The sequence below is a fragment of the Polypterus senegalus genome, chromosome 6 (genome assembly GCF_016835505.1).
Source record: "Polypterus senegalus isolate Bchr_013 chromosome 6, ASM1683550v1, whole genome shotgun sequence".
NCBI classification, from domain to species: domain Eukaryota; kingdom Metazoa; phylum Chordata; class Cladistia; order Polypteriformes; family Polypteridae; genus Polypterus; species Polypterus senegalus.
In genome coordinates, this window is record NC_053159.1 from 97,677,989 (window position 1) to 97,750,077 (window position 72,089).

Below are 72,089 nucleotides of genomic sequence, written 5' to 3' on the forward strand. Positions count from 1 at the left end.
TAAATTAGGTTGTAGACTTGGTGGGCCTTTCTATGTGAAGGCTGTAACAACCCATATTAAAAGAACACAATCTCCTAAGAATAAACAGCCTGATCTGCCCTTTCCTATATAGTTCATGGGTGTTATGAGACCAGCTTCATCTGACATTGATGTTGACCCTCAAGTACTTGTGGGAGTGCACCAACTCTGCATCCACTATCTAAATAGGGACTGATCATAGAGGCTCTTTGGTGTGGTGAAAGTCAATCACTAGCTCCTTGGTTTGTCTGGTGTTAAGTTGCAGACAATTATTTCTATACCAAGGAACAAAGATCTTTACCAGACTCCAATACTCTGTCTCATCTCCTTTATCAATACACCCCATAAGTACAGAATCATCTAAGCATTTCTACAAGACACATGACCTGGTGTTATATTTATAGTCAGAAGTGTAGGGAGTGAAGAGAAAAGGAGACAAGGTCTGTTTCTTATGGTGTTCCAGTGTTGCTCTCATCCATATCAGAATCACAGTCCTTAAGTCTCACAAACTGCGGTTTACCTGACAGATAGACCATTATCCAGGGCAACATAGGCTCATCCGTATGCATACCCATTAACAGAAATAGCTGGATGGTATTGAAGGTACTAGAGAAATTTAAAATTTAAAAACACTGAGGGGCTTCGACCCCTGCTTGCTTCCCTCGCCAACCCCTGTGTTTGGTTTTCCAGATACACACTTTTAAGATTTGTTTTTACTTTGAATTGTTGCTATTTCATTAGTTTCACTTTTATTTCAGAACTTCTGTAAAAACAAATTTGGAATCTTTCAAGTCCCAGTATGCTGAATCTTTTAAATGAGGTCAGTGAGACATGTGTTTAATGACTTTGTACCATAATTCAGGATAGGATTCTCTGCTTGAAATTTCAGCACAGATAAAACAAACTACATCATCAGCAGTTAATAATTTTTTTTGCAAAGTAACAAATAAATGCATGTGAGGTAAACCCCGTTTTTGAAATTCTCTGACTTAAACTTCAAAGCCTTACAATATTTACATCTGACATATCAACTATGTCCATATATTCAATCTGTATTCGCCTTTTCATTATTTCTTCAAGTAATAATTTCTCTATTTTTGCACTAATGCAATGTTTACTGTCTTTGTTTTGACACTGTCGTTTTTTTCTGCTTTCATATTCTGTATCTTGCTCTGCATGTGTTTTGTGCCTGCGTTTTTTTTGAGTCTTTTGTATTCCAGTTTTCATTATCTCTAACCTGCTCTGCATGTATTTGGCCCCTTGTTTTTTAACCTTTTTATGACGTTTTACTTTGTTTTCTACTCTGTCTTTTATTTCTGACCTCGCTTTGTCCTGCTTTTTTTCAGTGACACCTGGTCCATGGTGATTATTTTCCCTTTTTTGAGTAATAATTTCCATTTGTTTGCACTACTGCAATCTCTACTTTCTTTTTTTAAACTTTCTATTTTTCCTACTTTCATATTCTTTAACTTTCTCCACATGTGTAATGCGCCTTTTTTTTTTTTTTGAGCCTATAAAATTCCACTGCTTTCATAATCTCTAACCTGCTCTACATGTGCATAGCGCCAGCATTTGTGAACATTTTTATGAAATTCTACTTTGTCTTTTACTCTGTCTTTTAATTTTGAGCCCGATTGGACATGCTTTTTTTCAGTTCCACTTGTTCCGGGCTGATAATTACTTTCCTTATTATCTGAATTTGCACCTAGATTATTCGTTTTCTTTTTTGCTCATTTTTCTCTCCAACACTTTTGAGCTCTGTGCTGCTTTCTTCTTCACTTAGTCGTCTACGTTTCATTTATAATGTATTGTCCTTATATGCTTTATATGTGCTGAGAGCCCTGGATCTGTGTGTGCTCAAAGCCTTCTTACGACTGAGTTTTTTGCTGCCTGTGGTCTTATTTGATATTGGTTGTAAGTAGGGTTTGTCTTGTAAGAATTTCATGTTCTACATCATTGTGAGACGGTCCTGGGTCAATCTCTTGGCACAAAGTCTCATGTTTAAGGTCCTCGCGAGACGCTCTGTGGCCAATCTCTTTCATCTCGCTGGTCTTTTAAGTGTCTTCTGTGATCTTAACGTGAAGATCATGTCTCGTCTCCCGTCTATCTCTCCCAGGATTTTTTTTTTCAAATAGAGAGATAATCCTCACAGTGTTGCCAGGTTTGTCCCAGTGGAAATAAGCCTTGTGGAACAGATAGATAATTTCATCCTTCACTCCAATCTTTGTCCAACCCACAGTGGGTCCAGGTGGCCTACCAAGAGGACTAGTCTCTAAAATGGTTTTATGGTGTGAGATGTTAATACCACTGATCAGCAGTCCTTAAGTGAAGAGGCACCTGCCTTCTTTGGAACATGAACAGTGAAGGATGTTTTCTACAGCAGTGACACTTTCTGGAGCCTTAGGCACAGACAGAACAGGTGACAGAGGATACCACAAAGTTGGTCAGAAAAGGCCTTAATAGCTTGAGGACGGACTCCATCTGATCCTGTGGCTTTTCCTATACAAGTATACAGCTTCCACAGTCCTCTTCTTAATTGGTCTGCAGTTATGGACAGCCTATACTGATGATCAGAGGTGTGCCATTCCAGTTGATGTGGCAGGAGTTGTTGATGTAGTAGGGATAGTGTGAAGGGACAAGTTCTGGGAGGAAGGTAGCAGTGGTAGGGAAAATGTATTAAAAAATTAGTTCAGGATGCTAACTTTGTCTACATCCCTTTCTAGCTGATGAGCCCTGGATTGCTTGAGTCCAGCAATTATACCCATTTCTTTCCAGACATCTTTCATGATGTTCTGAGTGTGTTTGTTTTTAATTTGAGCTTTTGTAAACTTTCTTTCCTTCACTCAACTTTTTTCCTTTAGCACTCGCTGTGCATCCTTCAGGGTCTCCTTTTCACTAGATATGAATGCCTCATTCAGGAGACTTTTTACCACCTTAGTAATCCAGAGCTTGTTTGGAAAGTGATGCACTTTGTTTGAGGGCACCACAGTGTTGACACAGAAGTTAATATAGTCTTTGATGTAGTGACCGAGTCCCTCAATATCATTCCCATACGCTATGCACATCATTTCCCAGTCTGTCATTTGGAAGTAGTCATTTGGAGCCATTTCATACTCCAGGCTCCACTGCCTCAGTTTCTTGGTGATAACAGGTTGCCGTTTGATGACAGGCTTGTAGCTGGGAATAAGATGAACCAAGTTGTGGGTAGATCTGTCCAAAGGTGCCAGAAGTATACACTTAAAGGCATCTTTAACATTTGAATACAGCAGGTCCAACTTGTTATTACCTTGAGTAGAGAAGCCACAAACTGATAGAAATGAGTCATAATTTGTTATAATGCCACAAGGGTTAGTCACCAAATATAAGATAACTAAAACTGTAACTATAATTGTAAGGTAGGGATGCTCTGATCAAGTTTTTTAAGGCCGATACCGATCACCAATTTCATGTTACCAATTCCAGCACCGATTCCATTTTTTTCCTTTAGCCCTTTAAAAAATGTTTTACACTGAGCTCCTGCATAAACAGGTGCATAGAAGCCTTATGTTCTATATTAAAATGTTAACTTTATCATTTTTATAATTAAACCATAGACTGCAAGTGTTAACAAAATAAAATTATATAGGCTTATTGCTCAAGGACAATAAAAATACTAAAATAGATAAAATTTCCTTACAATACATACTCTTATAAAATATATACAAAAGTATTTACCCATAATAAATATGGCATAAAAGAAAATAATAAAAAAAAAGCATTTCAGAATTACAAGCTGTCATGTTGCTTAATTTTTCTATAATGTACTTACTGAAAAAATGTAATTAAAAAACTAAGTTTTCACCATTTCTCTAACAAGAAAAAATTCTATATATGTAATTACATATATTCTCAGACAATCAATTAATTAATATAGGGTATTAAATGCTGCTTAAATGTAAACATACATGCACGTATAGGTTTTAATCATTTTAAGTCATTAATTACACTACAGCTGTTTCCTTTTAAAATATACATTTACCTCATTTATGCAGGAGTGCTTTTTTTTCTTCAATGTATTACCTAGACATCCTTAGTTCTTCAGGTGTAATTATAAATATGGATTATCATTTTAATTATGTAGTACTTGTTTCTTACCTAAACGTATGCTGTATGACAACACATCAGCAAATAATAAACGCAGTACAATTCTTTTAAAAAAGCCTATTGTTTACTAAGCAGTAATTTCAAATTTATCTTCATCTTTTCTTCTTCAAAGTAAAAATTTAATTAAGCTACTGCAGTTAAAACAAGCTTGCTCTCCAAACTCAAATGGCATCCATTTTAATTTAAAGGTTAAAATAAAAAGGTCTGAATTAATTAAAGTAGCTTTTCTTGCTGTTTGTGTAATTGCACAGGACAACTTCTTCGTTTCCATTTTTTCAGTTCTTTACTCCACTTTCTTTAACATTACAAGCACAGAACATGACTTTAACATCTGGTTTCTCATTTCTGCATTTAAGTATTATATAGTTACTAGCAACAACACTCTATGTTTCCTGGGTAAGGTAATTTTGAGGCAGAACAGTCTAACTTCTATAAATGGTGTTTCTTAAATTAGATTAGATTAGATCAATTTTACTAATCCCAAAAGTGTATCTTCTCGGAGACAAAATAAATTAATTTATTTCAGGGTGCCAAATCTGGGGAAAAAGCAACGTAAGAGCCAAATGTTTTAAGCTACTATTAATAGTAAGTGTACCTTAATTTTGATCAATTTTAATAAAATGTTGGTTTTACATAGATAATGGAAGATTTTGAAGTATTTTTGAAGTAGTTAGAACTATTTGAAAAACCTCAACAAACACAGCTACAAGTTCTGTTCTCAAAATATACTGTAGTAAAAAGGGATTCTGCCCCAGGTACCCGAAGGTTAAAATGTTGGGTTCCAAAGTAGTCTAGTGTCTCTTTCTGACAAAGTGGGATATATGGGCCAAATTTTATTACAATTAGACCAAGGATTTAGAAATGTACTGTATAAAGAACAAACACATACACATTGAGCCTTATATACTGGATTAGTTTAACATTAACTGACGATTAACTCTTTAACCCTCACAACAACTTCACGACAAATTTGACCTGTTTTTGTTTTAGAAAACAAGAATTTCTAAAATATTTTTACCTTGCCAAGTTTTTTGGGTTAGTCTTAACTAAAGACTTTAATGGATTTTTCCACTACATTTTGGGTGCTTGTTTATTCACAAGGCATAAAATATCCTCAATATTGGGGGTTTCAGCTTAGAAATATGAAGGTTTTCAGCAAAGTGCCCTAACTTTAAAAAAATAAACATGTTCACAAATGACATATTTTTGTACAGCTGCTACATATTTTGAATACTGCCATGTCTTCCAGGTCAGTTTTGACCCACACATTTACGACAGTTCAGTTGATTTGTTTGCTCACAACCCATGCAGATATTTTTGGATGGCATCTGATTTTCAAGGCACAGCATTGAGTCAGCATTGGAAGATAATGTGAGAGATAAGCGTTGCAATGTATGTAAGATGAGATTTACTGCCACTTTAGGCAAATCACTCAATAAGTTTCTGCTCTTAAAGTACAAAATATGTACAGTATGTATGTGAAGAATAATATGCTATAGATCAAATTCTCTGGAATGGTGTTCACCCTGAATAGTAAAATTTTATGTAAATGGAAAATTACTGTCTCATGTTTGCCCTAAGTATTCCATTCAAGGAAAGTGTCCTTTAACTACCTGCCAAGCTGCATTTTTTATTTGATCAATGCCACAGGCTGGCCTGCAGTGACTAGTACCCCTCACCACCACCCAAACATGTTTGCCCTGAACGCAAATTCTTTAAAAATATATTTTTACAGTGTGTATGTGTGTACATTTTTAATAAATGCATAATACAAATTAGCTGAATAAATATTTCTAGTGAAAAATGTAAAATGTGACAGCTTTCCTGGAACTGGATGGGATGACACTATACATTGCAAAGTACAGTTTCATGTCTATTTACATTGCTTTTTGTTTGTTCTTCATTTGTGCAGAGTTATAGTCTAGAATTGTAGATTTTTTCCATATTTTTGTTTTTCTTAATTTTATTAAATATAATCTTTCTAGTATGTAACACAATAGTAAAATCACAATTCACTAGAGACTTATACAGCATTTCATAATTAAACTATATTTATATGTGCACTATATATGAAAAGCAGAAATTATTTATCTCACCTTAAATATGTAAAAATTATTACATCCATTTGTCACTATGAGCTTTTCTCAGTGTTATTTTGTTGGTTCTCCACAATTTTGATTACATAACTTTTGCAAAGATTCAGTTTTCAGACTCATCAAAGTCACCTCGCTGAATGGTAAGTTCAGAGGTTTGCAGATATGTGCTGTAACCTGGTAATATCATACATCACATTGGCGCAGTTACTAAGCTAACAGTAAATTATTGTTATTATTTTAGAAACCTTGTTAGCTAGATAAAATGGTAGGGTAAGCTAGAATTATTCTTGAATTTTTATATCTATGTTCATTTTGTATGTTTTTGATCTTGTTGTATTCAATAGTCTTCCTTTGTGTTGAACAATACAGTCAGTGCTGTGTGTTGAATATTCTGCATGCACGAGCCCCTATGCTTAAGGGTGCCACATTACGTGTTCTTGAAAGGTACAACCACTGCTTGGCTTCGGCCTTGTTGAGCATTAAATGGTGTAATACTGTGTAGGATGAAGTTATTGTGTTTGCTCTTGTATATTACATATGCAGTCTATTTGTTGTTAAACGAAAACCTTTTTTGCATTTCAATTAGACATCAGCTCCACCAGTGAAAATCTAAAACCCCTCTGCTGCAGACCCTGATTTAATAAATAAATAAATAAATAACTATTGGAGCAAAAGTGTCTCATGAAGTATGTGGATTTTTACATGTGTCACATGTCTGGTTTCCCTCGTCCTATACTGGAAAGATTCTCTCTTAAATGAACTCTGTAGTAGTAAATGAACATGCCTTCATGATGGGCTCTTTTCTCATCTAGCATTCAATCCTGCCTTTTAGTCATTACTCCCAGAACAGGCTCTAGGTCTGCTTGATACTTTTAATAACTGGGTACAGGAGATGCATGGAGTGACATCTTTTTAACATTTCTCATTATTTTATATATAATTTGTAGCACAGAATAATTAAGTATTTAGAAAAAAGCTTCAATATATCATTAAGAGTCCTGCACAACTGTTAAATTTAGGTCTCCTTAAAATGCTGCAATAATGATACCTTTTCTAAATATATATTAATTTCTACACTAAATGAACGAAGAAGTAAGGTAAGTAGGTGAGAAAGAGAAAGTGTTTTCTAAAGCTTAATTTAAAGGAAGAATCTTATATTTTTGAACCTCTTGTAGCTTTGAAATTTGATTCTTAACGTTAACATCACAAAAGAAATTACCACTTTTTGGCCTTTTCAGTCTGGTTTATCTAGATTATGAAAGGTGTACAATGGGAAAGGCTGAGCAGTTTATGGAATATCACATTATTACTTTTAACAAAACAGGTGACAGCAGTGATGCCTGGTTATGTTGTGGTAACACTTGACTTTTTTAATGCTTGAAGTCTTATTGAATACAAAGATTCATATAATATACATTGTATGCTATAAGTTAGTTAGTTTAAAAGAGTCTAAAACCATCCTTCTGAAGAGCAATCTACAGTAACATGAATACTTTTAAAAATGGCGTTTTTATTTGAAATGATTTTCGTCCACACTATCATTTCAAGAACGTCCCTGAAACAGCAAAATATGTAAATCATTCCTAAAGTACATGCACAGCTTGTTAAACTAGTGCATTCTTAATAGAACAAAACAGGAAGTAAATCAAAGTGCCAAAAACAAAAGAAAAGCAAAAAGGACATGGGAAAAAAATAAACCTGACTTCTGTGGCTGGCCGGTGAAATAAAAGTACTTTGCAAAGTTATAAAGGAGTATACGGTAACCAAAGCCATGGAAAATACTGTGCCGGAGTCCTGCCAAAATAAATATGATTAAATATGAAAGTGCTTTGGGATGTGGTGTAGGTTAGCTGATGCAGAGAAGTTCGGAAATTACTCGCTCTCCAGATTAGAATAAAAGTCACAAAAGAGTATTATGTCAACAAAGCAAAAGTCATTAGCTGCAAATGCTTGGCAATGTTTTTTTGAAAAGCTTTGTTTCCCACAAAAAACACAGCAATGCAAATCTCCTTCTGTATGAGTACTATTCACAAAGTCACTTGGAAAAAATCTTCTCAAACATTTATTCAATGATATATTAGCTATATTACCAAACATTTTCCTGAAAGCAGATGATAAACATAATAACTTTATAGAGGTGAAAAGTAAAATCATTCCTGCTGTAGTGCATGTTAGTCACATATTATTTGAAAGGCATGCTTGTAGTATACATGTATAATATACATGTGTGTGCATGTGATATATGTAGTTCTGTTAGGCTGTGCTACAATGAAACATCTGGGTGTTATGATTTCAGTCACAATATACCAGAATGTGTAAAGCTTGCTTTGCCAATCTAGGTAGGCAGTGTGGTGCAGTGGTTAAGGCTTTGGACTTCAAACTATGAGATTTTGGGTTCAAATCTCACCATTGACGCTGTGTAACCCTGAGAAAGTCACTTCACTCACCTGTGCACCAATTGGATAAAAAGGAAATGTAACCAGTTGTATCTCAAATGTTGTAAGTTGCTTTGGATCAAAATGTTTGCCAGATGAATGAGATAGATAAATATTCCTAGCCTGAACTAAGGTTTAGACTCCCAAATGTTTTTCCCCTATCAAGAGGTAGGCTTCAGTCTTCACAGGTACTAAAAAGGGGAAAGCCCAGCACTAACACAAACCTTTGTCTTCAGTATCCAAAACATTATAAATAGAGAGAGAGAAAACCATACAAACTCGTGACTCTTTAAAAATGATCAGCATGGGAAAGTCCCTATCTAAATCAAATGTACTATTATTATTATTATTATCCATCCATCCATTTTATATTCTAACTACAGGGTCACAGGGGTCTGCTGGAGCCAATCCCAGCCAACACAGGGTGCAAGGCAGGAAACAAACCCCAGGCAGGGCGCCAGCCCACACAGGGCACACACACACACACACATACCAAGCACACACTAGGGACAATTTAGGATCACCAATGCACCTAACCTGCCTGTCTTTGGACTGTGTGAGGAAACCGGAGCACCTGGAGGAAACCCACACAGACATGAGGAGAACATACAAACTCCACACAGGGAGGACCTGGAAACGAATCCAGGTCTCCTAACTGCAGCGCAGGCAGCAGTACTACCACTGCACCACTGTGTCAGCTTATTATTATTGTTATTATTATTTTACAAAGTAAAAGTTCAAAGGTTTGACCTTTAAAATAGTGTAAACAAAGCCAGTCCAAAATCCAAGAATCTGAATGCACAACACCAGAGCAAGAAATGTTGTAAAACCAGAAAATCCAAATAAGTACTTACAAATAAAAATTCCACAGAACAACTGTGAATGAGTCTTGTAAGAACCTTAGCTGTCAGCTGGAATAAACTGGCTGAAGTTGATCTTTTGATATTGATATCATGGTGGATGTACATCTTGAGGTTCCACCCATATAATATGCAAAACACAACGGATATTACAAAGAAACATGTTTATACAATACACAGAATATGGTGATAGCAAAAGTCATAAAACATCATCTGTTTTAAAAAAAAGACAAAATCAATACAAAAAAAGAACTAACATAAAATGTAAAATATAATTTGGAAAACAGCAAAAACTATTAAATAAGATAAAACATATTTAAGCCAGGGATCAGACCCTGGCAAAAACATACCAGTAGGTTGTTAACTTTATCCAGTAAGCAAATGACCTCTTTTGCATCACTTGATGTAGATGGTGTAATAGTATAATTTTAACATTTTTTTAATTTTAAACACTATGGTATTACAGGGAAGGAATGCTACCACAGGAAACCACTGTAAAGATGACATTTGTCATCATACAGTGTGAAAAGACAGGCACCATTGGTTCTGGTTGCAGGACACATCTCATGGCCACAGTTTCAGAAAGGAAATTAACAGGTGCACCATTATCAGAGAAGCAGTAGTCCATCAGGGCATTAAAGTGTAGAAGAAAGTGTGTGGGATATCTGACCATTTTTAAAAGATGAAAAGAGAACTTGAAATTTTCCTGGCTGATAAATGTTAACAAATGGTCACAGGGAACATGGAACCCTTGTAAGTGAAGCAATCCAAAAGTTACGTAAGAACACTGTCTCATTAAAGGCTGTGCAATGCTTAGGGGGCTTCTAGTGATGTTCAAGACCATTCTGACTCCACCAACCCCTTCCAAAGACAAAGAATAGGTTCTGTGCTTGGAACAAAGCCATCTGACCTATTTGTATTGCCTATCACCAGTCTGCATTAGTGCCATTGATTTTGAACAGTCAGCTTAGACAAACTTATGCTAGATCTGAATTCAATTAAGATCTAAGCTTAAAAAGTTAAATGACCTGGATGAATTTGTTTGGATATTATTATTATTTATATTTTAAACAGTATGGTACGGTAATTGGACTGACTCAATTTGCCAAGAATATTTGCCATTTTGGATTTAGCAAAACTATTGCCTTCTATACCAGCAAGCCTCAGTTTGCCAAAGCGTGACTCTTAGAATAGCAATCCAAGTAATTAATACAAGTACTTGGGTCTCCAATGTGCCATATTTCTGAATAAAAGCTGGCTTTCAGTTCTCAGCAGTCAGATAGTTAGTATCATACTGAGCAAATGCTCACAATAGGATGGTCACTCAGAACAGTAGAATTCCTTGCAATAATTACAGAGCCATTTCCCAAAAAGGCTTGTATGAGTCAAGATAATCTAATGAGGCTGAGCTGTATTGTTAACACATTCAGAATTATAAATGCTATTGGAAATCAGAAGCATTAAAGATTGAATGTTATTTTATTGACCCTGCGATAAACTGGCACCCTTGTGACTTTCCTCCAGCTTTTCTGCAACCCTGCTCTGGATAAGTGAGTTTAGAAAATAGATAGAAAGATTGCTATGTTATTGTGCTAAAAGTAAAAATTTAACAAAGCAATGATATATGGACCATGTCATAAATGGAATATGTAATTTGTTGTCAGCTTCGCGTATTGAGTTGCTCCGTAGAGTTTTGTGGTGCACCGCAAAGAAAAGCTTTTATCAACAGTTCACCATCCATTTTCTAACCCATTACCCAGGTATCCACTGCCTGGTGCAACAGATACATCAGCAGGAGGAGGCAGCAAAGTACAAAAAGGTCATGACTCAGGCAAGGCAAGAGCAATGGATGAGATGGGAAGGAGTGGAGCAAAGAAACATATCCTGAAAGGAGCTGTGGGTGATAGAGGAATTCAGAGTGAGCTTTACCAATAAGGCTGTTTATCATGTGTTGCCTTATCCCAAGAATCTCAGCCAGTGGCACAGAGAAGATCCCACATGCTCTATCTGCCCAACTCCAGCAACACTAAAACACATCCTTGTGGACTGCAAGACCAGCCTTATTCAGGACCGATACACCTTGTGACACAATCGGGTCCCACAGTGTCTTTCAGCAGTTCCTGCAAAGTCTGCGGATGAGCGTCAATGCCCTACCACCCCCTTCACCCCACTGTCTGGCAATAAAGTTTGTTTGTGAAGGTGAGGGTCAAGCCAGACTTATCACATCAAGACCAGGCACAGGGCAGCTAGGTTGTGCATGTGACTGGACAATGGTGGCAGAATTAGGCCGGAGGCTGTGCTTCCCTGCTGAAATTGCGGCAACCAACCTCAGACCAGACCTTGTACTGTGGTCATTAAGCTCACAAAGCCCTAGCAGGATACACTGAAGGATGCCTATGAGTACAAGAAACTGAGATAAGCTGAACTTGTAGTCGATGCATAACAATGTGGATGAAAATCAAAGCTCTGATTGGCTGAAGTAGGCTGCAGAAGGTTTACAGCCACATTAACATCCATGCTTCTGTGGGAAATGGTGGTTAGATGAAAGGCCCAACGATAAGCTGTAAAAGACCTCTCCAGAGCTGCTGAGCAGGATAGTCGGTGCCTCTGAATGAAGAGGAATGACTCCACCTGAACCCTCAAGTGAGTCTATGGCATCTAGGGGGTGAGCCCAGGACACCTGCTGAACCCTCTGGGGTGTTCAGGGCCTGTCAGCAAAACATCAAGGAAAGAGGGTGCCCACTTGAAAATCCAGAAGATACCACCACTCACTTGATCATACTGTAGAATCTACATATTGAAGGAGTGATTCAACTGAGGAACAACATTGTAGCTGTAGCAGTTCAGATCATCAAAGGCCACAAGAGTGCAGAAGACCTTTGTTGATTTGATCATAAATGGCTACAGCAAGACAGAAGAATGCCCATTCACTAGACCATCTCGCTAAGCTGAAAGAGCAATCATAAGGGGGAGCAGCCTAGGAGATATTGATGATTGGATCATTAAAGGGCACAGCAATGCAGAAGACCTGCCACAACAAAGTAGTTGAAGGTCAGTTTACTTGACCATCTCATAGATTCTAGGCCACATGTCTCAGGTACGAGACTAAAGGATGCTGCATCCAGTCCCACACAACAGATCTTTGCAGCACCACAAACAAATGTGGATGGGGGTACGTCACCACAAGGGCACACATATTGGGAAATTTTAAAGTATCTAATTAACTTAGCATGCAACTCTTTGTAATTTGGGAAAAAAGAGAACACATTCTGTGAATTACTTAGATTTTAAGAGAGTGATGTCACCCACATTAACCTGAGGGAATTGTGTTTGTGATGTTTGTGATCTTATAATCAAATTTCCCCCTGAGGAAAAATAAAGTCTATCTATCTATCTATCTATCTATCTATCTATCTATCTATCTATCTATCTATCTATCTATCTATCTATAATATAACAAAGTAGGTAATTTTAAAAGCACAATGCAAGCTGCACTGTTGTACAGTAATTGGCATATGAAGGCTGCATTATTTTGTAATACCTGTATTTCAGTTCTGCTGCCAACTGAAATCCCAGCTATCTTTGTCTAGTTGGGTTATGTTCCAAGGTGCATATTTTGTATGCAGCCTATTTTGCAATACTGGAATGTGTGTATATTAGTGATTAATTTTCTTTAATTTGGTTTAACTTAGTAACAACAACCTCAAATTTGTCAAGCTGAATAAAAATAGAAAGGCTTCATTCAGAATGGATTGTTACTTCTCCTTATCATTTAGCTACTACATCAATTAATATTAATAATTTGATTTCAATAAAACACAAAAAAAATTGGTTTTAGAACACAGATAGATGGACGATGAATGGATGGTTCAATAAAACATTAATGTGAAAATGGGATGTGGTTCTGACCACTGACAGGCTCTGTCTCCCACAGTCCTGAGTTCGTGTAAAGTCTGAGTTATGCTATGCTAATATGGGATTTGGAGGAGTCTGGTGACCTCTAGTGGTTTCTTCTAACAAACTCTTTTGTACACAGTAAACCACTAAAACTCAAGTTTGTCTCTTGTAAAGAAACCTGATAAGTTAATCTTGCTATGCTTATTTTAACTGTGAAATTATCATTTGTAAATTAATTTATGAGAACAACTTATATGAAAATTACATTCGATTTAGTTAAACTGGAGTTATTAAATCTCCCCATATCTGTGTGGTGTTTTTTCTGCGGATTTAATCTTATCTTCCACATGGAAAAGGCATTCATGGTGAAGTTAACTCCAGACTGGCCAGACATAGGTGTCTGAGTGTGAATGGGCGTTCTGATGAACTAGTGCCCCTTCCAGGGATGTTTCCTACGTTGCACTCAGTTAGGTCAGCATTGGTACAGGATCACAACAACACTGAATTGAATAACAAAGTGATGGATGGATGAACTACACTTAATAACAAAAAGAAAGCAAACTGTTCAAAATTACTTGGAGTTTAGGGGCCCAGGTCCTCAAGTAACCTTCTCTCTTATGGAGTGAAGAGTTTTTGCTTTATTATTCTTTCAGTTTAGTCTTGGGATGCACTTGGTTGCTGTTCTCTACCTTCTTCAGCCCCTGTCTTCAGCACCTTCTTCAGCACTGCACACTGGACCATTAAACAGTCACTTCTTAATGTTCCCTGAATTTTTTTTTTGCTTCTGCACATTGCCTAGACATTGAGGATGTTGCCTCAACATAAACCCTTAAATCTCATTAAAGACATTTTCTTTACTTATAATTAATATTCATTTTGACTCTGTGTAGAACTTTGCTATGTATATTTTAGCTGATAAAATGTGTTTACTTAAATGGTTATATTATTACTCTACTCAGAATTCAAAGAACAAATTGTAAGTACACAACAATAGAAGCTGATCAAAATTCTTCTACTACCTGTACAGCCATGGTGGTGCTCTTTATGAGATTATGTTAATATGTACATCCATAGAGTATGTTAAAGGGTAATAGGGAAGATGGAACATGCACGTACATAACCATGCCTAGTAAAAAGCTCAACATGGTTTCTTTTATAAGGGCACTTGTAGGCACCAGAGAGCTAGTCCTTACCAGATGCTATCATTGTGGTGGCGACATGTTTTCCTTGTGTCTGGGTGGGTTTACTCTGAGATCTCCACTTCATCTTGTATTCCAGATATTTTGTTAATTTCTGAGACCAGTTTATCTTGTTATGAATAAGTGTGAATGTGTTTAAATATAACAATCCTCTGTTTATATTTCATCATTATATTTTGTGTGTGCTGTATTTAGCTTTTCAAATTATACTTGTTATTACTACATAGCCTGCTGACTCGTAAGTGGAAGTGTGCTTGATAAGAATAAATTGAACTAAACCAAAAAAGCTATGGATGCAAAAATCTACCTATTCTGCATATATTTACTGTATAAATATATAAGGAGCAGAGCATTGATATTTACATAAAAAAAAATTAACGGAAAAGGTTTTCATTTTCATATTCATTATCTTATTTGGGTTTAGAGTTGTGATGTTCAGGTCTTAATGTGTCCAGATTCCCTGCATACCCATTTTGTTACATAACTTAGCTCTATTAATTATTCCTGTAGAGAGTTCATTCTGCATATAGGCTAAAATGCTGCATCTATGAGAATAAGTTTTTTATATCATTTCATTTATGATTAGATCATCTGCCACACAGCTTCAGAGTACTGGGGTTTGAATCCAGCTCAAGTTGCAAGTGGATGTTCTGTCTGAGTAGGGTTGCTTCAGTCTCCCTACCTCCATATTCCACACAATATGTGTGTTGGATTAATTGAAAGCTCTACATCTGCCTGTTACAAGTGAGCAAGTGAGTGAAAGGACCCTTCTATGGACTGTCTGTTTATCAAGGATTTGTTTCAGCCTTATGTCCAATCCTGGGCTGCTGTAATAAGCTCTGGTCCCTTGCAGTTTGAATAGGCGCAACCAAGTTCAACAATGGATGACTAGATAAACACACATTTTTCTCTGTCATCGAAGTCATGAAATTAGTTTCTTAAAGTTCTATAGTGACATCTAATGGATATTAAAGTGAACTGTATTTAAAGAAAACCAGATCCATCACTTTATCAGAGAAAAGTAGAACAAAGAAATTGCCCAAAAGTTTTCTTTGGCCTGAGTCACCTCCTATTACATGTGTAGCTTTATAGTTGTAGAACATTCTCGCTTTTTTCCAATTTTTCCTTCCATAGGACTGATAAAATACCAAAGGGATTACTACTGAACACAGTGACATCTAAAGAAATATAGCCCATTTCAGCAAGGCCAGGTAGCCCGGCAGGCTAATGCAGTTTTATAGAACAGGGGTGGAAACTGTTTTATCATTTAGAACGAATAGTTATGGGTCTAAAAAATTCACATGTTTTGTTACCGAGAATGTGCTGTTTTTTCTCCTGACCCAGAAGTTTCACCTGCCGAATGACATATGGCAATTATTCCAAATGAATTTTGAAAGATGAACTGCTTTCTGTTACCCATCCATTGAAATGAATGATGCCAAAGCAAATTCTATTGAATATTCCTGTCCCTAGAGCACTACATTAATACATCAGTCTACATCCACTATTATGGATTTTGAATTTAGTTATGTGAAAAAGATATAAAGAAAAAAATTTGTGTTCTCAGACATAACTCCAACTGCATTGATTACACCACCATCATAGGCCTGATCATCAACAATGATGAGATGGCTTACAGAGAAAAGTTCTTACTCAGTAATGCCAGAAAATGTCATATAGCTGGACATAGACTTCAGAAAGCAGAAGGAAGAACACTACACTGGAGAAGATCATGCTGAAGGTCTAAGTAGCTTTAATTTTTTTTAATGACCATCGCTGATGAAACAAAGTGTGCATAACACATTTTGTCACTTGTCAAAAAAAGGCTCAACAGCAGTGCTACGTCCTCAGACACCTGAGGGTAGCTAACATTTCTCCATCTGTTCTCACAAACCTCCACAGGTACACAGTGGAGTCCATCGTCACTGGCTACATCATGTCTTGGTATGGCACCTGGTCGGCAAAATAACCTAAAGTGTTGCAGAGCGTGGTGAAGGTGGCACAGAATATTACTGGCATTGCCTTCTTTTCAGGATATATTTAACATAACCTGCCATAGAAAGGTTCATAATCTTATTAAAGACCTCAGACACATTGCACAGTTTCTTTTTTTCAGTCCTCTCTTCTGGTAAATTGTACAGGACCATTTACACTCACATCTCTGTGTTCAATTATAGTTTGTAAACATAAGTTGTAAGGTTGATAAACAGTCAATCATAACAATTCAAATATTATATATGTTGTAGTTGATGTAACAGACATGGGTGCAAATAGTTGGGGCACCAACCTGATGAAATATTTAATGAAGTTAATTGCAAAAAGCAACAAAAAGTGGTATTGATGCACTTTAGAATGATGTTCTCATCAATTTAAACTTAAAGCATTGTCTCGACTGGCATTTAAAGGTCCACATGCTGGCATACATAGAGCCAAGCCCGTGAAAAGGTGGGACTCCGAGGGAACATTCAAACTGTAGAGGAGAAAAATGGAGATTCTGTTAGTGTCTGCCATGTGGTGGTATTGTTGGTTTTACATGCACATGTGACTCTATATATATACATATATCGATGTGCATATACTGTACAGTGTAATCTTGCATACTATATATTACTTTTTACTTATTAATTCATTTTTATATTGTATTTTTGTCAACTGTTTTAAGGAGACATGAAAGTAAGAATTGTATTGTACTATACACATGGCAATAAACTTGAGTTGACTTGACAAAGTGCTGAATTATCCTGATGGGAATATACATGTATCTTCCAGAGGTCACTACTTTCTTTTACCTGAAGCATTAAGTCTACCAGCTCTGAGAATGTCACATATGAGAGAAAACTGCAGAACATGATGATGGGAATACCATTCCATGGGCATAATCTGGTGTTCAGATAACAGAGGGGAGCTCACATTTCTCCATCTCTTCTCATAAATTTGCCTTTTTTCCTAAATTGCCTCCTACCTCACCTCTTCTGCTGTCTTCTGAATGCTGGAAGCACATTCACGCCCTCATATTTGGTGAATTCCAAGTACCAGATTCCTCACCTTCTGTATTTGGCTTTCACTCAAAGTAGTCTGGTGCCCTTCCACTTTCATGTTTGACTGCTCAGTCCATTATTTTGACCACCATAATCATCATGGTGCACGGTAGAGAAGTGGTTCAGAAATACAATTATGTTTAATCTATCGACAGTAGCACATGTAACAGTGTTTTTGACCAGAGCAGAACATTTACAGAAGTAAGATCAGGACTGGCTGTGTATCTGTCTCTCCCAATTCAAAAAGTAAGCCTCTGAGGTCTCATGCTATGAAGATCATTGAGCTGCAAGGTCAACCTCTCTTCTAGGGGTTCTTTCCAGGCTCAATGTACATAACCATTGAGGATATGACAAACATAGACTACAGATTACTGAAGCAAGTGATGGGCATTTGGACATCTTTTGGCATTACATCTGTAGTTAATTATCTACTGTATAAAGATCTGCGGGGATTAGACTGGTTGGAATTGTACAGCAAAGGAAGGCAAGAATTGTAAAAGTTAAAACAGAAGTTGTCATTGTTATGGTGGCCAATGAGCAAAGAGAAAGGGATTGGGTGCATAAAAGTTTAAAGTCTCCTGTATACATCAATGTATGGGGAACATGAAATCAGGGTTATAATGAAATGTGCCCTAAGAGATATACTTGTTGGGTATAGTTAAATACTACCAACCCTAAAGTTAAATCCTGTCCACTCAAAATGAATTCAGCCTTGTTGGGTTTCTTTGATATTTTATTTATAGAAATTGGAAATGTAATACTAGGCAACAATTTAAACAAATATGTACCGAAAACAGAAAAATAAAACTGTTTCATAATACACATGAAAGTAGTGTCCATCAGAAGTTTATGATGAATTAAAACATCTTGTTTCATGAAACTTCTTCATCTTCATAAAGCGCCCATCCTTTAGAAAAATTAAAGAGACAGCCTTTCCATTTAAAGAGTATAGAGCATTTTACATATACATATAAAATAGGGAAATTAAAAACATTTGTACATTTATGAAATTAAGCCTTCCAACCATGGGATTCAGTTTCTCATGAGCTAGAATGCTCTTCATTATTTTGTGATGTCCTTTAAATCCACAAATTGAGCATAAGAAGCAAGACTGACAAACTAGACCCAACTCAGCCACTGTCTGGAAAGAAACCCTATGCAAACAGGAACAGAAGAAGTTGGTCAGTGTACGAGCAGCAGTACACTTCATGAGTCCAGAGCTAAAGATGTGCTGTGTCAGTGCCTCAGGAAGACGGGACAGCTGACGGGTTGCCTATTATGGATGTATGATAGTGGGTACTGTACTCCTTGATGTTCATCATAGAGGAGGTAATGTTCTCTTTTCCTCTGTAATGGCTAGAACTGGAAAAAGAAAACAAAAAGGTTGTTGAAAGCAAACTTAAACCATGCTACTTGAGAAATCATAATAGGTTTTCATGAGTGTATAAAATAAAATTCATTTTCATTACTGGAAGATTATTAAAGTCACACATTTTACACACTTTGAAACATGCAAGCAGTCAACAGAGGTAGTTTCAAAAGTAGGACATTTTTACAAATAACTACAAATCATTTAGTGCATCAAGCTTGTTTGGTTAACTAATTGTAGCATAATTAACAATATTTTCCTGATGCCACAGTGTCTAAATTTTGAAGCTAAATTGATCAAATAATTTTAACCTTCCTCCTTACTTTTGCATATTGGTTTCAGCAATCAAAGCTTATAAAACAGCAGTTTTGAGTTAACATGTAGATTACAAAAAAGAAAATTTAAAATGTCTCTATTCCTCTACCAAAATCGTAGTTTGTAACTGCTGCAGTCATTTTTACTGCTGTGTAGATGTCTGGATTGCGTCTAAAAACACTTGCATTGGCTTTGTGATTAATTCCTGATGTAATTCCCAAGATAGGACACGGGTACTTTGTGTTTTTCATTCATTGGTGGATGGTCTCTACAGGACACATGTCATAATGCTACCCTATAAAAAGCTGGTGCCACATCTACCTAATCATTCAGATTTATATTTGCCAAGGAAAAAGCTTTGTATCATTTCTTATTGTTAACTTTTAATTTATAGGTTACCACACTTTTTCTGCCCTCTAATCATGATTTACATGTCTTGTTTCTTGGCTCTGGTTATGTTAATCCCTTTATGGCTTATGATTTACTGCTGTGTTCTCTGTCCATGATTCTTGCTACACATATTGAGCTTTATTGTTTTAATGATAGTTTTCCCAATTACAGCCCCTGTGTGAATTCTGACTGCTGTTGCCTTGCGCAAGCAGTACTCCAAGTTGTATACCATCATATGCTGTATATTCTGTTCAAGTCTTAGGCCGGGTTTATACTTCATGCGACGCGACCCATGCTGCAGCGGACGCTCCTGCTACACAAGCGTTTTACTGTTTATACTGTACTTGCGCACATACTTTACCGAAAATCTGGAGGAATCCACTAGGTGGCCGTGCGAGATATTATCACGGTGAGAACAGGTTCGACTTCCCTGTGTTGTGAATTGTCTGGAACACCCATTAATACCCGCAATATCTCTGAAAAGAATGTTTAATGATTAAATCCATCAATCCAGAGATTTATACATTCCAGCAAACATTGGGCATGAGGCTGAAACAATACCTGGACGGTCGTCATCTCATCGCAAGGTGAATACAAGCACTCACATACACTAGTGTCATTTTAGTGTCACCAAATCTGCATATCTTTGGAAGGAAACCGGAGCACACTGAGGAAACCCAGAAGCAAAACATGCAAACTCCAGGCAGGGAATACCAGCGACGTGACTCCCTGCGAGACTGTCATCCCCATGTGTGTCATTATTAACAGTATTCATTATTTAAATGAAATTAATGATTTATCTGTAAAATACAACATACATACTTTAATGCATTTCATCATGAAAGTGATATCAAGTATAAATTTAAGGATTCTAAATGTGAAGAGAGTTGGAATAGCATACATTTAATGTGTTCTGTGTGGTGATCTATTGCTGTTTGCCGCTGCTGTTTGGTCGGGAGGAAGCCCTAGAAAAAATAGACGGCACAGAAGACGGTATGTGAGACTTTTAAAATGTATTATGTCATTACGATCTGGAATATAAGACGATTGAATATAAAAGCACCACGGATGCATTTGTATGTCAGAATTTTGCTTCACCACATCGAACCATTTCATCAAACATCAAAGCACGCACATCGATACCATATGATCCGCATAGCGGCTTTCTGTCACATGTAGATAGTAACCAGAAACTCTGACGTCACATTCCAATTTTTAGCACACTGCGCCCCCCGACTTTTTGTTTGATGGTACTGCAACTCGCACACACGTCACGTTAATTTCTGAGGACCTGCTCAGAGGATGTGTCAAATGAACGTTGGGAACGCATGGCAGCCATGATGCATTCACATACGCGTTCTGAGCGTGAAGTATAAATGAGCCCATAGATGCAAAACTAGCTATTTTGCATCAAAGTAACCTTCAAGTAGTATTTAATAAAGTTCTAATTATTATGAAATAAAACACTTCTATGTGCTTTCAGCTATATGACAAATGGTAATATAAATCAGTTTATATGAGTTATATGTAACTTATTTCATAAGTGTATTTTGATCAGGTATGGAGATTTTTGTTATCTGGGCTCTGTTTTTGTGGTTTGCATTTCGTAATATGATTCATTTTGACAAAGGTTTACACCACACATTTTGGATGCATTAGGTGCCTGTGATCACCTCACAGAAGTGGCAGCATAAATATGGCAGTGGTTTTATTGTCCCTCAGGGGATAAACAACGTCTTCTAAAATCTCAAGTGGAGTTAGCTTTAATTTAAAGTAGGAATTAGTTTCAAGTTTTGACTCTCCTTTTACCCTGAACTTTAACTTTTTTATTTTGCTCTTATATTTCTTGGTTGCCTGGTTATTTCTTTTTCTTGTTTCTATCCCTTCCCTGTCCTTACTACATTGACGCAGTGATTAAAGCTCTACCATACCTAAGTTCCCAATCTCTGACTCACTGCCTGACCTTGGACGAGTTAATTAACCTTTCTTTGCAACTATTGCTTGTACTGTATTTTCATTTTGTAAGTCACCTTGTATAAACAATGCAAATTAATCTGCTCACATCATTTATAACATAGGAACAACAAAAAGAAAGCTTGCACTGACCAAGTGAGATAAAGCATGAGTAAAAACAGCAAAAGCAGGATCGCTGTCAGGACAGACAGGATGACAGTAATGACCACCATTCCTCCAGACCTTTTTCCAAACCATGTGTCAATGCTTGCAGGGTCCTGAGCTGTGGGGGAAAAAGTTAAAGAAATGTTAAGATATCTAATAATTACATTTTTAGATGTGCTATCATGTAAAAGTACTGCTCCCAGTCGGCTACTGTGTCAGGGACACAAATTCTGAAATTAATGAAAATGCATTTGATCCTAAATGATTTTTCAAATTTGTTTTTCAATTTACATCTTTCATTTTAGCTTTTTGTCTTTTCTTGTATGTTGGCAATTAAACCAAAAATATATTGGGCAGTTAGGAGACCCGGGTTCGCTTCCCGGGTCCTCCCTGCGTGGAGTTTGCATGTTCTCCCCGTGTCTGCGTGGGTTTCCTCCCACAGTCCAAAGACATGCAGGTTAGGTGGATTGGCGATTCTAAATTGGCCCTAGTGTGTGCTTGGTGTGTTTGTGTGTGTCCTGCGGTGGGTTGGCACCCTGCCCAGGATTGGTTCCTGCCTTGTGCCCTGTGTTGGCTGGGATTGGCTCCAGCAGACCCCCGTGACCCTGTATTCGGATTCAGCGGGTTAGAAAATGGATGGATGGAAGGAGAGTGGGTTTAGGGTATTTGACATTCCAGCAAAAATAGACCTGAGCATACTGTATGTAAAATGAGTCTAAAAATTAAAATGTGTCTGGACCAATTACCCAAAATTATTTACCCATCCATTCATTTTCTGGACCTGTTTTTCAATTATAGAGTCAAATTGACCTAAAAAATAGGCCAGTCTCATCAGGCAAACATCAGAAACCAGCCATGGAGGGGGTGCTGATTCATGACAGAGCAGACTCATATGCTCATATGTCAAGGTCTTCAATTAACTCCGTCACTATCTGTAATATGGGAAGAAACCAGAGTACCCAGAAGGAATCTGCTCAGTCATAGGAGATTGTACAGATACCACAAATTCAGCAAGCAGCCTGGAATTGCATTCTGGTCCCTAGAGTTGTGAGGGTTCAGTGGTGTACACTTTGCCACCACACTGTTTATTATCATGATTAAAATGACAGCCTACATTAATAAAGATGGAGAACTACTTACGTGTTATAAGGCTGATATCCGGTGACCAATCAGTCTCAGCAACTATTTTATCGGTATCGACAACAAAATACTTTGCACTAAAATGTAAAATATAAAGAGACAATACCAAATCACTTTTATTGAAGATGTCTACTTGTTATTTGTACAAGTACTTCAAACTGTTCAGATCTGCTTTAGAAGATTTCTTTCCAGAAATTACAAATTCCACATTTAGCGACTTATTTTCTTCTCATTATGTTTTTTGTACATTGCAGGAGCTGTGCCCACTGATAAATTATGACCATAGTTGTTCCCATTTAATGACATATTCTGGATATTGTAACTTTTCTTCACTGAAAGTTGAGGTTGTACTATAATAAAATGCATTGCTTCTGTCTTGTGTAATGCTATACATTATCTAGATTAAAATTTAAGAACTATACAAGAAATTGGTTGACATGCAACCATTGACAGCAATTTCAGTGCCTGACCTGGAGATCATTTCATGGCTTATATTAAAGGCCACTTGATAAGTTTCATTAAAGACATCTTCAGGGCTTGTTCCAATAATAACGCTGTTGCTTCCTTTATCATTAAGTTCATGACTTGTACTTGAGATCACTTTGCGTCTTATTGATTTTAAGGACTATGATGAAGATAATTTTAGTACCTGAAATAGCACTCTGAAGAAGAATACTTCAGGATAAAGCTCAGAGTTTGGCCTTTGGACTCGCTAGTTAGATCTGACTTATGATCCTGTGCTTCTTTCTTGGGTGTGGACTGACAGCAACATTGAAGCTAATACTAGAAGACTACTAAATAACAAACATTTAACTAATTGTTATAATGAGTTAATTATGTTTTTGTTTGTGAAGTGTATGATGTGGAATGCATTTTATGTATTATATGTTTACTGGCTTTATTTAGGACAAGTGCAAAAAACAATTTCCATTGTCTCCATTTTCTTTATTACTGTATGTAACAAACTCAATTTTGAAAGCCTGTATTGAAAGTCTCTTTGTGGTTTGTGTTTGAGTTTGCTGAAGGTCACTTCACAGGATTTGCATTAGATGCCTCATTGGGAATTGCCGTAATGGCTTTTGTGAAAATGCAACTCACTTAATAGTGTACAGGAGCCATGACTGAGTGAGCTGCAGCCACTGAAAATTACTCTAAGGCCTATGATTTTGGTCATTTTTCAGTTCTCAAAAACTTAATAGGCATTGTGTAATGTTGTATGGCCCGGGCTACTATTATGCTACTGCTGTAGTCTTTTTTTTTACTGAAGAATTAAGATAAGGTCCTTAATAGTATACTCCAGCCAAAAATGTTTTTTTTCTCCCATCTATGACTTACTTTTTCTTATTTGCAGTAATACACAAAAAAAGTTTAATCTCATGTTTTTTATAAACAATGGAGATAACAAAGTTACTGATACAGTAGGCTTCTATGAGGACCAATGATGAGTAAACAGCAAACAATGGCAAAGCATTCATGAAAAAATCTCCATTTACTTGTATAATATAATCTTTAAGTCAGATATTGAGTGATATGCCAACAACATCGGCCTTTTGAAATGAAGACTTCCCTCTCCTCTCATTTGTTGATCAATAAGTCACAACACCATTTTTCCGGGTTTTTCACTGGCAGTTTGTGAAACTGTACAGTTGAATTCACATAGTGCTTGTTGAAGTTCAGATATGCACAAATACAAGGCATACTTTCCATCTGATAATATTTTCAACTGCTTGTTCTTTCTTAATTGTTTACCTTCCTCAGATCACCCTCTGCAGTGCTGATATGATGTGAAGCACCACGGTAGCCAATGAATGAGCTAATACTGGGCAGGATTCCTGACCAATAAATTAGGCGAGGAGGCGGGTCCTCAGTTCAAAAGATTACTCTTGTTTGAGCACACTCCCCAGCTGCTCAAAATCAGATTTTCAGAAAGTGATAATTTGACAATAATTTAGCCAAAAATGCACATGTTTGGGGTGCTGTGAGCATGCGACTGGTTGTTCAGCATGTGCATTATGCAACATGAGTAAATTACATTTTTTTCATGAACATTTTGATATTGTTTTCTGTCTGTTCAGAGTTGATCCCGATAGAAGCTTATTCTGTCGGGAAGTTTGGTATCTCTGATCTCCATAAAAACATGACATTAAAAAAATTTCTCAACCATTTTTAAAAACAGAACAGGATAAATAATCCATAAAAAATCATTTAAGTCATTATACAGTGTTTGAAGGCTCCATTATGAAATGACCTAAATGTCTGTTTATTAAAAAAATGAGAAGTCATAGAATGCCCTGAGCTGCTTGCCATTTAATGACTATATTATTGACTCACTTTAAAACTGTATTTAATATAAAATGCATTTAAGTAGCTCTCATGAAGTTTACAATATTATATAATGTGACTGTGTCACCTGTTTTTCTTTTTATGATATGATTTTATTATGCATTTTATAACATATATTAAAACAGTTGCACAATACATAAGACCATGTTTGGCTGTTACACATTGTCATCTAATAAATGTTAACACACTCTATCAGCAAGCTGGTGTCTTACCTGAACTTAGAGCCTGTACTCAAAGGCCCAGGTCTGAAAACTCTAAGGAGAATGTTGTCTGGGGCACTGGTAACGGTGGTCTGAATACCCACAAAAGTCATATTAGGAGGAGAGGTTATTTTTGAGAAAGCGTTTATTTTTTGATTATCATAATTATTTTTTTCTGTTAAGGAAAGAGGAATAAATTATTACAGCATTGGAGAACAAAAATAAAACCATTCAAACAATTCAAAATATTCACCCATGCATATATTTCCTGTACTCAGGTGATCTAATTAAGGGTTAAAGTATGTACGTGGTCAGTTTAGAGATGTCAATAAGTAAAACACATGCATCTTCAAGACAGGCTGGTGAATCATTGACATTGCTTTGCTAGATTGTGGTACTATGGATAAATGGGTACGATGTCAATATGTATGATTTTAGGCTTGGGTTCAGTTTATTCTTTTATAGGTCTCTTTTTTGAAGACAGGTTCAAGGTATTTGTAAATAGTCACAAATACAGAAAAGTAAGAGAAAGGTACAAGCTCATACAGCACTTACCAATGTAAACAGCCATTAAAAGAGAGATAAAAAGAAATTGGCTAAGGTGTAATTAAAATTAAGCTAATAGAAAATCTTCCTAGTTTGTAATTGAGGGATAGGAAATAACAATTCTTGGTGAAAAATACATCTATGGGGGTCCATAGTTCTCTGAAGTAAGTAAAGTCAGAATTTCGCCACTTGATCTCTTCCATGCCTCTAGGCATCCTACAATTTCAGTCAGCACATACAATATGACTGCCTGGGGCTGTGTATTTTTGAATGGTGGAAGATCCAGTCAAGTATTCATTATCGAACATGCTTAATACAATTCATCAGCCACAGAAAAGGAACCAGCTCTGAATGGAGCACACACCCGCACTCGCATTTGTGTCAGTTAACACAAATGATTGATGGTGGGGGTCGGCTCGATGCTCCCAGGTGATCTAGGGAGCCTCTTGAATCTGCTGCTGCCAATAAAACACCCGAGGGATGAGACAGCAGATGAAGACACTCACATAGAGCAAGGGGCAGGTGCATAAAAGTGTGACAGTGCTTTTATTAAATACCAAATTAAACCAATAGTGTCCTAAACAGTGCAGTGCATCAAAAATCTTCAATAAATAAATAATCCAATAAAACTAAGTGCAGACAGTGGTTAAAATCAAACCATAAATAAACCCTTAAAAACAAGGTTAAAATCTAAGAGACAGTTCCTTTAAAAAAAGCACAGGCCTCAATGCTTACATCTAAAATCTGGCATCTCCTCTACTTATCCTGTCTGGACTTTGCATTGCCTGCCAAAAGGTGCAGTTAACTGTTCTATCCTGGGATCTCCCATAGTCTGTCCCTCGACATCTGCAGAAGACACCACATGTCAGTCCGTTGCTACTACTTAACAGTCGCTCAGTAGGCCCTCTCTGTGGCCTCAGGCTCGTCACCCTGAGGTTCTCCTCCCAGCCACTGCCTCCAATTTATCCCACATAGGCTCTCGCTCTCTGTCTCATGTCTCTGTTCCTATTTTTCTTCTTCTACTTTTAACTTCCATTCTTCCTTTCGCTCACTTGCTGGCTAGTTTATGTTCTTCCTTTTTCCCATGCTGGCTCTTCCTTATATGCCTCAGTGGGTTTAGCATCTCAATTATGCACTGCAGGAAGCTGATGAAGCCATTGAGACAGACTTGCACACTTACCCCCCAATTACCTCACCAACCTCCCACAACTGTGCGAACCCACACACCCATGGAGATTGAGCCAGCAAATTAATTATTTATTTCATAAAAGAGGCTCCTGATTATTAAGCCCCGGACCTGCTATGCCACAACACGTCTCTGGGGAAACTGACAAAGGAAAAATCCCACTCATAAACAAGAATACCGTGCAAGTTCACACAGAGAGCAACCAGGCCATGATCTGAATCCAGGTTTCTAAAACTGTGAGATATCAGCACTACAGTGTACTATGGTGGAAGACATATACAATACTTGGGAATTGAGCAGAAGCTAATGATGATGATTCTGAATCTATGGGGTGTATTGATAAGGGGGATGAGATAGAGTATAGGACTCAGGGGGAGAAACATGTTTCTTGGTACAAAGAGAATTGTCTGCAACTTAACATCAGCAAAATCAAAGACTGTTTACTGACATTTGCTGCTATGACCAGTTGCAATTCAAGGAGGGGATGTACAGGTGGGACACTCCTAGAGGTGCTTGGGGGTCCACACCTATGTCAGGATAAGCTGGTCTCACAACACAGATGGACTATATAAGAAAGAGCAGACTCTTTTTCTTTTTCTTATGAGACTGTAGGTAATGACATCCTTCATACTGTCTAAAACTCTATGATGGCCAATGCAATTGTGCTTTGCTGGTAATAATATCACTTTTTCAACAAACTAAAATAGCACTCTGGACTCCCTAGAGGTAGGAGCAAAGAAGAGAATTAAAATAAAACTGAGTGTCATTATGAACAATGCTGCACATCCTCTCACTTACAGGCGAACACTGAGGTCTTTCAGCCAACGAATCATTCAGCAGAAGTGTGTCAGGAAATGCTACTGGGGATCCTTTATAACAAAATGTCTTACTGTGACTATGACTGCAAAGTCAGACTTTTTCTTTCTTTTTAATTTATTTCCTTTTTAGTCATTCTAGTGTGTGTTTAGACCATATCTATCTAAAACCACTGTACCTTTTTCTTTCATGCATAATTACCTCATGTATAAAACGTGCTTGCACATTTCTTAAGCGAAAGTGTAAATTTATAAAACACAAACTTGGTGTTAAATTGGCTTAACGTTACAGCAAATTTTGACCATCGTGCATTTCAATTACGCATCAGAAGTAATCATGTTACAGGTAACTGACATACTCTCTCAATGCAGCTGTCTTCAGTATTGGTAATAACACCTAATGCATACACTTAATGTTATTTTTCTTCATTTGTAGCTTACCTATTTTGTCTTTAAAAAGGGTGTGATATGTGCTGTTTGACAAGCCTTTATGGAGGATATCGCCACTAATTTAGACTTTTTAAAGCCACCCTTTTTGTGTTTTGTGCTGAATTGGAGCCTCAATTACAGAGACAATTACACAGAAATCATGCAATTCCTGTTCTGTTACAGGTTTTAAAAACTGTAGGTTATTTGGCGACAGGCTGACCAGTCGGGAATCTTGCAGATAGCTGTTTTACATCATCTTAAAAGGATGGTTTGTTTAAGATGCTACCCACATACATTCAATTTCCTTTTGGCCATGGTGAAGGAGCCAAGATAAAAATGCAATTTGCAGCAATTGCTGATTTTTCTAATTAAATTGGTACAACTGACTGTACACATGTTGTGATAAAAGCATCATCACAGAATGAATTTGCTTTTGTAAATTTAAAGCACTTTAATTCAATTAATATACAACAAATATGTGATGCTCACATGTGTCTGACTAGCATTGTTGTGTGGCTCGACCCACAATTCCTTTCTTTTATCAAATAATATTGTGAAATGCAATCTTCAGGGTCATACTGTGTGTGATGATTAGCTTCTTATTAAGTAGGGCTAATTTATAGGATTGCAATTAAGTTTCAATCATTACAGACTATTTGCATAATCTTTCTTTCTGGTGATAGTGGGTTCCCTCTAAAAGCCTGGATCCACACACCACTCACCAAACTACAAACACCACAAGAGAGGAAATATCACGAAAGGCCCTCTGAATATGGTTGATTGAACACTGGTTCATTAACAGGTCGTTGGTGGTGTTTGAACTCATTAGATGACACACTGCTGTACAGCTCTACAAAGGTTTGCCACATTGTGATGGCTTGTGTAGCACTGCATGGACTGACCTGCCACCTGGGACAGGTACATGGATGACCCAGATCCTATCCCTCAGGACATCAACGCAATGCCAATTCAATGCTGTACATCGTTGACTTGAATTTATTGACATTGACTTGGCAAAATTATTTTACTTTTTTCACAACTTCAATAAAAATGTTCTTACTATTTTTCAGTTTTGAGGGTGTAGCCTGTGTCAACTCACATTGTGTTTAATTTTTTATGATCTTCCATTGTTTGTGGTAAAGACATCACTCAAGAGCAAGGCCAAATTTATATAGCAATTAGATCCTAAATTTTCAGGAAAGGCATTTTACGGCCATATATGGTGGCACAGAGTCACTAAAAGCTCGAGCACAAGTGCATAGTTTTAAGTTGAGAATTATGAAAGAACTTACCATGGCTCATGGCATGCATACAGTTTTATAAATATGATTTTTTTTTTGCGCATACACCATTTTTGCCTTTCAGGCATATCGAAAATTACAGCTTGGAATTTAAACAAACTTTTACACATTAATTTGTTCGTGCTTAATAAATTCAACGCTGAATGCTACTCACCTGTTGAACTTTGGGCGACAGCCAGCCAGACCTGACACCCTGCGGTACAGCGTAGCGCTGCGAAATTGAAGAAATTTATAGGACTTCCCAATGTAAATGTTGTTGCAGTTATCCGTCCTACATAGGCAGATGAGGTGATTTGTGGTATATAAGGAACTTTCTGAATGACTGGAAAAGAAAAGGAGATAATGAAATAGAATTTGAAGCACAAATTAACATCTGCCCTTTTCCTGAGAAAAGCAATTACCGGAAACAGTGTCACTCATCAGGTAAATTACCTTGGATCCTACAGACACCCAAGAATGCCACAAAACAACACACCCTTGGAGTGGCTGTCCTGTGAATGACAATTTGAATACTAAAAGGGAAATGAAAGCTCAAGGATACAGAGCTAGAATAACCAATAGGAGGATGCCAGGTCTGGTGTTGCAGAAGACAAACAAAAGGCCAGAAGTGATTCAAGGGATGAAGTGGAAGTAACCACAGGAGTGGGACTGAGGTGATGGAGTCCAAGGTCAGCAGGAGAGTTGGGGTGATCACTCATTAGCAGGAGGACAAGGTCAGGGGCATGTGTGAGAGACATGAAAAATGAAAAGGAAATCAAAAGACAGGGTTTCAAATACCTAGAAGATAGGCACAGATAGGCAGCAGGCTTTTATATTGATCTTCTCTCGATACTTTGGACTTAATAAAACAACAGATTGTCACTGAGAGGCAACATTTAAGTGAAGATACATAGTTTTTCAATTAAAGGCAAACTTGGTAGTATATACTTATGAACAAAACAAACGAGTTTTATTTTGCATACAGTTTATTGAAATTGTGCCTAGAATTAGTTTTCTTATGATTTCACAATTGTGCAGCACCAAATTCACTAATATGAGGTTTTCAGGTTTTCAAAAGTTTTTAAGGTGGGTGGGCAAGAAATATTGATCCCCATCGATCATTACGAAACTGTAGCCTGCTTTCTCCAATGCCTCACAGTCTCCCATGTTGCTTCACATGCTCTCGTGCACTGCCCGCCCATACAAGTACATTCATTCTACCAGTTCCACCAGGCAGCTCTCATTTGGGGGCAGAGCTATCACCAATCTGTGCCCACTTTTCTCCTGACTCTGCCAGATAGTTCCAAAGACTCGCCAGTGGCTACACACCCAGATCAGCAGTGCCGTCTAGCCCTGTCCCTGTCTTACACTCTGCACCAGAAAAATTGTGCTATGCTTTTGCATATGGAGAAAAAGGTTGTAGATGAGATGAAAATATATGTGCTATAGGTGGGGTTTTCATTTGTGTTGGAATACTCATTTTGCAATTTTTGTTGTGAAGAAAAATTCTAAGTTTAGCTACAAGTTCAGTTTTTTGCAAATCAGTTTGTTCATCACTAGCAGTGAATTATCTTCTGTATGGGGACTAGATTTATGTTCAGGAATTGAGCTAATAGAAATTAACCATGATAAAGGCTTCATAAAATTTATTTTGTTTGTTAAAAATCTCAGATGATAATAGATTTTGCTGCTATGAACTGTCATTTATATATTTGTAACATCTGACATTTGTGATAATTGTCTGAACCAGTGTTACTGAAAACAAGTTAAGCTGGTTGCTTAATAGTAAGAAACACCCTGCTGCCAGTCAGCACAAGTACTAAAGTTACACCAGCATCCCCTATACCCTCACCTCAGATGTCAGAGATGAGTATTACCTTTGACTTCATAAGATGTGAATAAGAAGAGCATCATCTTAGGGTTAGGGAGTTAGCTGAATAAGCCCCAGATGGAAAGCAACTGGTATTGGGCCAGAAGCTGCCAGAGATAAGGAAACAGACATTTCCACTAAGCTATACTACTACAAGGTCAGATGATGAGTTGATCAGGGTCTTCTGCCACTATCATGACTAAGCTACATGTGCAGCACAGATACAGTTAAGACACTGAACAGCAATGTAAGACCAGAGCTTCCTGGGAGACTGAACATCTAGGAGTATCAGGTTGAATGGTGTGAATTACCACTGTATTGTAATTTATTATTTTACAGTATGTGTCTTATAAAGTACATGCTTCTGAGGAAAAGTAGCTATAAGGCCTGACAGTAATGTCAAGAGAGAAGCATTAGAAGCATTTCATAATAGCATAGTTTTCATTTCTAGAATTCTTAACAGTGTTTATTTTCTGTATCTACTGTCTGCATGTTCAGTCTCAGTCAATCAGTCAGTCATTTTCCAAACCCACTATATCCTAACACAGGGTCATAATGCCTGGAATAATCTCAGCCAGTACAGGGTGCAAAGCAGGAACAAATCCTGGGGAGGACATCAATCCACCACAGGACACACACCCACATACCAAGCACACGCTAGGGACAATTTAGGATCACCAATGCACCTAACCTGCATGTCTTTGGACTGTGGTGGGAAACCGGAGCACCCGGAGGAAACCCACACAGACACGGGGAGAATATACAAACTCCACGCAGGGAGGACCCAGGAAGCAAACCCAGGTCTCCTTACTGCAAGGCAGCAGCGCTACCACTGCACTACCATGCCGCCCCAAGTTCAGTCTATACTTGTTTTTTCTAAATGCCTTTAACAGGCAGACTATTTTTTACTTTTATTATTTTTATGTTCAGTGAAGGTTAGACCAGGCTTTTTATAATGTATATATCCTTGCACCCTTGCCGCTATCGTTTCCTACTATTATTTGATGCTTTTAGTGAAAACTGCTTTCATTGGAAAATACATTTGTTTTTTGATGCTCTCCATATGTGTTCTAGTTGTGTTTTGTTTTGTCTAATAAACAAAGTGTCAACCTGCAGATCCTCTTGCGTTTATTCCATGATACCATGTCTTGATTTGCTTTTGCTTTGGCATAAAAGGTTATAGTGTAACAAGCAGTGTCACCCATTTAAGATGTGATGAATTCTTAGTAATCAACAAAGACCTCAGCATTAATGTTTAAAGTCCGCCATCAAGTGGAATGTATTTTGTAATGCATGTAGTAATAAAATGCATTTCATTTGTCATTCCAACAGATAGCCAATCACAAACATTTGTAGTAATAAAATATTGAATAAAATATTTGTGATGCACCATCTGTTGGAATGACAGAGACATAGCAACCAGACATATACATATTATTCTGAACATTATAATATTAATATGAGTCAAATGCCTGTTCTCTAGCTTGCATTTTCCAATACTCTGCCATTAGGGACTAAGTGCATTATTTAGGTCAGTGGGTGAGGCTGGTGTTATTATGGGTTCATTGAGTCCCATGATGTAAGAGTGCCTGGCACCAGCTATGTTTTTTGTTTTAGAGAGTAAGCAAGTGAAACAGGGAGGTAGTCATTTGTAGAATAAATAACCTTAACATTGTATGTGGGCCCATGTTTTATCCAGGGATGTTCCTGGTTTTTTAAGGCTGATACAGATTACTGATTTCTTGTTACCTGATCGGCTGATTCCAATACCAATTCCAATTTTTTCTCCTTTATCCCTTTAAAAACTTTTTACACTAGGCTGATGCATAGCCAGACACTTAGAAGCCTTATGTCCTATATTAAAATGTATTTTTATAATTAAACCATAGACTACAGGTGTTAACTGTTCATTTTTTATGAAATTCTGTAGGCTTATTGTTCAGTGCCCATAAAATACTAAAATAAGTACATTTTCTTTAAAATACGTACAAATGAAATGTGTACAAAAATATTTATCCATAATACATATAGCATAAAATAAAATACAATGCTTCTCATAATTACTAGCTGTCATATTGTTAATTGTTTTCTATAATGTACCTGTATCTGAAACAAGGCTTATTAAAAAAAGTAGCTTTCACCATTTCTTTAACAAAAAAAAAAAATATATATATATATACTATGTGTATATATCTTACAGGTATATATAAGCATCTAGGTATGGAAGTGTGTGTATCTGTCTTTCTGGCACGGAAGTCTGAGGCTACAGCAGCAACTCTGTCGCCAAAGTGAAACCGCCAAGAAAAGAGAAACTTGCTTAGCCACTAATACAAAAACGAGGCAAACACATCGGCAAAACAAAACCTCTGAGGAAAGAGAAACTCACTTAGCTGCTAACAGAAAACGGAGGCGAGCACATCGGCCAACCAAACAGTCGAGGAAATATGCCCTCAGATAGCCGCTAATGCGCAACCGATGCAATTGATTAATTGAAGGGCCAGAATCCATGGTTTCTAAGAACCCGGGCTTTTTACAGCACAGGCTTACACAGATATATATATACAGTATATCCACCGATGGGGAAGAGAAAGACCAAGCGTAGCCTGAAAGTAACAAACAGCTCGACACTCAACATCGTTATGGCTGATCGGATCAGCTTGCCAGGAGAAGAAGCCTGCTGGAGGAAGGAAGCTGTGGAAGATGTTATACGAGTGTTAGGTGCTGGACCCAAGGACTGTTTTCCTTCAGAATATTATTTGTTGGTCTCGTGTGCCTACCTCTCAGGTCGGGGCAGCCCCTTCCCGTCCCTTTCTTCTTTTGTTGGTGCAGGGTGGACCCGTGGACCACAGTTTGTTAGTTCTCCATCCTCAAGAAGTACTATATAAGGCACTTCCAGGTGCCTTATAGAAGGAATCAGCAGGCACTACTCCAGCGGCCAGAGTTGGGTGGAAGAGGACAAAGTTTGAAGGAGGAGGAGTGGTTGGCGTGTAAAGGCAAAAGGAAGAAAGGAACCTGGGGCTCTTTACTGAAGAGCTGTGCTGTAAGGGTGGGAAGCAGGGGGAAGCTCTTCCCACAATAAAAAATAAGGGTGTGTTGCACCTGTACTTGTATCCGTGCCTGTCTGTGTCAGGTAGGGTGGCTGGTATGCTCCCCGATGGTCCACAATATATATATATATATATATATATATATATATATATATATATATATATATATATATATATATATATATATATATATATATATATATATATAGTGATGAGCAGCTGGGGGCGGTAACCAGCTGGGACGCCTGGAAGGACCGGAAGAGGGACTATGCCTCCTCCAGACCACGAGAGGGCAGCCACCCTGGTTGGTATGGGGACCACGGGAACAGAGCATGGAAGCGCAACCCTATAGGAGTCTATGGTCACCGCCAGGGGGCGCCCGGATGCCTGAAAAGCCCTGAATGTCAGCACTTCCGCCACACCCGGAGGTGCCACCAGAAGCTCATCAGGAGGCACCTGGAGCATGGCCAGGTGGACATAAAAGGGGCCACCTCCCTCCATTTGGGAGCTGGAGTTGGGTGGAAGAGGATGAAGCCTGGAAGAGAGGAGTGGAGGTGGTGAAGAGAGAGGCATTGTGAGAGGCCTGGACTTGAGGGTGCTTGGTGCTGGGGCCCTAGGGTGTGTGTGCGGTACTTTTGCAAATAGTCAAAATGTATAATAAACGTGTGTGTGGTTTGAAATGCTCGGTGTCTGCCTGTTTGTGTCCGGGCTGCTTTCCACAATATATACATAAAATCCTAAGCCTAAAAGTGCAACAATTTTGTGAAATGATTTTTTGTGACATTTTTATGTCACATTTTTTGTCACGCTTTAAATTGGGCTTATTTTAAAACCTACATATATATGTTTGGTATCATTCTTTTCAGAATTTATCAAACTTAAATGTGATGTTGTTAGATTCTTATTCCGTTTTTAAATTATAAACTGAAATGTCAAGAAGTGCACTCACACAATCAGTTAATTGGTATTAGCAAATAAAAACTACTTAAATGTAAATATACCTTCACTTATAGGTTTAAATCATTAATTGCACTACAGCCTTTTTGCTGGTAAAATATATGATTACTGTATTTATATAAGTGTGTTTTTTTCTTCAGTGTATCAGCTAGACATTTATAATTCTCAAGGTATAATTATATATACTACTGTATAATAGTATTTGTTTCTTGTCAAAAGTTAAACTGTATGACACACAGCAACAAACAATAAATACAGTACAAAAACTTCACAAAATCCACAAATGTATCAAACGTTCTTAAGTTGTTAATCAAGAAAACACAAGACTAACATGCTTAACAAGTTTATATGAAAAAAAAAACACATTTTTCTGTTAAATAACAAGACTATTGTTGACTAAGCAGCAATTTTAAAATCGCCTTTGTCTTTTCTTTTTCCAAATGAAAATGTAACCTGCTGCACTTAAAACAAATTCAATGTCCAAACTCAAAAGGTGTCCGTTTTAATTTAAAGGACAAAAGAAAAGGTCTGAATTCATTAAAGTAGTTTTTCTTGCCGTTTGTTTAACTGCACAGAACGACTTCACCAATTCCTTTTTCTCAGTTTATTACTCCACTTTCTTTGATAGCATAAACGCTAATATTCCAATTGTCTCTCAGTCTCTTCTAAAACAAGTGTTGACTTGCTTTTTCGTGTGAAGGAGCACAAAATTACCGTAAATCTAAAAAAAACAGAGACTGGAAAGATTGGATTTTGTGACTGGCCTATTTACTGATCACCGATCAGGTCTTTCTTAGAGAGAATAGATCGATCAGAGCATCTCCAGAACTTTTATCCAATAGCCACATTAGTTTGGCACATTTGGAAATAAAACACAGTGATCTATTGGGAAGCACTGGTGTACGACTGATTCTTTAGTTGATCATTCTAGGCACACTCCATTCTGAATGGGTAACTGCTCTTAGTTAGTACATCATTGTGTGTGCTGTGCCCTTGTAAGACTGAATAACAGACCACCTTACTGTGTAGTTACTGTACGCTTTTTAATGTGCAGCAGTTGGTAATGACTATGCAGAAATGTAAGTCATGTAGTGAGAAATGTAAAGAAAAGAAAACATTATTAGAAAACACACCATACAGTAGAAATAAAGTGTGAAAAAAGTGTGGGCTGTATATCCCAAGTGCTGTTAAGGGTCAGAGTCAAAGAGGGCGAGTCCACATTAAAAGAAAGAGAACGTACTGTATACAGTATGTTTGAAGGAGAAATGTCCACCAAAGCTATACCACTATAAGACACCATTCTTCCTCATGTAGGTTGGTGCCTGAAATTTGTCTGAAAATAAAATGTACGTCAAACTGTCAGTTGAATGTTCCATTTTTTTTTTAACATTTAACAGGATATGTCATTTATTCCAGGCTGGAACCTGCATGAAATTTCACCATAGACATTTCTCAGTTTTTCTGTTTTCTGGTAGAAACTGATGTATTTATTTTTAAAAATATACCAACAATTTTAACAAGATAAAATGTGTTTCTTTGCTGTCAATCTATCTTGCGTTGGTGGCAAAATGTGGACCTGAGGGTGGAACTGCAATACTGAAGAGAAATTGTAGATGAGTCATTTCAAAGGTTTATCGTCTTACTCACACTGTTCTAACCCACAACTCTTTACTGAATTTAAGAATAAATTTAATTAAAGAATCAGACAGCCTTTTAGTGCAGCCTGATACCTTGTATCCAAGGAAATTAGACTTTGGCATAATTCAAATTCAACAATTAAGGCAAAATAAGTATGTTCCATTAGCTGATGTAATTTAACAATAATTAAAAACAAAAAGCCACAGTCTCCAGGATCTGAGCTTGACACCCTGAGCTAGACACGCATAAAATGACGGTCACTTGCTGTTGTTGTGATCTGCTCAGAGAAATCCAAAACTGTGAGAAAAGCTACTGAGAAAGAAATAAATTCAAATGTTAATAAAAAATTACTTAATTTATTAATCATATAAAGAATTTTATAAAAAAAGCTGGACTAACTACTAAATAAATCAGAAAAGTAACCTAAAACTATTCAATAATGAAACAGAAGAATTAACAATAATGACATCAAAAACAAAAAAAATGATTTAATTGAGAAGTTGTCCAAAGTACATCTTTAAACAGCAAACCATGAAATGCAAGTATTTAAAAGGGCTAAGTTGTAAGAATAGTTGAGGTGGAGGGGTGGGGACAAATACCAGACAGGTGAAAAATATGGATTGACAGGTTTGAACACAAAAAGAAAAGGTGTGGTCCAAATAACAAAGCAAAGATTCATGTCTACTATAAGATATCGTCCCTAAGTAGATGTTATGATGCTGTGACAAAGAGGGGAGCAGGCCTCGAAATGACATGAAAACTCGAACTTCAGTAGTTTTCCTAGAAACAGGTCTCACCCCAGACAGCATGGCCCCAAACTCTTAAAGGCATGCTTTAAATCCTGCACAGGCCCAAACATTTTCAATGTACACCACAAAATGCTATCGTGGAAAACATTACTATAAACCTCTTTATTTTCTGCAGCTGTAGCATGCAATTTGTAGAACACTGTTACTGTAAAACCAAATCAATTTCTGTTTTATTTTTTTTCACATCACCACAAAGGAGTGAAGTGTGTTTTTTAAAATAATGTGACATTCTGAATAATTTCCATACAAAGACAAAGTAAAATGCACCATTGTGCTCATTATTGTGCTTTCTCCACAGGAACATCTTACTGCATGGAATGATTCTGCTGCCCTCACCCCTTTTACTTGGTAACCATCTTATCCTAGCATATTGGCCAGAAGGCTCAGTACAATTCATGTGTAAGTAGCAGGGTTCGGAAAAATATCACTGGTAAATGAAAAAAGTAAAATTCTCTGATTTTTATCCACCAATGCTTTAAAAATCATTTTCAGACTGTTCTTCTGTGACGGCTTCAGACACAGCAGTTAAAATTTATGAGGTAATAACAAAAATAAACATAAACATTACACCGATAATAATTTCTAGGAAGATAAACAACTAATTTACAATTTATAATTTCGTTTCGTTATCAATCTGAATGCGTACTTGCTCTGCGCAGAAAACATCCCCATCTATCACTTGTACACTACACTGGTTCTGGATTTTGTAGTTTAATTATATTCAACTAACAATTAGAACACGGCTTATCAGTGCGTCTATACTATATTTTTGTCCAGTCGATGCTTATCAATAATTATATGTGAAAAATGATTGTGTTCACTTCCTGAGTCCTCCCTGCATGGAGTTTGCATGTTCTCCCCGTGTCTGCGTGGGTTTCCTCCGGGTTCTCCGGTTTCCTCCGACAGTCCAAAGACATGCAGGTTAGGTGCATTGGCGATTCTAAATAGTGTGTGCTTGGTGCGTGCGTGTGCCCTGCGTTGGGCTGGCGCCCTGCCCGGGGTTTGTTTCCTGCCTTGCGCCCTGTGTTGGCTGGGAATGGCTCCAGCAGACCCTCATGACCGTGTAGTTTGGATATAGCGGGTTGGATAATGGATGGATGGATGGAAAAATTATTGCTGTTTTTCTATATATGAATACATCTATGCAAAATGTATCTTAATCTTTCTCTATACGTCATTTTCATTTTCTATTTAAATAGATTAACATATTCAGATATGTTGGAGGGCGGTAAATTGAAGCACTGCCCTGCCCCGAGCTGCATGCACTCTAGCTACGCCACTGCAGCCACAGTCTCTGATGTCACTCTCCCCTGTCAAATTACTTGACTGAAAATCGCTGGGCATGTCTACTTTACCAACTTCCCAGCAGAGGATTACTTCACCCCTTTTTTGTTATAGTGTGCTGCCTGTTGGAGCCAGCACTGTATCAACGCTGTGCAAAGACTTCAGCAGCAATGTCTGCCTTTTTATCCATGTTGTCATGGTACTTAAATTCTTAAACATCAGACAGACGAGTATGCCTTCTGCTTGGGATGTCCAAAGCGCCCGTGCTCCCTGTCAGAGCTGGCACTGTACTGGTGCTGTGTGAATGGTTAACAGGTGGAGAGCAGCAGTCTCTGCATTTTTTCTTTTTACCATTCTGTTTAAGTATGTAAAACATGATACATAAGACATGAGCTTCTCTTCTGTTTGCAAGGTTCCTTGTTCCTCGTGATTACATTCTATGTATTGTACTTCTGGATGAGCGTTTATTGGCTCTCCTCTCCTGTGCTCTCCTGCACTCACAGCCTTCCCTTCCAACTAAAGAGAAAAACAAACTTGTTTGATTTTTGTCGCAGCGAGTCACAGATTAGATGTTCTCAGCCATTGCGTTTGTCACAGGAGTGCGCTGCTGACTGCCTTCGACTGGCTGTGATTGTGTAATCAGAGACTACGTCTGTAAATCAGTGGAAAAGTTAACATAGGCTTAGCCACATTCTGTTAACAAAAACCAACTACTGTATAACAGAACAACAGGCTCAAAACAGCAAACATTTAAACAAAGGGCAGAGCACTAACAGGGGACGACGAACACAGCACCTTGTGCTAACAAAATAGCTGAGGCAGCCAAGGGCTTCATATGGTCCTCTCATGTAAGTACATCCCTGATAACTGTAGCACCAGCAGACAGGTACAATTTAAGGCAGGAGACTGGTGTAAGACTACTAACAAATAAAAAATAAGAGGCAGAATGAGGGAAAATAACAAACTAAAGAAAAAGAAAGCAGCTGCAAGAGAGCTGTGAGTAGGAGGAAAAATTACCATTGAAACTAGAGATTGTAACAGTAGGGTCTAGGCTCCATCTCTGACTTCTCATTTTCTCCGCAGTTTGCCCTGACAGATCTTATTAGTACTTGATGATTTGCAGCACTAAAAGTGCCGAAGTTAATGATGTGTGGGGTAATAGAAATTAAAAGAGCGAGTCTGAATGGGGTGCTGTACTGTGCCACTGTGCCAAGCTTTCTTGTTTTCATTATTTAGCATTAAGTGGCTTCTTATCTTTTGGGAGTTGTGTTTTTGGATGCACTGCTATCTTGACATTTGCCTGTCATAGGGATTACGTTTTACAAAAATGTTTTTTTTTTCCTTTGGCCATGGTTTTTAAGTTTTCTTCGTCACATCTGCGGCAAATGCACTTACACTTTGTCCTCGTGCTTCTCTTAGTCAGGTAGTCACAAATGTAGAATTGCGCTCAGAAGGCAACCACCTTTGTGGGTACAGTTTGGTTGAAAAGCCCAAATATACCCAATCTACTGACGTTCACAAACATTTCTTTATGATGCAACTTTATGAGATTGTTACTCCTCTCCTCTCAGCTCTATTGACCCCATAACCAGACCCTGATTTAGACATAAACTAAACAAGGTATTGCTGAGATCTTCACACTATAAAGTGGTCCTCACAATGTCAGTTTCTTTCCTTTGTATATATCCATCCATCCGTTATCCAACCCGCTATATCCTAACTACAGGGTCACGGGGGTCTGCCGGAGCCAGTCTCAGCCAACACAGGGCGCGAGGCAGGAAACAAACCCTGGGCCGGGCACCAGCCCACCACAGGGCTCCTTTGTATATATTTAAAATCTAATCAATCATGGCATTTTTGCCAAGTTCAGTTATTACATGGACTTGTTCTTTATCACTTACTAAACTGGGTCTCTATTGCATCCTATAGTTAGGGCTTTACCGTGTCTAAATCCAGCCTTAGTTAGTTAGTTTGGACTCAGCGCTCCCTAATATTTACTTTGTAATGACTTTAATGTATGCATATTGATTTGTGAGTTGCCTTATATAAAAACAAGTCCTAATATTTCCTCTACATTTTGTACATTTTTGTGTGGTATGGGCTTTTAAGTGATGGCACATGCTCCCATCAATGCATGTGTATAAGACGTTTAATTCTTCAAAACTAATAACCTTATTTGTATTAATACAAATCCATAGGTTTTCCATGCTTTCTGAGCCACTGAACAACAGATTAAATAAGCAAGTATCTATCTAATGGAGCTCATTATTTCATAATTTAGTGGTAACAATCAGCTCTACTATGTTAATGTCTAGTACAGTATAAGTGAAGATATTATCACTTAGAGAGTAATATTGTTATATTGTCACACATGCATCTCAGAGGATCACCTTAGCTGCTCATCAGAGGTATATAATATGTTTCAGACCAAGAGGGGGCACTGTCTCCAATGGCATTATCTCTTTTCTCATCTACAGCACCAACAGGTGCCAGAGTCCAGAAGGAGGCGCAACTTTTTTTTCTTTTTGTTTTTTTAAGTGATTTTTAATCTTTTAATTGCCATATACAATTTCTTGTATTAGTCAGTTTTCGCATTTTTGAACCTGAGCTGGCTGCAGGACAGACTTCCGTCAAGAGAGACTTACTCTACCGGGCAGTATTAGCTTAAGAAGCCAATCCAAGGCAAGTGCTGCCTATTAGTTTGTGTTCCTTTGCACCATCGTGTGCCTGTTTCCTTTACTAATTGCCAGCACTCTGTTAAACAGGGTGGCCCCAACAGTTCTTTGGACTCCTCCAGTGTCTTCCCTCATTCACAACATGCATTTGTTAAAATCTATTGCGGCTTGCCATGAATACAGAAGATGAATATAATCCATGCATTCATCCATTTTGTAAACCTGCTTTATCCTGAGCAGGATCACGTAGGGCTGGAGCCTACCCTGGAAAGCACCTAGTGAACGGCAGAAAAAGTCCCAGGACAGGATGCCAGTCCATTGTAGGTCTAAGACACACACACACAAGTCACACACTAAAGATAATTTAGCATCACTAGTCCACCTAATCTTCAGGTCATTGGATGGTGGGAGAAAATCTGAGCACCCGTACAAAACCTGCACAGACACGGGGAGAACATGCAAACACCACACAGGTCGGACCCAGGATATGAACCCTTGGCTCCACCATGCCACATAATATCATATTAATATTTTTAATACAGTAAAATAGTAATGTCTTTCCCAGCCCATGACCTAATTTGGTTGCTGTGTCCCAGCTGCAGCTATGGCAACAGGCCTGTTTGTTACAAAGTGGACGGACATTGCACAACTTAAAATCCAAAAGGAAATGAACAGATGAGAGTGTAGTTTAGTGCTATAGTACATGGAAACTTTCTGAAAGTGTCAGTTGTCATGTGAAAAAAGGGACAGCATGCTCTGGAAGGTATTTTTATTAATTATGTGTTTATATGAATTATGTTTACACCTAAGAGTTCTTTTCTATAGATATAATCAGTATATCTTTTCAAAAAAAGAAATCATAGCAAAATGACAAATACTGACTTTGGCGTTTCAGAAACTAAATTTATATATATACTGTATATATATATATATATATATATATATATATATATATATATATATATATATATATATATATATATATATATATATATATATATGTATGTATATATAACTTATATATAAACCCATTTGTGCAGTGGGTAGTGCTGCTGCCTTGCAGTTAGGAGACCCAGGTTCGCTTCCCGGGTCCTCCCTACATGAAGTTTACATGTTGTCCCAGTGTCTGCGTGGGTTTCCTCCCAAAGACATGCAGTTTAGGTGCATTGGCGATTCTAAATTGTCCCTAGTGTGTGTTGTGTGCGTGTGTGTCTGTGTGTGTGTTTGTGTGCCCTGCCCAGGGTTTGTTTCCTGCCTTGTACCCTGTGTTAGCAGGGATTGGCTCCAGCAGACCCATGTGACCCTGTAGTTAGGATATAGTGGGATGGATAATGGATGGATGATAATGTTAGGAGGATGATTTGTACAATTCTGCTGACTGTTAGACACTAGAGGGTTGAGTTTTGTAAGCAGTTATCACCATTGTGATTGGTTTTTAGAACCAATATAAGATCAATCATGCAGGGGTGGGTAATAATATAATCATCATCTTCGTCATCATCAGCCCATTTTCTAACTTATACATTCAGTTCAGACTTGGAGGTAGCCCTTTACCAGCAACACTGGCATGAACTATATCCTATATTATTATTATTATTATTATTATTATTATTATTATTATTATTATTATTATTATTATACCGTTGTTGTTTTAAATGCTTCTTTTTGTATGTTTTGTCAGTTGTGAATACGCCGCAGTCTTTATTCTGCCGTTTTGGTATTCTTGTCACTCAAGTCTTTTGTATGACAATGATCCTCGTTTTTGAACAATGTAACTTATTGTCATTTGAAAACTTGACACCTGTAGGGTAACTAAGATAAAAGATGGTTTTATTTCGTATCTCATATACAGTAGTACGCTTTAAGAATTTTTTATATATTATCTTAATTATTTTTTCATATAAAAAACAAACTACACGTCGTAAAAGTGTTCCTGAATGGTTTATCTATAAAGTTTGATTCTCTCGCTAAGCTACAAACTTGATGCAAACGACAATGAGGAACTGATTTCTTATCTCAGTTATTTTCTTCATCCATGTAGTTTTTTTCTTTTTTTTTTCTTTTTCTTTCAGATTTATGATGATAAGCTGTCTGATGCATTTTAGAGATAATAGGCTGAAACTAGACGGCTGTTTACAACATACTAAATCATTCCTTTAGTGTGATTCAGCGGATACCCACCCAGTTGGATTTGACGCTTTGGGCGTACGTCATGTCGTGCCCAAAATGCTATCACTCCATCAATCACCCGAAACTGCTTATTTCAAAAACGTTTCACGGGAGCCTACCAGGACGGCATGACAGGTGCCAGTCCGAGACTGAAGTTTTAATTGGTCAGTCAGTCTTTAAAATGTGAGAAAATACTGGAATAGCTTGGGAAAACACACACAAGCAAGGGCAGAATGTATAAAAACCAACCACATATTATCCCTTCACACTCTGAAATTGGATCTTTGGAGAGTTGAGCCACCGTGCTCCCTTACTCTAAAGAGAACAATTAAAATTGTCATAACGACTTAGAATTCACATCTTTTTTTCTGACCTCAGAAACATATTACAACAACCGAACAACATCAGTTTTAACGGTTATGAATCTGTTCTGTTTCTGTCGATCTGGAATGAAAGTCGAGTTAAAGAAGCAATATGACAAAGAATTTGTGAACCATTTTTATTTTATATAGTGACCATCAAATTGTTAGAATTACGAAGTATTTTTAAAACTAATCCGATTTTTAATATTGTATAAGATGACAAACCTTCCATCACATTTCATTCACTACTGAACCCGGCTGTTCCAATTCCCAGATGCGAGGGCAGCCATACGTAGCTATCGTTAAGCATGACCATCACTAGCCTGGAGGTCAGCCCATGACAGGGCACACTCATCATGTACATTCCCATATTTAGCCGTCCACTTTACTGTAACTAATACATTACACCTACACGCATGCTGGAATATCGGAGGACATAAAGAGAAACCAACCCCTTGCAGATAAAAATAAGACAATAGTGACCGACAACTTTGTGGCGATGAGCTGCTGCTCCTCTGTGCCATCCCACAGCTTAATTCACTTTTAATGTTCTTACAGCAACATTACAATTTAAAATCGTAATGGGTGGCACGACATAAACGTGCAAAAAACACTTTTTCCCTTGACATGCTCAGTTTTGTTTAAATTCTTAATTAAACATCAGTTAGTTGACTCTGTGTGATAAAACATTGCGGAGAAAGAACTCCTAGTCACCTGTTCTTACCTTGGTCACTGATGGGGACCACTGACAATAGAACCAGTACCGTCCAGACGTATAGATCCATGTGCGATTCAGCTGGATAGCCCACTTATCACGACTGCAAGAATCTACAGAAAAAGTGACAGTCGAGATATTGGACGCATCTAAAGAAGCAGACCTGCCCGGTACTTTTGCGGTTCAGTATTGTCATTGTCACGCCCAGCATAGAGGCACCTGTCGCATTCGCACCGCCCACCAAATGTCTGTCCCATAGACTAGAGGCTCCACATTCATCCACATTGCTTGGTCCATTTTCTGATCAAAGCAGAAATCGGCACCTTCACCCTTTACCTCATTTTTTTTATTTAACGGAAATCCTAAGCTTACTGCTCCGGACAATTTGCTGGCTGCTGGTACAGCTCAGAGCTCTGGGCAACCCGCTTTAACTACATGCCGGAGCGCTGCTTCTGTGGAATTTGCATGGACTCCGTTGTGTGACTAGTGTTTCAGTTCCACCAACGCACATCCCCCACACGTGTCATTTTCATTGGCGCCTGTAAACGACCCCATATGAGTGTGTGGGGGTGATCGAGTGAGTGTGCCTTGCGGTGGATTAGGGTCCCGCCGTGGGTTGGCTTCTGTCATGCGCCCAGTGCTGCCGGTTTAAAAAAGGACACCCCGTGACGCTGAACGGGATGGATGGGGATTACATTCTAAATACTTCACTGCGTATTTTTGTGAATTGACCTTTATTAAAATACTATTCCGGTGCCCCATGTTTCTCGCTAAACAGTTAAGTCTTCCTCTGTTCGTTATTAGTACAAAAGTTGAAACTGAGATATTTTGCTTTAAAGTTTTTAATACTTCTAATACTCTCCAAATTGTGCTGAGCCCAGCTGGGCGCAGTTGGGTGTGGCGCTACACCTTTTAAGGCGTGAGCTCAAATGGCATTTAAGAAATCCTACAGTTTAACCCACATGCCTGCCCAGCCTAACTCGAATTTGTGGAAATCACCAAACAGCAGAACACTGGAACAGCTGTGATGACAACAGGCCATTTTCACCAACCAGCTCGTCCATCCTAGTCACCTAGATTGTCCAAAATAACATCAGGTTAAGAGTGAAGACCCCCAAAGCCCCAGTCTCCATGACACTATGTGTCTATAATTCTTTGGAAAGGAGAGCAACTTTGTAAGATTTGTGCAGAATATGCCCTTAACAATTTGCAGCAGTATCCCCATATTCTTATGGTGTCGCCTCACATTTCTGTCTCCGTCTCGCTTTCAGTCATCCTCTTCATTTCATGTCGGTTTTAAGTTTACACTTAAATTGCAATACTTTCTGAGTGCTGTTTCTGTCTTTTGCGTCAGTGTCATATATGTCCTATGAATCTTTGCCTTTAGTTTTTATTCTCATGCATTGTGTCATTGTATAATGTCTTTATTTTGTATTATTCTACAGCCTACGCTGCGTCTGTCCTACACATCAGAATTATCCTGCGGAAGATGAAGTTAATATGGCATTTGAAGGCTTAAATAAAGTAAACTCGTGTTTCTTCAGAATTTTTCCCAGAATTTCAAGTATTTGTATTTATCTACAAATCTATCTTCCTGTTCAGAGGACACACCTGTAATTTACTTTGTTTTGTAGCAGGTTTTCTAATGCCAAAGGAAATGCTGTCTCATTAGGTTAGTGGTCATATTTAAGGATTGCCTTATCTTATGAGGAGCCTCCTCTTTAAAACAACGCACATTACAATACTTAGGAAATGTGTGACAATGGAGAGTGACCCCAGTTAAAAGAGGCTGACCTTCTACCACAAACTCAAATTTGTCACTCAGATACATTTATAGGGCCATCGGGTACACAGTACACTCTGAAAAATCCTGGTTCTTTAATGGCACTTTTTTTGGTTCTTGACTAGAATGTCTGGTTCCTTTTTGAACCTTCGTTTGACAGACTGCCATTTCATTGTAGGAAGGGTTCTTGGCATATGAAGTTGGTTCTTTATGTTTTGAAAAACTTCCTAATATGGAGAAAAAAGTTGAAACCTTTAATGTATGGTAGGCAACCTAGCAGGACATAACAGATTAAGTCCAGAAAACCTGAACTTGGCTTGTGTTACCAAGAGTCCTTTTAAAATCATGAACCATTGGTATTTTACAAATCTGTTACCATCTGGTACAGGTCTGTGAATATATATATATATATATATATATATATATATATATATATATATATATATATATATGCTTCAGTCTGGACATTTCATGAGTGATCTTCCTCAGACACATTAAGTGTTTCAGGTCTTTCAACATCATGCACTCTCCTGCAGGTGACCCCACCAGGGTTGATCAGACCCCAGCCTGTGTCCATACGGCTAGCTACTCTGACCACAAGCCTCTCTTCCCCTGAGCCGTAGCCATCTTGAGGTTCTTTCTGCCACTTCGATGGCACTGTGGATGGCTAAATAAATAAAGGTTCTTTCTGGAAAATTCTTGAGGACGGGTCTTCTGGGTACCAAAAATAGCATCGTTCTGAAGAACCTCTCCGGCACCTTTATTTTTAAAGATTTTAAGGATTTTTACTTGCATGTCTCCTTGAAACAGCTGAAAAAAAATACAGTACTCTCCGGTGAAATAAATAGTGAGTATAACATTTGGATGAAAATTCTGTCTTCCTTAATTGAAAAGTATCAGTTGTTATAATCTAAAAGTAACAAATTATTAACTAAATGTGGAAATACATTCTGCACTTCTGTAAATGCACATTATCAAGATAATAATCAAAATGGCATATTCAGAAAAAAAACACAGTGAGGCAGGATTATCAAGAAACAAATATGCTGGTTTAAATATCTAGTCTATTTGTGATGCAGTCAACAGTTTTAGTTTGTTATAAATGGAAACTACAACAACAACAACATTTATTTATATAGCATATTTTCATACAAAAAAATGTAGCTCAAAGTGCTTTACAAAATGAAGAATAGAAAAATAAAAGACACAGTAAGAAGACAAAATAAGTCAACATTAATTAATTAACATTAATTAACATATTTAATTAATTAACATTTCATATTTCATTAATTAATTAACATAGAATGAGTAATAATAATAATAATAATTAGGGCTTGGATTTCATGTGTAATGCATTAGCAGATACAATGCTGATGAAAAGTATTCACCTCCTTGGAAGTTTTCACATCACATTAACAGCAGGATTAACTGTAACATTCAATGCTGGCCAAAAAGTTTGAATTCTTTTGGAAATATCTCTCCATGTCTGAAGGAGATTTGAATGGAAAACCTTTATCTTTATCAAGACAATATCCCAATTACCTTAATGATGAGGATTTGGGAAAGGAAATGCAACATTTAGCCTCAGTACATAAGGTAAGTTTTGGAAATACTGTACATAATTAAAACCTTTAGATGAAACATTTCAATAAAACAAAAGACTTGGTGGTCTGTTTCCAGTTCTATGTGTTAGCCTACAAATTCTGGTAACAACAGCTTCTGCAGAGATGGCAAACTCAAGCTGATTACGAATTATTTTAAGGTTTACAATTTCTCAAAAAGGTCTTCTGGATTTGGCCAGGCCAAGTATTGCATCAAATATTGGCAACACAAATGATTTGGATGTTGTCTTTAGAAATTTTTCACAAAAAAGGTAAAAAAGCTTGTATTTAAGTAATTACCAAGCCTATTTTTTACTTTTGATTTATTATTCCTTCATCTTATATGCACTGTGGAACTTAAAGTTTAAATAAAAGGATGTCCAAATGTGATTTTAGTCCTGATCTGCAAGTCTACATTGTAGCTTATAAAGTGCATTCTTGTTTCAATGACTCTTTTAATTCTTTGCCATGTAGGAGGGAGTCTGCGGTGGGCTGGTGCTCTGCCTGGGGTTTGTTTCCTGCCTTGTGCCCTGTGTTGGGTGGGATTGGCTCCAGCAGACTCTCATGACCCTGTAGTTAGGATATAGTGGGTTGGATAGTGGATGGATGGATGGATAAGAGGGAGTATAGGTGCACAACACCTCAAATACAGAGAGGCAATAAAGTGCAACATTCTCTTCCATGATTTTTATACCCTTACACTTTAAACAATACCATGGCAAAAAACAATATATCGATTTATGGATAGATGAACTTGTAGGTATGGAGATGGGGAGCAGTGGGCTTGATATAAAAGTTCACTTCATATGAGGATGGACAAGTTCATCAGAACATTTAAAAAGAGCAGAACAGGGAAGAGCAAGAGCATAAAAAAGACTCAGTTATGCTAATAACACTTTCAGATCATGGAATATTTATTGATTTATTCACTAAATGCACTGCATTGTTTGCATTTTGCTTTAGATAGTTTTATTATAATTAAGTACAACCTACTATGTACCTACTATGTCCTTATTGAACTGGCTCATTCCTGTCACTGCAGTCAGTCATAGATTCAAACATAATAAGGATGCTGAAGCCAACCAGGACCTTCTCACAGGACCTACCCTACGTATGTTGTCCAAGGAAGCTATTCGCTATCTGTACAAAGCACTTGTGAGGCCTCATCTTGAATATTGTGTGCGGTTTGGTTCTGAACATTACAGCACTCGATAAAGTCCACAGACAAACTGCTAGGCTGGGCTATAACCTTTCAGGAAAGATTCAGGAAGTTGCATCTTTTCAGTTTAATCAAATGGGGTGACATGATAGAAGTGTTTAAAATTATAAATGGAATTAGTACAGTATGATAGATGCTAGTTTTTAGTTTAAAAGTAAGTTCTTGACTTAAGGATAGTTTGCTGAAATAAGGTAAACAGTAACTGATTAGCCTGGGGCCTCATGTATAAACGGTGCGTACGCACAAAAATGTTGCATAAGAATGTTTCCACGTTCAAATTGCGATGTATAAAACCTAAACTTGGCATAAAGCCACGCACATTTCTACGGTACCTCATACCCTGTCGTACGCAAGTTTTGCACTCGGTTTTGCAGCACCCAGCTTCAAAGCAGTGCTACTGTTCCTGTGTGGTTACCCTTTCTTTTTCAGATCCACATCCCTGACATGGCTTTTTAAATACACTTAAATTAACCGCATATTGTTTATTAGTTTAATGCATGTGATTGTAATTAACCTGTAACAATATAATGGTCCACAGAATGGTCAAACTATTCTAAATATAATAGCTGCTTTAACGTTGTTACTTTCACTGCACCTTCTTTTTCTTCATCTTCTTTCGGGTTTCCACCTTTTTCCATGTTACTGTTACTGCACCACTCGGAGCAGCTGATCGGAAAGAGATTTATCAGTTGTCACAAAGCTGAGGCATACTCAAAGAAAGATTTGGGGCAGCCACCCATATAATCTCGAAACCTGGCTGCAAAATCGTTCTTTTTATAGAAATACAGCACTGATGTGCATATAACGAGTCCAAGACAAGACTGAGGGAAAGGGGAAAAAGGGCAGGCTTTTAAAGGGGAAGACAGGAAGTGAGGTCATGGGAATCGGGCACGTGTTCGTCACTCATTGGATCAGGCCCGGACGTGACATCAGGGGCCGGCGCCGGTTAGTTCTGTCTCCATTGGTTCGGTCCCGGAAGTGATGTCACGAGAGCCAGGTGGAGTCTCCCAGGGATGGTCTACAGGGAAGTGAGAAAAAGAGTCAGTGCACTCTGCCACAGCCCGGCCTGTCTCAGAACTGCCGTCACTCAAGCCCTTTAGCTGCCTCCCATGCGCACATGTGTGACAAGGCCCCCCCTTAGCCCAGACCCGTCGGGTCGGGCGACCTAACCGAGAGGTCATGAATCCGAGAAAGAGCATCAGCGTTGGCATGGAGAGCACCCGGCGATGAGCGGCGAAAACTTGTACGGCTGCAGGTCAAGAAACCACCGGGTGACCCGAGGATTCGACTCCTTGTGCAGGGCCATCCACTGTAGAGGCGCATGGTCCGTGACAAGAGTGAACTCCCGGCCCAACAGGTAGTACCTCAGCTGAGTAATCACCCATTTAATCGCCAAAGCCTCCCTTTCCACCGCTGCATACCTGGTTTCCCGGTCCAACAGTTTCCGGCTTAGGAACATGATGGGGTGTTCCACACCATCGACACTTTGGCTCAGCACGGCGCCCAGGCCTGTGTCCGAAGCGTCCGTCTGGAGGATAAAAGGCAAAGAGAAGTTAGGTGCCATCAAAATAGGTGCGGGCGTAAGGGCCTGTTTCAAGTCACTAAATGCAGTGCCTGTGTTCTCAGTCCATACCACAATGTTGGGGCCCTCTTCTTTGTTAAATCAGTCAAGGGCGCTCTCTCCGAGAACCGGGTACAAACCGGCGGTAGTACCCGGCTAACCCGAGAAAGGCTTGGACCTGCCGCTTGCTTCACGGACGGGGCCATTTCAAAATGGCATCAACTTTGGAGCACTGTGGCCTCACGGTACCCCGACCCACCAGGTAGCCTAAATATTTGGCTTCACTTAACCCAAAGAAACATTTCTTGGGATTAATCCGGAGCCCGGCCTCACCAAGTGTTCGCAATACCGCTCGGACATGCTGCAGGTGTTCTGTCCACGTGCTGGAATAGATGACCATGTCATCCAGGTAGGCAGCACTGTATGAGTTATGCGGCCGGAGCACTTTGTCCACCAGGCGCTGGAAGGTTGCTAGCACCCCGTGTAACCCAAATGGAAGGACACGATACTGCCAGTGTCCGCTAGGGGTACTAAACGCGTTTTTTTCCTTCGCGGTGTCCGTTAAAGGAACCTGCCAGTACCCTTTTGTCATGTCAAGTGTGGTCAAGTACCGAGCCTGTCCAAGCCTCTCGAGGAGGTCGTCCACTCGAGGCATTGGATAAGCATCGAATTGGGAGACTTGATTAAGCCGGCGGAAGTCATTGCAAAACCTCCAACTCCCATCAGGCTTACCGGCGAGCACAATTGGGCTGGACCAGGGACTATAACTTTCCTCAATCACACCTAGCTCCAGCATGCGCTTGATCTCAAGCTCCACTTCAGCCCTTTTGCCTCGGGAAGGCGATACGGGCGTTCTCGGACAATAACCCCGGGCTCTGTCACAATGTTGTGCTCAACCAGAGAGGTCCTTCCGGGGCGTTCACTGACTACCTCCCGGACAGCCGGATAACTGTTTCCAGCTCCTGCCGTTGTCTGGGACTTAAGTCCGTGCCGAAGTTAAGGCGTGTGTGTGGCGAAGAGTGGCGGGGCTGGCCGGAGGAGGGATCGGGGTCCCTGTCCTTCCACGGTTTCAGCAAGTTCACATGATAAACCCGCTCCTTTGGCCGACGATTGGGTTGACTCACCAAATAGTCGACCAGCCCCTTCCTCTCCTTAACTTCGTAGGGGCCTTGCCAATGGGCAAGCAGCTTAGAGTGGGAGGTAGGCACTAGGACCATGACCCGATCTCCCGGGTGGAACTCCCGAAGAGACGTGCCGCGGTTGTAATAATGGGCCTGTGCTGCTTGTGCTTCTTCCATGTGACTTTTAAGGAGAGGCCGAATCTTTCCCAATCTATCGCGTAACTGCGATATACTCTAATATGTTTGTAGAGGGAAGAGCCTCTTCTTCCCATCCTTCTTTAGAATGTCTAATATGCCCGAGGTTGTAAGCCCATACAGTAATTCAAAGGGGAGAACCCGTGGAGGCTTGTGGGACTTCCCATAAGCAAAAAGGACGAGGGGGAGGAGCTGATCCCAGTTCCTTCCATCCTCGCTGACCACCTTACGTAGCATTTGTTTGAGAGTCTGATTAAACCTCTCTACTAACCCGTCGGTTTGAGGATGATACACCCGGTCTTTAAATGCTTTATTTTCAGCAACTTGGCAGTCTCCTTGAACGTCTCCGAGGTGAAAGGTGTCCCCTGGTCTGTCAAGACTTCCTTGGGAACACCCACACGAAAAGACCCCTTGTAATTCCCGTGTGATAGCTTTGGATGTAGCTGAGCGCAGCGGAACAGCTTCGGGGTATCGTGTAGCGTAATCCACGAGGACTAAAATGTACTTGTGTCCTCGGGCTGAGGGCTCTAGGGGTCCAACCAAATCGACCCCGATTCTTTGGAAGGGAACATCAATCAGGGGAATAGGGACAAGAGGAGCATGGTCCCTCCTGGGAATTTGTCGCAGTTGACACTCCGGGCAGAAAGTGCAAAAGCGACGAACCTCCTCATTGACTCCCGGCCAGTAGAACGGAGCTTGATCCGCTCCAGAGTTTTTTCGGTGCCCAAGTGGCCACCTAGGAGGTGGGCATGTGCTAGCTCGCAGACCTGCCGCCGGAAGGTACGCGGAACTAGCAGCAGCTTTCTCTCCTGCCCATCATGCATTGCTACACGATAAAGAAGGTCATTGTCTAATACAAAGTGAGGGCCCTGTGGTATAGACTGATCAGTGCGCTGGCCATTTACAAGGACCACTGCATTTTTTGCAAATTTCAGGGAGTCGTCATTCCATTGCTCCCTTCTGAAAGAAGCCGGCGTCTCTTTAAATTGAAACCGCAATACAGAGAGAGGGTCAGCGTCGACCTCAAGGGGCGTGGCCTCCTCCCGTTCCGTCTCGGCTTCAGTGGATGACGTACCAGCACGCGACGGCCCGAGGGTAACCACGTCACTCAGGGAAGCCGCTTCGTCTCTCTCTGCCGGCTGATTACACGGCGTGGAGGCAGCCTGAGACGGCTCATGCCCGTCTATAACAAGGCCCAAAGTATTCCCGGGAGTGGTATGTGTCTCACCGCTTTTAATTTCAGGCCAGTTCCGCCCCAGTATCACCGGGTGTGGAGGATCAGGAAGGATTGCCACAGTTAATTTCCGAACCGATACCCCGTAACTGATGACACACGTGGCGGCCTTGTACCAGCGGGTTTCCCCGTGGATACAGGTTATACCGACCTTATAATTTAACCACTGTCGCGGTAGCACAAAACGGCGAGCAACAATGGTAGTGTTGCTGCGGTGTCTAACAGAGCAGGCGTTTTGTACCCGTTGACGACCACCGTGCCTGTGTGTGGAACCGCCAACGGGTTTATCAGAACACACCAACCCCTCCTCCCCCTCCACCTGTATTCCGCCTCATTCCCAAGCGGTTTGAGCGCCCGCGGCCCCAGGGACGCCGGCACAAGCTCTGGGTTGCACGGGGGGGGCTAGGTGTTGGGACATACCCCGGTTGAGTTTGGCTAAAGGACGGTTCAGCTCCCTCAGATTGCGAGGCCGTCCTTTGTTTTTCTACGAGCTCTATGAGCTCTGCCATGTTTGTAAATTCTTTACCCCAGACCGGCTGGGTGAAGCCACGGGGTAGTGTGTCCAGAAGCAGGTAGCAAGCCACCTGCTCTATGACTTGAAAGGGCTTAAGTGTTTGTGGCCGCAGCCACTGCCCTACTTTTACCCATAGGGACCAGGCTTGCTGTCGGGTTGGCCACTCTGGGTCAAACCTCCAGTTTTTCAGGTTACTCACCTGCCAGTCTGGGGCACCCCTAGGTGGAAATCGGGGCTCTGGCTTCACAGGGAGGCAGGCACTCTCCTCCGAGAGAGCACAAACAGCCCTCTTCGCCTCCCTCTTCCGAAGTCTGTGAGCCCCTCCCGAACACTCCCTGGCCTGTCTAGATTGCCTAGTTGAGCATGCCGGGAGCAGAGCCTGTACCGGGCCACTCCGAAACACGGGCCACCCTCCCCGCCTGAAAACTCGGCCCCGGTACGATCCCACCTGGACGTGTTGCAGGTCCTGTCCCCTTCTCTTCCAGGACTTCTCCATCCTGCCGACTACGCCAATGTCATAAAGCTGAGACATACTCAAAGAAAGGTTTGGGGCAGCCACCCGTATAATCTCGAAACCTGGCTGCAAAATTGTTCTTTTTATAGAAATACAGCACTGATGTGCATATAACGAGTCCAAGACAAGACTGAGGGAAAGGGGAAAAAGGGCAGGCTTTTAAAGGGGAAAACAGGAAGTGAGGTCATGGGAATCGGGCACGTGTTCGTCACTCATTGGATCAGGCCAGGACGTGACATCAGGGGGGCCGGCGCCGGTTAGTTCTGTCTCCATTGGTTCGGTCCCGGAAGTGATGTCACGAGAGCCAGGTGGAGTCTCCCAGGGATGGTCTACAGGGAAGTGAGAAAAAGAGTCAGTGCACTCTGCCACAGCCCGGCCTGTCTCAGAACTGCCGTCACTCAAGCCCTTTAGCTGCCTCCCATGCGCACATGTGTGACACAGTATACAGCATCAAGCACACGCTGCCTCAGCCATGCTGTCTATTGAAATGCTCTCGCACGGCAAACGCTTCAGAGCCTTTCCTGGACCTCGCAGTTCAGAAACAGTTTTATCCCAAGAACCAAAAACACACTCAATCAGTCCATCAATTGCTCCTTGTAGAATGCTTTGTATTTATTAGTACAATCACCTCACTGTAAACTTACGATACAGTTATATTGCACAACCTGAGACACTTTATAAAGCGCATATTTACATATGATGACGATATAATTTTTAAGATGAAATGCAGCAAAATATGTTTATTATATTATACAGATAAAACTTTAACTTCATTTAAATAGTCTGTATTGTTAATAATTAAACATGTGAGGACATGGCGCCACAGCGCTAGCGAGGCACTGGCGCTCTGTTCACAGATTGTTCCTGCCATGCGCTGTATTCTTGCTGGTGCTGACGCGACACTGGAAGGATAGATGGATAGAATAATTAAACACGTACTATGAAGATATTTCAATGTTCCTTAAAAGTTTTGAAGAATCGTCGTTGTAAGCTTACAGATGGCTTGACGTCTATTACAGAGCTGATTGTGTGGCGATTGGGTATTTGGAGAAAGAAAAGTAAGGACAGAAATTGAAGGTTAGTATGTTTGAAAGAGACAGTACTGCTACAATAAATTATTTCATCGAAGGTCGCGCATGGCGCAGCAACATCTTGTGTGAGACATGAACAATCACTGCGCCATCGTGTTCCCATGTTTAATAACATGCTTTAACTCCTATCATCATGAAAATGATATTACGTATACATCTCAGTATTTTAATTATTCAGAGAGCTGTAATATCACAAATGTAATGGATTCTGTGTCCTGACGGAGAAAGAGAAAGCCCGGAAGCACGTAGTGATTCACACACATAGAGCACATTGAAGATCAAATACAAAACAAAGCATTTAATACACTACTTTAGTTCCGATGGGATTTGAGAAACTGTAAATTAAACGATTTTAAGATGAAGTTTATGATGTTCTACTTTAATGACAAAATAAACTATATGATTAAAGTGGAACTTTAGAGATTAAAGTTGACATTTCATGCTTTTTTCCCACTTTTGTTTTCTCTTTACCCTAATAAGCTTTCATATGAAACTCAGATGATGGGCTACAACTTGCCTTTTCACGGCGACTTTGATATGAGACAACTTCTTTTTTATTTTGGGCGCTGTGTGACTTTGTGAACTTGAGCTTTCAAGTTTTTCTGACACTCTATGTCAGTCAATCAGCTTCCTTTTGTTGATTATACCACTGTTTAAACCAACAAATAGTACATTTTTCCTTGCCTCCACTTGGTATTCGCTGAAATTCTTCTATTTTCCCCCGTGCTTTTCAAAAGTTTTTCTAATGTTCTTTTTTTTGTCAAACTCTTTAAAGTTAAGAAAATCCCTGGCAAAAAAAAACATAATTAAATAACTATAATGTACAATCTGTTTGTTTTTTTGTTCTCTTGGCAGAGAATTGTGTTAATCTTACTTATGAATACTACGTTTTGAGTGTTTTTTTCAATCTGTATTACAAACCACTATCATGGCAAATCTGAGTTAAATGATTGTAATAATTCATCATTAGGAAGAAACCGTAAAGCATGGGTGTCGAACTCCAGTCCTGGAGGGCCGCAGTGGCTACAGGTTTTCATTCTAACCATCTTCTTCATTAGTGACCAGTTTTTGCTGCTAATTAACTTCTTTTGCTTTAGTTTTAATTCACTTGACTCAGGCCCCTTAGTTTTCTCTTTTTCTTTAATTAGAAGCCCAACAATAATGAGACACAAAACAAGGCTCCACATGACCAGCTCATCTATGCCAGTATACAATATTTGGAAAGGTGAAGGCCTCAGTAAGGTTGATCTCTCAGGTCACCAAAACATCTTGACAGTGTTCTTAGAAAAAAACTGAAAAATCAACAGTTTTGGAAATGTGTGCTGTTGCAGAATGAGAGCAGCAACACGCCATGGAATTAAACAGCGGGTTTAATTAACAGCAAGAATCAGCTTGTCATTAAGAGATTGGTTGGGAGTGAAACTGGTTGGAGTTTGATACCCCAGTTTAGCTGGTCATCTATTGGCTCGTTTCACATCTTATTCCTGTTTGGCTGTCATTTAATGAAGAAAGGAATCCTTAAAAACCAGGGCTATTAAAATGAAGGGAAAAGGAGTTAATTAACAGAAAACTGGTCAATTATTAGGAAAAGGTTCAGAATGAAAACCTTTAGCCACTGCGGCCCTCCAGGCCCGGAGTTCAACAGCCCTGACAGTAAGTAAGTTCTTGGACCCAGGGCTGTCTTAACAGCATCATAGACCCCCAGGCAAAGTAGAGCACTGGGGCCCCTGTTTTAATAGCAAAATAGAAACGTACATAGGCATCAGAAAAAATGTGGGCCCCAATGCTCGTGGGACCCCCGTGCAACTGCCCAGCATGCCCATGCATTAAGACGGCCCTGCTTGGACCCATTTATTCTAATTTAGGTGGCTGGAGCCTGTAAAGGTAACACTGGGAGCAATTCAGGGAACAGTCCAGTCCATTACGGGTTAAGATCAAGTGAGTTGCAAATACGTTTAAGTGATTCACAAGAAAGAATAACTTAAAAATAAATGAAAAGGAGAAAATGTAAGGTAGTGCTACCGTGTATCGTAAAACTAGATGATACACAAGCAGCACAACCAAAGCACAGCTAGATGATCATCAAGAGGAACAGAACAACTGATGATTTCCAGGGAGAAGAGAGAAGTAGGAAAAGCCATCATGAGGTACATTGTAAAAACCCCACTGAGTTGAATAAATATAAACTACACCTGAAAATTCATAGCCATAAATCACCTGCTTCAAGTACATTCTGACATGTGCTGTGTTATCTAGTAAACAAATCTTCCGTGACACTTTGTCTTATTCATGAAAAGAGTAACTGTGTAATTAAACCCTTAAATAATAAGTCTGTTGATCGTCCTCCTGGAAGGCAGAAATACCAGTGTTAAACTAACACTTAAATGAATTCTTACAGAGTCCTCCCTGTTAACATACAGTATATACCTTTAACACTAGCAATATTGTAAAGCCGTGCTCTGTAAGCATTTGGTAGGTAGTGCAACTATAACGCTTATTGTTGCCAAAAAGCAGTTTTTCTAAATGTTTTAGTTACAGACTGCCTTACAGAAAGCAACAACCTACCTGCATATTATGCTATAATGTTTCCAATTGAATATTTCAATTAATATTACTTAAAACTGTATCACAAGCCCCAGAATGTGGTCTCTTCCTGGGGCACAACCTACAAACAGCTGGCTCATTCTCTCCATGTCTTCATGAGTTTTTCTTTAGGTATGTTTCAAATGTTTCAAAGCTCTATCAGTTTGAGGTGTGATTAATGTGAATAATGTTGTGTGTGTGCAGTGTTTCCTAATTCAGAAGTCAATTCTTTTGCCCTGATGCTGCTCAGATGGGCTCCGTGTCTCCCTGCATTTAACCACTGGCTTTAGAAAACAGGCAGTTCAGTGTGAGTCCTGATAGATCAACCACATGGGAATTGTCTTCTTTAAAATCAGAATGCCATGTTTGACACTGACATTTTTGCTTTGTATTTGCTTTGTTGAGATGTCTCATTGAAATTTAATCCAGTTATCCCCTCCTGTCAAGCTGGAATTCTGATGGGTAGTGTTCACACTGGGCTTGGCTGTTGTTGTTATGCATGTACGACAGAGCTGAATATTCCTGTGTACACAAGATGTCACATCAGCTTCCTTGTACTGTGGGAATGTGGCAGGGCCTGTTTTGGAAGCACGGCACTAACAAAAACTAAACAGAAATCTTGTTTTTTTTTATATGTTTTATTGAGTGTAAAACATACTACTGTAAGTAAAGCTCAAACCAATATGTAAAAGACAACACAATCAAAAATACAATATCCCCAAAAATAGAGAGAGACAATGAAAACGCATTCAACTTTTTAATCAGTGCTTAAGTTCCACACCTACCCAGTTTGGAGAGGTATGTGAACAAAAGGCCCATTATAAGATCATTGCTCACCTACTGTAAAATAAAACATCAAAAGAATAAAAAAATTATAGAGGCAGTGGCCCAGGAGGCTCATTTTATATTTGTTCAGTTCAAGTTCTGTATTACATGCCTTTTCTTCATTCTCACAATAAGACTGAAGTGACCAATGAATTGATTGCTCTGTTTCTCTAGCAGTCAAATGATTGACTTCTAATAATAATGTACAGTATAATCATATTATATGACTCATGTAATTTGGAGTTTTTATTTTAATATACAAGAGGAAATTTTATTTTTTTATGTTTAGCAAAATTCTACAATTCCCACTGCCAAGCCCTGCCACAAATAATGCATTCAGAAAAATCTCAGTATCACAGTATGGTAAAGAATACAACATGTTCAGCTTGATCTCAAACTCTCTTCCATCCCATAACTTTAGGATTTTGCTCTTGTGTCCAAGTGGATTTTACTTATTTGCATTGGTTTCCTCCCTCGACCCAAAAAATAGGAGAGTAAGGCTGATTAGTTCGAGGCTGTGAACGGTGCCTGTGTGAGTTAGTGAGTGTGCAATGCAGTGGGATCACATCCAAGACCCTGTGTTTAATAAAGCAAGATCCGGTATTGAACAAATGAACGAATGAATTATTGAATTAATTAAAACATACAAAGAAATCACAACATCACTGAAAGCACAAATGCTAGAACGATGTTGTCTTTGAGTCAAGTGAACAAAGAACAAAAAGTTGTGAGATGGGTTACAATAAAGTGAAAGAAAAAGTGTATCTGTTCAGTAGTCCTGTCCCCTTATCTCTTCACTCCATACACCTCGGACTATAAATATAACACCAGGTCATGTCACTTGCAGAAGTTCTGAGATGATTCTGTAGTTATCGATAAGGGAGGTGAGACAGAGTGTAGGAGTCATGTGGAGAACTTTGTTTCTTGGTACAAAGGGAATTGTCTGCACCTTAAAATCAGCAAAACCAAGGGACTGGTTATTGACTTTCACTGCACCAAAGAGCCCCTATGTCTGGTCCCTCTTCAAAGGGTCGACATAGAGGTGGTCCACTCTAACAAATACTTGGGGTCCACATTAATGACAGGTTGGCCTGGTCTCAGAACACAGAGGAACTATATAAGAAGGGCAGAACAGGTTTTTTTTTTCTTGGAGACTGCATTCCTTTAATGTTGGGAAGTGACATGACATCCTTCACATCTTCAATACCTCTGTGATGGCCAGTGTGATCATCTATGCTGTGGTGTGCTTTGCTGGTAACATCACTTTAAGAGAGGCCGCCTGAATCAACTGGCTAATTAAAAGCACAAGCTCAGTTACAGGATGCATTCTGGACCCACTGGACGTCATAGCAAGGGAGAGATTTAAAACAAAACTGACTGTCATTACGAACAGTGCTGCACATCCTCTCTCTGATACATTCATTTAGCAAAAATGTGTCAAGAAAGACTACTGGGGCTCCTTTATACGAACAGCAATACATCTGCATAATGCCTCACTGCAACTGTGACTGACAAGGCAGACGTTTTCTTTCTTTTTAATTTTCTTGCTTTTTAGTCATTCTGGTGTGTGTTCAGAACATAATTTATGCAAATATTTATTAAATTATTCAAAGAGATTCTGTTAAAAGCCTAATTTCACCCTGGAAAAAATGAAATTCTATCTATCTATCTATCTATCTATCTATCTATCTATCTATCTATCTATCTATCTATCTATCTATCTATCTATCTATCTATCTATCTATTGTGGAGCTCAGCCTAAACACAGACAGGCGGACACGTTTAAGTCACCCACAACACGTTTATTATACATATTTACACAAGTGCACAAACCCCAAAGTCCCCAAAAGTCCAGGCCAACAGTCCAATGCCTCTTTCTCTTCAGGCCACCTCCTTTCCTCCTCCAAGACCTCGTCTCTCGACCTCCTGACTTCAGCCATTGAACGGAGGGAGGCGGCCCCTTTTATAATCACCCAGATGTGCTCCAGGTGCCTCCCGACAATCTTCTGCCGGCACACCCCAGTGTGGTGGAAGTGCAGGCTGTGCAACCAGAAACACTCCAGATGTCCCTGGTCCTCTTCCCCCCAGCACTTCTGGGTGTGGCGCAAGTGCTGAGGTCCAGGGCTCCGTAGGCATCGGGGCGAGCCCTTGTGGTGACCACAGGCCCCTACAGGGTTGAGCTTCAAAGCTCTGTACCCGTTGTCCCCTTAGCCACCATGGTGGTCGCCCCCATGTGGTCTGCAGGAGTTGTAAGCCCTCCTCTGTTCCTCTATCTATCTATCTATCTTAATCAGGTCAGCTGACTCCATGAATTCTTTTAAAAAACAACTCAAAATTCATCTGTTCAGGAAGGCTTTTAGCTCTACCTGACTTTATTACCCTTCTCTCAGTTTACCTCTGTGTCAAGATGCTTATGTAACCTGTGTGTGTGTGTGTGTGCTAAACCATCAATCATGTTGCCTGTTAGGCTTTCTCTGAATTTACTATCTTAATCTATTTATCTGGTTTAGTACAATGCTATATACTGTATACCCTGCCGTTCTTTCTTAAACTGTGTGAAGTGCCTTGAGCATGGGAAAGGCGCTATATAAATAAAACCTGTTATTATTATTTATTATTATCTATCTAGTAGCAGCCAAACTGTCAAGTAAGAAAAAGAGCAGAGGCAAAAGTAAAATAAACATAAGGGGAAAGGGAAGGAAATGTTTCATAAATTTGGGTAAAAGAGAAAAAGGTAAACCTTCAGATATAAGGGTGTGTGTGTGTGTGTTTTCCAGCTTGAAGGTAGACATAGTCTGTCTCTAGGAGCACCAATATGCAGTTCTCCTCTTCTAAGGTGTGAGTCTCTTGGCTGAGGTTGAGTTTCAAATTCCAGCACCGCCTGTTTCAGCGCTGAAAGGCTTCAGTGTAATAAGTTAGCAGGCTCACCTCATGTCTGTCTTTGTCAACAGATAACAAAACAAAAGCCTGGAAGAGAAAGGGATTTCATAACAGAACATGAAGAATGAAACAGGGCCGAAGGACACCAACAGGTAGACCCAGGAATTCAGTCAAGCTGGAGGTGACAGAAGAAATGCAGATAGAGCCATAAACATGTAGCTGAGTGATTCTGCAGGAGATCTTGATGTTTAAGCCAAGGTAGGTTAAATATTTCATCCATCCATCCATCTTCTAACCCGCTGAATCCGAATACAGGGTCACGGGGGTCCACTGGAGCCAATCCCAGCCAACACAGGGCACAAGGCAGGGACCAATCCTGGGCAGGGTGCCAACCCACCACAGGACACACACAAACACACCCACACACCAAGCACACACTAGGGCCAATTTAGAATCGCCAATCCACCTAACCGGCATGTCTTTGGATAGTGGGAGGAAACCGGAGCGCCCGGAGGAAACCCACACAGACACGGGGAGAACATGCAAACTCCACGCAGGGAGGACCCGGGAAGCGAACCCAGGTCTCCTAACTGCGAGGCAGCAGCGCTACCACTGCGCCACCGTGCCGCCCTAGGTTAAATATTTTTACGACCAATTTTTAAGTATTTTTTAAAAAAAGAAATATATACAGCAGACCCATTTAAAGAAAAATGGAAGAATCAAAGAAAAAGAAGGAATTATCTTGAGCTTTTCTTTGAGAAACAATGTTACAAATGTTTTTGTGAAAGTTTACCTAAAGTTTGTGGACACAACAGATGCTCTATTTTAATTGTTAAGACAGTGTTTATTTAAATAATATACTTTAAACTTTAATGAGTTTACAATGACATACTTGAAAATTCAAATAATCTTTGGGCATATAAATGGACAGTAAGAGGTTTCCATAGTTTGGAGAAGTCAGATCAAGCATGAAGTGTGTATGTAAAGACCATATGACCTTTATGTTCAAACTTCAGGGCCCACAAGAATGAGACGAGAAAGTGAAGTTCAATTGAGATGAAAGCTGTCAGATCTCATGAACATATGGCAAACGTGTAAGAATTGTGGATTATAAATGTAAATGATTTAAAATTGGAGGAGAAGTGGAAATAATTGAAAATGCAAAGAAAAACAAGAAACAAACAACACAAGCTGGAAATGTATAAAAAGGGAAATCTCAAGGACATGGTAGGATTACAATGGAGTTTTAGAGTACCTCATCATTTTGGAATTGATCAAAAATTAACTGTTGCAAAAATTTCAAGAAATGTTAAATATGATGGCATTAAATCAAAATATAATTATACTTACAAGTAAGTAAATGTACATATCGTAATAATCAGGTGAGATGGGAGACCTGGTTTAAAAGCTGAAGCATTTTTAAATTTTCTAGTCACTTCATGAATGGGTTTGTTATTCATTACATATTTTTGCAACAATGAGTCATATTCAGAAATAGAAGGTAATTGCATATACTGATGGTGTACATAAAATATATTTTGTAATACTATTTTTAAATATCATGTGGATGAAATTGCTTTCAGATTTCAATTCAAATTATGAAAAGATTCACGTTATTGATAGTTGTGGAGGGTCTGTGGCTAATTATAGCACACATATCTTAAACATAAAATTTTTCAAAGAAAAGCTTGAAAGAAATACAGTATAATAGCTGTGCTTCAGTCTCAAAGTAAAATTGTTGGCTGCATCTGAACACGATCCACTATATGTCCAAAAATTTGCAGACACCTGACCATCACACCTATATGAGCTTGTTGGACATCCTATTCCAAAACCATAGCCATTAATATGGAGTTGACCTTACGTGTAACAGCATCTACACCTCTGGGAAGGCTTTCCACAGGATTTTAGAATGTGTCAGTGAGGTTTTGAGCACATTCAGTCAAAAGCATTTGTGAGTTCGGGTGCTGATGTTAAACAAGCTGAACTGCATTTGTCATTCCAATTCATCCCAAAATTGTTCAATAGGGTTGAGGTCAGAGTTCTGTGCGGGCCATTTGAGTTCCTCCACAGCAAACATAACAAACCAGGAACTTTGTTTTCAGAAACCAACGAGTTCCTGTATGATGTAAGCCTTGGGCCATTTTCATTTGTTGTGTTCACACCACACAACAGAAACTATAACCTTTATAAAAAATAAGTGATGTGCAAAGAAAAGTAATGCAGTGCAAAGTGAGGTGTGTTCAGGAGTTATTGCTACGGTGTGGTTCATGGCACGGCACCAGGAATGCGGCTATGAAGAGAGATGTCGTGTGAAGTGTGGCACAATTGGGAATTCATGGGTGTTTCCCCTACCTTATTGCTTTAAATGGGGGGGGGGATTATTGTTTTAATGCAGTGCATAGAGTGACACACTGTAGAAGTGGCTATGAAGAGCAAATGGATGCAAAGTGCAGCTCTTCATCTTCACCAATAATTCTCCAAATTCCAAACTACTAACAGATTTGTAAGATGGCTTGTAGACAACCAATGAGCACAATTCATCACCCAAGCCCACCCACAGTAGTTACTGGTTGAATGAAAAGTACATACTCTGGAGTAACATCTAAAAGAAGAACCAGGAAGTACCTAACATGAACAAAAAATGTCTCGAGTTTCAGCGGTGGGAATGTTCCTGAGTTTCTAAAACGTTCCTGCGGTGTTAAAGTGCCACCATGTTTTTTTAGATACAGCTTTTTGCTTAGGGGGCACAGCAATGCGAGAACAGAAAAGGGCCTTACCCAGATTGTTGCCACAAACTTGGAAGCTCACAATTGTTTAAAATGTCTTTGGATGCTGTAGGTTTAACTGTACCCTTCACTGGAACTAACCGGCCTAGCCCAAACCTTGACCAACAGACTGAGACCATTATCTCTCCTCCACCAAACTTTACAGTAGGCACTATACAGTCTGGAAGGTGGCATTCTCCTGGCATCCAACAAATCCAGATCCATCCATCATACTGTAAGATACTGAGCTCGATTCATATGTTTCCATTCCCCCTGACTCCAATGGTGGAGCGTTTTATGCCACTCCAGCCAAAACTTGCCATTGCATATAGTGATCTTAATGTTCAGCCATAGAAACCCAGGTCTTATGCAAATGTTGCTTCCAGAGGCACTTTGGTGATTTTTACATGCTAAGAGCTTCCCTGTTTGGTGGCCTAACTCTGTGTGTTTGCACTTCACAATAGTAGCACATATAGTACAATTGACTTGAGTAGATCTAGCAGAGCAGAAATCTCACATACTGACTTGTGGCAAAGTTGGCATCATGTGACAGTGCTACATTTAAAGTCAGTCTACTACCAATTTTTGTCATTGGCAGATGTATGGCTATGTGCTTGTTTTTTGTACCTGTTAACAAAGGGTGTAGCTGAAACATCTGAACCCAATAATTTGGTGGGTTGTCCACATACCATTGGCCATAGAGAGTAGATAGAGGGTCCTTGTGGCACATTGTGATAAATTGCAGTGTCAGAGAATACTGAACCATTATAATCTGTAGATAATGCAGCTACGAGGTTCTATTTGGTGGAACAGAAATACTGAGTACACATTTAATCACTATAGCATAAAGCATCACCAAGCCATCTTTTATATATTTCAATCTAAGTTAAGTTGCTTTTAGTTTTTTACTTTTACAAACATGAACACCATGCCACTTACCTGCTTTGATTACAAGGAGCAAGAGAAGTGAGTTGCTGTGACTGAGGTGTTTTTCCTCAAAGACAAGTGCAAGATGGGGCGGAGGCAGAATCAAGAATATTCATATATGAGACGTTCGGGTATAGGAAGAGACGGTGCTGAATAAATAAACAATATCATTACCGCCACACTGAATAAATAAATAATATTATTCTTAGCAAACTGAGTAAATAACCGTTCCCTGACTGGGACACGTTTTTAATGGAAGGACTGAGGGAGAGAACATGTACAGGGCATTATCTGCCCCAGAGCGCTAGATGGCAGCCCCCTTGGATTGCAGTGGTGCCTTGGATTCCCACAGTGCTTCATGGGAGTTGGAGTTTGGCACAGCTCTGTTGGATTTCATGGGTGCCACCTGGGGTGATTCAGAGACCGTGGAGCCCTACTTTGTTTCACTTGGAAGTGATTCCAGACCACACTAACAGGCCGCTGGAAGTACTCCTGGGTGCAGGATAAAAGAAGCCCGCTGCCACTGCCAGAGTTGGGAGGCAGAGGGATGAAGCTTGCTGTAGGAGGAGTGGAGGCAGAAAGACAGAAACAGAGATAGAGAGAAGAGAAGAAGACAAACTGCTGAGTGCTTTATTGTTATTATTGTGCTTATGTACTGTGCACTGCAGGTGGGAAACAACCTGGGAAGTATTTCCCATAGCCCAATAAAGCCTGTGTGTGTTGCTGAATTTGTGTCTGCATCTGTCTATATTATGTGTTGGGAGCTGAACACCCCCTGCAGGCCACAACATCTGACGTGAAACATTCCTACAGTAGTGCTTAGTCTACATCTGAACCCAGCCCATTCTGTGACCTGCAGTGAAATCGACCTGCTTCTGTAAGCACAACTGCAGGTGTTTCTCTGGCTTTCGAAGAAATAAAAGAACAAATTACATATATACATGTTAAAGTAACTGAGCTCAAAGCAAACCTGAAACAGTAAAATAATTAGTAGTTGAATTCACGCAGAATGTTTCTCTTTTTTGAAACAGACAATTTTGCAGATTTGCCAAAGGTTTTTCAATAGGAGATTTTGAAATTTCAAAAATGTATACAGTGTCCTGTATTCAAGATATTTCAATGAAAATTGAACAGTTCTGACAAATGTGTTTGAAGGATAAGTGTGACAAAAGTCAACAAAATCTGTCAACTGGAAGGGAAGTTATTTCATGTAGACAGACTGATGGAGAGACAGATAGACAGACAGGCATGACGATTGCAGTAAGTACTTTTTACATGATATGTGAATGCTTCAAAAAAAAGGTAATGAAATAAATTAAAATGGTGATTGATCTTCTTATTATGCCAAGATTATAAAATTCCTAATAAAAAATCATTATACAGATTGAAAAAAATTATTGTGGATTAAATAGAATATAATGCTGCGGTGGACTGGCGCCCTGCCCGGGGATTTGTTCCTACCTTGTGCGCTGTGTTGGCTGGGATTGGCTCCAGCAGACCCCCGTAACCCTGTAGTTAGGATATAGTGGGTTGGATAATGGATGGATAGAATATAATGAAGCATGCAGAGTGAAAAACTGGAAAGCTGAAGATATTTTACTCTTGTTAACAGGCTACATAAAACTTATTTTAGTAATACCATGTGAATTTAAATAAGGTGGCACATATGCTGCAGTACAATAACAAAAATGAAGAAATTCCCATAAATATAAAAAAATAGATAAAGTAGTGTATAAATAAAGATCAAACTAAATGTTTTTTTGTTTAGGTTCAGCTAACATCAAATGTGAAAACCTTAATAGCAAAAGGAATACTGGATATTCAAAATAGGCATTGTGGTCGTCTGAGGGAATGACATACTGTATTGAACAACAAGATAAATGTTGGGTTGTCAACCTGGCTTGTGCGATGGTGCAAGTACAAACAAAAATATCACCCTCTGGCATTTTTCTGGGTTTGTAGGAGCTCTGTCCCCTCTGCTCTTCAGTCAACAAGTGACACCTCTTTTCGGGCAGCTCAGCTTTTTAAGGTCCTGGAACTGAAGGGGCAGAGTCAGTTGCCCTCACTGGGTGGTTTCTCAGCACTGTGGAGGCAACGTAAGACAACACAGTTAGCAGCAGCACCCCTTCTTGGCCCATGGAACCTGAACAGCATAAACAAAAGAAGAAATGCTTCATTTTATTAAATTAAAACCATATGCAATATCATAATGGGCTATTTTGATTTTCTGTAAACTGTAGTGTCTCTTTATTTCACATACTGTTTAGTTAAAACGCTACATTCACATTCACTCACAGGTTTAGGATTATTAATGCTTGTTAGGATAGCGTGTAAATACAGAGGAAATCTTTCAAGAGTAAAGAGCCATGGCTGCACTTTCTCTGCCAGAGGACTTTGCGAATGGTAAAGAGCGTGTTTTCAAATATCTGTTTAATGCATAACAAAGTGGTTCATGAGTTGTTATCCAACCTTATGGTCTTCAGCCAGTAACTGTCCCATCTTTGAGAGTGTTTGAGGTTCCTTAAATAAGGGACTTTTACAAAGAATACTTAGAGAGGTTCTGAGTATCTCTGCCTATTCTCTGTCTAATCGTGCCTGATTTTGGTTGCTTGCTTTATTGACCACCATTGTCCCAAACTGCCAAGAAATATATTTTGATTTTTCATTAACCACAGTTCTCAGGAGAAAAAAAATATTTGATATGGCCTCTGCATCTCTCTTCGTCACCTCCTGAAGGCTTAGAAGAGAAAGAATGAAAACAACAGACCAGGAGATGAATATTAATCAAAAGTCAGAAACCAAAAGACACTGAATTTGCTGTCAAAGCCTGATCAGGAATCAAAACATGCAGTCAAAAGTTTTCAAAACCCAGAAATCAAAATGAAATGCACACTAAGCTTCTTGTTCTTTACCTTTAATCAATTATAAATTGATTATGATAAATGACCCATCGCAGGTTGGTATTTAAAGCATTGTTTCTATGATGTTACTTGCCACAATGTCTGAAACCACATCTTCTGGCAACTGAGAAGAGCATTCTGATGGCAGGACTCACAAAATGGCACTGCCTGTGAACAAAACAAAATGGCATCACAGTAGCACATAACAATAACAACAAAAAAAAAAGACTTTATTTTAGAAGCTGTGAGGGCTAAAAATAAATAGCTAGTAATATTCCTTGATATCAACAACCCTTGAATACACATACATTTCACAGAAAATAATTATTAAACCCAGAAGTATCTGGATGTGGCAGTTGGTGCCACTGTTGTACTTCCTTGTTGCTTTCCTGCATATGGAAAAGTTACCTTGGATTAAGGAATGTTAGAATCATTTGGATGGAAAATCCCCTCATCAGATTGGACAGCCAGCAGAGACTCCACTATAGAAAACCCAGGAGTGAGTAGGCAACCAGTTGGCTGTTGTTTTTGAGTCTCACTTTTACATTTTAATTTCTACCATTGTCAACTGGCCATATTTCATCAATGAATTAACGGGAAGATATTGTTAGTTTCCATTTATGTTTAATCAGTTTCTACTTTGTTCTTTGCGTGTTTTAACAAATCTACATTTATATGTGTTCCATACGGAGCCCCCCGAGGGGACATTGTGTAATTTTTTTTCTGGGAATTTTTCTGGTGAGCACCAGATAGTTTCAACCGCACAGTAACTGAAAAGGGGATCCATACCTATACATAATTTCTGATGTATATTAGTTATGTTTTATAGTTGCAAATGGAAATTGTAGACTTTATAGAAGTTTCCTTTCAGCTTGGTCTTAAACAGAAAGACATAGCATTTGTTCTTGCAGTTTGTTATGGATACATTATCACTGAAAGGCATTCAAAACGTATATTGAAGTCTAAAGGTCATTTTATTTTGAGGTCTACAGCAACATTGGGGAAATTATTGTGTTTATACGTCAACAATTGCAAAGCTCAGGTTAGCTTCACAGCTACCGATGGATGCACACAAAATATCAAAAAAATGGTTTGCATGTGAAGAAGAAAGGTTTTCGTCTGATATTGAAGGTGTTAGATCCAAGAGGAGTTTGTCTTAGAAAAGCCAGAAGACTCCATCGGTGTAACAATTTTGAGAGAGGACCAAACTATATATGTCATTTTGATTCTTATGACAAACTTAAGCCATGTGGTATTTTTATAAATGGTTGCATTGATGAGTTTTCCATAAATATTATTTGGTTAAATGCATTTACTACAAGCAGTAATCCAAATGTTGTGGGAGGCTACTTTATGGAAGCTGCAGAAAGACTTAAAGGTTGTCCTAAAATAGACAGAGGAGATCTGGGTACTGAAAATGCTTACATTAGTCATTTTCAAAGGTTTCTCCACTGTGATACAAATCTACATAGCGCCATAGACAGCTACTTGGACAGAGCCAGGACTGCCAATCAACGAAAAGAAAGTTGGTGGGGACTTCTAAGGAGGGCGTCAACAGATTTCTTCATGTCTTTGTTTACTGATTTTAAGGACAATGGCATGATTGACAGATGCTTTCTGCATAAAAGTACAAAGGGAAGTCAAGCTAAAGTTAGAAAATGGGATTTATTAGAAAATGGAGCTAACCTTAAAACTGATAAAGCGATTTCTCAATGTAGTCTCCACCCTTCTCAATGCACTTGCACTACATGCACTACAGAGCCGGGCTCTGTAGTTCCAGTTCTGTATTTAGTAATTAGTATAATCTATGCTTGAATTTTTTTTTTTTTTATTAATTTTATGACAATCCATACAAAGCAATCAAGTTTTTACAAAAAGAAGAATTAAGAACAGATCGATCCCCACCCCTGAGAGAGAGAGCAAGCCAAACGGCGTAAAATTTAAGGCTTGTAAACATACCTAAATTAATAAATTCTCTTTGCTTTATAAACTTATTTTAAAATATTACTGATTAGATCCTGCCATGTTTTGAAAAAAGACTGTACGGATCCTCTAACTGAGTATTTGATTTTTTCCAATTTTAAATAATATAACACATCAGTTTCCCACTGACTTAAAAGAGGAGAGTTTGGGTTCTTCCAGTTTATCAGAATAAGTCTGCGTGCCAAAAGTGTAGTGAATGCAATCACAATTTGTTTGTCCTTCTCCACTTTAAGCCCCTCTGGAAGAACCCCAAACACAGCTGTTAATGGGTTAGGAGGGATTGTGAGTCCAAGGCTGTCTGAGAGGTAATTAAAAATTTTTGTCCAGAATAATGTTAATTTGGAGCAGGCCCAGAACATGTGACCTAGTGAGGCTGGGGCTTGATTGCAACGTTCGCAGGTAGGATCATACCCTGGGAACATTTTGGAGAGTTTTAGTGGAGACAGATGTGCTCGATATATAATTTTGAGTTGTATAATATTATGCTTTGCGCATATGGAGCTCGAGTGAATTCTCTGCATTGCTACTTTCCACTCCTTTTCTGATATATTAATTGAGAGATCTTTTTCCCAGTGTCCTCTTGGATCTTTGAAAAGAAGGGATTGTAAAATGATTTTATATGTTGTAGAGATGGAGTCTAATTCCTTGAGATTGAGCAATATTTTTTCCAGCGTGGATGAGGGTGCAAGATGAGGAAAATCTGGAAGGTTCCGTTTAACAAAGTTCCTGATTTGAAGATAGTGAAAGAAATGTGTAGCTGGAATGTTAAATTTGGAATGTAATTGTTCATAGGATGCAAAGACGTTGGCTATATAAAGATCTCTAAGCAAGTTAATTCCTAATTTTTTCCAGATATTAAAAACTGCATATGTTTGTGAAGGTTGAAAGAGGTGGTTCTCTTGCAGAGGTGCCACAGATAGAAGCTTCTCCGTCTTAAAATGCTTTCTACATTGGTTCCAGATTCTAAGTGAGTGGAGCACAATTGGGTTATTAGTGTATTGCCGATAACGTGTGTTTATTGGAGCACAGAGCAGGGAATACAAAGAA

General features: G+C 39.0%; 1 protein-coding gene across 1 annotated transcript; it reads right to left on the bottom strand.

Moving 5' to 3' along the window:
• Positions 1-18,398: 18,398 nt before the first annotated feature.
• LOC120531325 (uroplakin-3b-like) lies at positions 18,399-45,532 on the bottom strand. The gene is made up of 6 exons (XM_039756622.1): positions 45,353-45,532; positions 29,993-30,160; positions 25,574-25,736; positions 23,019-23,095; positions 21,867-21,996; positions 18,399-19,048 (listed from the first exon to the last, which is right to left on the bottom strand). The coding sequence occupies exons 1-6, from the start codon at positions 45,411-45,413 to the stop codon at positions 18,931-18,933; spliced, it is 717 nt and encodes a 238-aa protein (XP_039612556.1). The 5' UTR covers positions 45,414-45,532; the 3' UTR covers positions 18,399-18,930.
• Positions 45,533-72,089: the final 26,557 nt, after the last annotated feature.

Bases quoted from the DNA above. Each gene is read 5' to 3' on its own strand.
- LOC120531325 (XM_039756622.1), bottom strand. From the start codon at position 45,413: ATGGATCTATACGTCTGGACGGTACTGGTTCTATTGTCAGTGGTCCCC. The intron at 30,161-45,352 runs GTAAGAACAGGT...TTTCTTTTCCAG, and splicing joins GGTCCCCATCAGTGACCAAG to TCATTCAGAAAGTTCCTTAT. The intron at 19,049-21,866 runs GTCAGTGCAAGC...TTCTTTTTCCAG, and splicing joins CTCATGCTTTATCTCACTTG to TTCTAGCCATTACAGAGGAA.